The sequence below is a fragment of the Sapajus apella genome, unplaced genomic scaffold (assembly GCF_009761245.1).
Source record: "Sapajus apella isolate SASKATOON/1434 unplaced genomic scaffold, GSC_monkey_1.0 scaffold2, whole genome shotgun sequence".
NCBI lineage: Eukaryota > Metazoa > Chordata > Mammalia > Primates > Cebidae > Sapajus > Sapajus apella.
Genome location: NW_022436942.1, coordinates 8191229 through 8262969, shown reverse-complemented (window position 1 = coordinate 8262969; position 71741 = coordinate 8191229). Strand labels below are relative to the sequence as shown.

Below are 71741 nucleotides of genomic sequence, written 5' to 3'. Positions count from 1 at the left end.
AAACCAGCAATATTTGTTTCCAAAAAATATATACACATATATGCCTGTGAAACTACCAAGACCAGATGCCTTTTTGGGGTTTAACTACTTTATATTTTCTGTTTTCAAAAGTAATACTTTTTTCTTTTTTATCCTTAGACGTAGGTTCTTGCTCTGTTGCCCAGGCTGGAGTATAGTAGCTCATTCTTGGCTCACTGCAACCTCTACCTCCTGGGTTCAAGAGATTCTTGTGCCTTAGCCTCCCTAGTAGCTGTCATTACAGGCTTGCACCACCACACCTGGCTAATTTTTGTACTTTTAGTAGAGACAGGGTTTGACCATGTTGTCCAGCCTGGTCTTGAACTCCTGACGTCAAGCAATCCACCTGCCTTGGCCTCCCAAAGTTTTGGGATTACAGGCGTGAGCCACCACGTCCAGCCTAAAAGTAATTCATATTTGAAGCAAGTATATTATAGTTTAAAAGGGAGATAATATATATTTGTAATAAATAATTGTATGTGTATCTGTTAGACTGCTTTTTTTTCTTTTCTTTCTTTTTCTTTTTCTTTTTCTTTTTGGCCAGGGGGCCAGGGCGGCAGGGACATGGTCTCACTTTGTCTCCCAGGCCGGAGTGCAATGGCATGATCATAGTTCACTGTAGCCTCAAATTCTTGGGCTCAAATGAGCCTCCTGCCTCAGCCTCCCAAGTAGCTGGGACTACAGGTGGGCACCACCATGCCTGACTAATTTCTTTTTAATATTTTATGGCGATGGGGGTCTTACTGTGTTGCCTAGGATGGTCTCAAACTCCAAGGCCCCTTTTTCACTTAAAATATTTTTTAATATCTTTCCAATCTTTTAATTTGTTTATCCTACAAATACTTCATTCTAACAAAGTAACATGAACATTTAGGAAGACTATCATATTTGGCTATTTATCGAGCTCGAATAGTAGTTTTAATGGCTTTCCTTTGCCGGGCGTGGTAGCTCACACTTGTAATCCCTACACTTTGAGAGGCCGAGGCGGGTAAATGACCCGAGGTCTGGAGTTCGAGACCAGCCTGGCCAATATGATGAAGCCCCATCTCTACTAAAAATACAAAAAATTAGCTGGGCATGGTGACGTGTGCCTGTCAACCCAGCTACTCAGGAGGCTGAGGCAGGAGAATCACTTGAACCCGGGAGGTGGAGGTTGCAGAGAGCCAAGATCATGCCAGTGCACTCCAGCCTGGGCAACATGAGTGAAACTTTGTCTCCAAAAAAAAAAAAAAAACAGCGTTTTTCTCTGGTTTTCTGCACAATTCTGTTATCTACAAATAGTGATGACTTTGACTATTTTTCCATACTTATTACTAACTTAATTTTCCTGGTTTTATTATGTTAGCTAGAATTTCCAAAGTAAAGTTGAATAATAATGAACTCTAACTCTTCATATTCTGGATTTTAAAGGGAATATTTCACTTTATAGTTAAGTATAGTCAGCCCTCCTCATATGTGGGTTCCACATCCATGAATTTAACCAACCGCAGATCAAAAATATTCTTTTTAAAAAACAGCCTAGGCACAGTGGCTTATGCCTGCAATTCCAGCACTTTGGGAGGCCAAGGCAGGCGGATCATGAGGTTAGGAGTTTGATACCAGCCTGACCAACATGGTAAAACCCCGTCTCTACTAAAAAAATACAAAAAAAAAATTAGCCAGGCATGGTGGTGCACACCTGTAATCCCAGCTACTTGGGAGGCTGAGGCAGGAGAATCGCTTGAACCTGGGAGGTGGAGGTTGCAGTGAGCCGAGATTGCGCCATTGCACTCCAGCCTGGGCAACAGAGCAACACTCCGTCTCAAAAAAAAAAAAAAAAAAAAGAATCACCGAGAAGCTGCTTCTCTGCTCCTCGAATCTCCATCTGGTTCAGCCCGCCTGCCTTCACCATGTCCATCAGGGTGACCCAGAAGTCATTCAAGCCATCCACTTCTAGCTCCCAGGCTTTCAGTAGCCGCTCCTACACAAGTGGACCTGGTGCCCACATCAGCTTCTCGAGCTTCTCCCGAGTGGACAGCAGCAGCTTCCGGAGTGTCCTGGGCAGAGGCTATGGTGGGGCCAGTGGTATGGGAGGCATCACCACTGTCACAGTCAACCAGAGCCTGCTGAGCCCCTTAACCTGGAGGTGGACCTCAACATCCAGGCTATATGCACCCAGGAGAAGGAGTAGATCAAGACCCTCAGCAAGAAGTTTGCCTCCTTCATCGACAAAGTATAATTCCTGGAGCAGCTGAACAAGATCCTGGAGACCAAGTGGAGCGTCCTGCAGCAGCAGATGGCTCAGAGCAACGTGGACAACATGTTTGAGAGCTACATCACCAACCTTAGGCAGCAACTGGAGACTCTGGGCCAGGAGAAGCTGAAGCTGGAGGCAGAGCATAGTAACATGCGAGGCCTGGAGGAGAACTTCAAGAAAAAGTATGAGGATAAGATCAATAAGCATACAGAAATGGTGAATGTTGGTTGGTCATGGTGACTCACGCCTATAATCCAGCACTTTGGGAGGCCGAGGTGGGCGGATCATGAGGTCAATAGATCGAGACCATCCTGGCCAACATAGTGAAACCCCATCTCTACAAAAAAAAAAAAAAAAAGTCCTCATCGAAGCTTACATGAACAAAGTAGAGCTGGAGTCGCCCCTGGAAGTGCTGACTGACGAGATCAACTTCATCAGGCAGCTGTACGAAGAGGAGATCTCGGAGCTGCAGTCCCAGATCTTGGACACATCTGTGGTGCTGTCCAGGGACAACAGTCACTCCCTAAACATGGACAGCATCATCACTGAGGTCGAGGTGCAGTATGAGATCGCCAACCGCAGCTGGGCTGAGGCTGAGAACATGTACCAGATAAGTATGAGGAGCTACGGGCGCTGGCTCGGAAGCATGGGGATGACCTTCAGCACACAAAGACTGAGATCACTGAGATCTCTGAGATGAACGGGAACATCAGCTGGCTCCAGGCTGAGATTGAAGGCCTCAAAGGCCAGAGGGCTTCCCTGGATGCTGCCATCACAGATGCCGAGCACCATGGGGAACTGGCCGGTAAGGATGCCAACACCAAGCTGTCCAAGCTGGAGGCCTCTGTGCAATAGGCCAAGCAGGACATTGTGCGGCAGCTACATGAGTACCAGGAGCTGATGAATGTCAAGCTCATCCTGGATATCTCGATCACCACTTACAGGAAGCTGCTGGAGTACAAGGAGAGCTGGCTGGAGTCTGGGATGCAGAACATGAGTATCCATACGAAGACCACTAGTGGCTGTGCAGGTGGACTGAGCTTGGCCTATGGGGACCTCACAAGCCCTGGCCTCAGCTATGGCCTGGGCTCCAGTTTTGGCTCTGGCATGGGCTCCAGCTCCTTCAGCCACACCAGCTCCACCAGGGCCGTGGTTGTGAAAATCGAGAACTTTGATGGGAAGCTGGCGTCTGAGTCCTCTGACATCCTGCCTAAGTCAACAGCCATGGCAGTCCCTCCTAGCCTACCTCTTCTGTGGCTGCCCAAGAGAGGCCGCTGTGTAGAGGAGAACAGGGAACAGGAGACCCACCTGAGGCTCAGCCCTAACCCTTGGCCCACCCGTTGGGGCAGTTTACTACTGCCTAGTATATCCCCCTTGGCTGTGCCTCCAGCTATAAAACAATTCAATTGTTTTGTTGCTGTTGTTTTCAAAATAAAACCTCAGTTAGCTCTGCCAACTGTCCAAAAATAAAAAAAGAAAAAAAAAAAGAATGGTCCAGGTGTGAGGCTCATGCTTGTAATCCCAACAGTTTGGGAGGCCAAGGCAGAAGCCTCAGTTTAGCCCAGAGTTCAAGACCAGCCTGGGCAAGATAGCAAGACCCTGTCTCTGCACAAAGTGACAAACTTAGCCAGGTATGGTGGCGCAGGCCTATAGTCCCAGCTACATGGAAGGCTGAGGTGGGAGGATCTCTTGTGCCCAGGAGGTCAAGAATGCAGTAAGCTGTAATTGTGCCACTGTACTCCAGCCTAGGTGACAGAGTGAGATCCTGTCTCAAAAAAAGGATCATTGGGTTTATACTGAACATGTACAGACGTTTTTAAATCTTTATTCCCTAAGTGATACAATATAAAAACTATTTACATATGTAGCATTTACATTGCATTAGATATTATGCATAATCTAGAGATGATTTTGTTGTTCATTATATATCACAGTCAGGTCCAATAGAGATGATTTAAAATATACTACAGAATTTTGGCTGGATGAGGTGGCTCATGCCTGCAATCCCACCACTTTGAGAGGCTAAGGCGAGTGGATTGCTTGATGCCAGAGTTTGAGATCAGCCTGGCCAACATGGTGAAACCTCATCTCTACTAAAAATACAAAAATTACCCAGGTGTGGTGGCAGGCACCTGTAATCTCAGCTTCTTGGGAGGCTAGGCTGAGGCATGAGAGTCACTTGAGCCCAGGAGGAAGAGGTTGCAATGAACCGAGATCAGAGTAAGACTCTATCTCAAAAAATAAATGAATTTAATAAAATATACCACAACATTTTATGTAAGGGAATTGAACATCCACAGATTTGGTATCCATGAGAGGTCCTGGAACAAATCCCCCATGAATACCTAGGGAAGACTACATGTTTGCTAGAGGTTTCAGTTAGTCTACTTCTAATTTATGAAGATTATACTTTTTTCTACATCAAAATTACAAAGTAAAATTTATGAAGATATTTTTATGAAATATTTTGGCACCTGTCAAGAAGTCCATGTAGCTTTTCTCCTTTTACCCATGGATAAAATGGATTAATTAATTCATTTGACCAGTTCTTGAACTGGTCACAATATATTATTATTTTAATATACTGCTTAGTGTTAGTTGCTAATATTTATGTTAAACTGTCTTTAAAAGTCAGCCTTAAAAGCTTTGGATTGCTATTAGCTTGTATTACTTATCAACTTCTGCTATGTAGAATATAAAGGATTTTAAAGTTTTTAAATGTTTAGTTTCTAACGTAACATAGCTGCATTCAGCTTTTTTTTTTTTTCTTTTTTTTTTTTGAGATGGAGTCTTGCTGTGTCACTCAGGCTGGAGTGCAGTGGTGTGATCTCAGCTCACTGCAACCTCTGCCTCCTGGGTTCAAGTGATTCTCGAACCTCAGCCTCCCGAGTGCCTGGGATTACAAGCACACACCACCCAACTAATTTTAATATTTTTAGTAGAGATAGGGATTCACCACTTTGGCCAGGCTGGTCTCGGACTCCTGACCTCAAGTGATCTGCCTGCCTCGGCCTCCCAAATTGCTGGGATTACAGGCATGAGCGACCACGCCCAGCCTATTAAAGTTTTTTGTTTGTTTTGTTTTGTGTTTATTTTTCTCTAAAACATCATCTCTGGGAAAATGGAATTTTAAAATTCCAAGTGTAAAGAATCAAAATATTAGGTAAGGGCCGGGCACAGTGGCTCACACCTGTAATCCCAGCGCTTTGGGAGGCAGAGGTGGGTGGATCATGAGGTCAGGAATTCAAGACCAGACTGGCCAACATGGTGAAACCCCATCTCTACTAAAAAATACAAAAATTAAGGCCGGGCGCGGTGGCTCAAGCCTGTAATCCCAGCACTTTGGGAGGCCGAGGCGGGTGGATCACGAGGTCAAGAGATCGAGACCATCCTGGTCAACATGGTGAAACCCCGTCTCTACTAAAAATACAAAAAATTAGCTGGGCATGGTGGCACGTGCCTGTAGTCCCAGCTGCTTGGGAGGCTGAGGCAGGAGAATTGCCTGAACCCGGGAGGCGGAGGTTGTGGTGAGCCGAGATCGCGCCATTGCACTCCAGCCTGGGTAACAAGAGTGAAACTTTTTCTCAAAAAAAAAAAAAAAAAAAAAAATACAAAAATTAGCTGGTCATGGTGGCTCGTGCCTGTAATCCCAGCTACTTGGGAGGCTGAGGCAGAAGAATTGCTTGAACCAGGACCTGGGAGGCGGAGGTTGCAGTAAGCTAAGATCGCACCACTGTACTCCAGCCTGGGCTACAGAGGCTCCATCTCCAAAAAAAAGAAAAAAAATAGGTAAGAGCAGCTGCAAATTGATGTAGCCGTTTGGAATTTATACAATGTATACTTTTCAATGATGAATACACAGATTTATTATGTGGTAAAATGTTTATAGGTGATTAACTGTACTTGTTTCTTACTGGTTTTTATCTTTCTGTTGAAATAATATTTCTTACAACATCTTATTTCTTTTTATTCTTTCAATATTTGTTGTAATAGACTCTTAATGCCAGTGAAAAAACAGTTGTGGAAGCATTATTTCAGAGAGATTCACTTGTTCGACAAAGTCAGGTATGACTAAAATTTTAAAATATTTTTTATGAAATATGGAGAAAAAGTTAATGACATCCAAAGTACTGAAGTTTTTTTTAACTTAAAACTTTTTTCTGAATTTTTTTGTACTTGATCTTTTTATTTGTAATTAAAAGGAATTAGAAACCTTCTTCTTATTCTTTGATTTTTAAGTAATAGCCCTAGTATTTTCAGGAATAGCTTGTTAAAAACTATTATTTCTATAGAAAATTTTATTCTTTTGCTATAATATTTATTTATCTTAAAAAAGTAAAAATAATGTTTGGAAAAATTGTTACTTGATATTTTTGAAATCAGAAACTATTTGAATTAAGGGTAGTAGTGCCATTACAAATAAAACACAGATTTTGTAGTTAACACTAATCTGTTTCTCCCTTTCTTTCTTAGCTGGTGGTAGATTGGTTAGAGAGTATTGCCAAAGATGAAATTGGAGAATTTTCTGATAATATTGAGTTTTATGCAAAATCAGTATATTGGTAAGATACCGAGCTTTTATTCTTGAAGTCACTTAATGTTGATATTGTTCATTCATCTTTCGTTATTCAGTTTTTACTTTGTTCAGTGTGTGAGCAAAACAAATACCTCTCCTTTATGGAATTTGTCATTGTTTAAAAGAGTTAGATAGCTAATTTGCAAATATACAGTTGGCCCTCTGTATTTGTTGGTTTCGCATCCATGAATTAAAATCAGAAAGCTCTCCTAAGTTAAAGGGACATTTTATTTCAAGACTTGCAAAAGATTTTTTTTTTTTTTTTTTTTGAGACGGAGTTTTGCTCTTGTTACCCAGGCTGGAGTGCAATGGCGCAATCTCGGCTCACCGCAACCTCCGTCTCCTGGGTTCAGGCAATTCTCCTGCCTCAGCCTCCTGAGTAGCTGGGATTACAGGCACGCGCCACCATGCCCAGCTAATTTCTTTTTGTAGTTTTAGTAGAGACGGGGTTTCACCGTGTTGACCAGGATTTTAAAAGGTCAGATTGCGGCCGGGTGCAGTGGCTCACACATGTAATCCCAGCACTTTGGGAAGCGGAGATGGGTGGATCACCTGAGGTCAGGAGTTCAAGACCAGTCTGGCCAACCTGGTGAAACCCTGTCTCTACTAAAAATACAAAAATTAGCCAGGTGTGGTGGCACGCGCCTATAATCCCAGCTATTTGGGAGGCTGAGCCAGGAGAATCACTTGAACCCAGTGGGTGGAGGTTGCAGTGAGCCGAGATAATGCCATTGCACTCCAGCCCGGGCAAAAAGAGCAAAACTTCTCACTCACAAAAAAAAGAAAAAAAAAGGTCTGATTGTCTTTGAATTCAGTAACGTGTTAAAAAATTTATAAGTTAATTATATATTTTCTCTGCTTAGCTAGGAAATTACTGTTATTCAGCATTTGTTAAAAATTAAATCTTAACTTTTAAGATTGTGATTTTTTTTTCTGAAAGGACGTTTTCATTTTCAGGAAATATGTTTTTTTTGTTTTGTTTTGTTCTTAGTTAAAATGCCCAGTTAGGTTTTTACAGTTTTTAATACAGCTAGTGCTCGACTTACGACCACGATTTGGTTCCGACAGACCGGTCGTAACACGATTTGGTTGTAAGTTGAGTAGGCTATATGCACTCGGAGATGGTAGTGCAGTGCTGCCAGAAGCTGGTCCGCACTGTCGTATGCCCAGCTGGGCAACGTTTGCGCTGCCAGACGCGAAGCAGTCATGGCTAGCGATTATGGTCGTAAAGTCGAATGATCGTAAGTTGCGTAGGTCGTAAGTCGATCAATACCTGTAAGTTAATCTTTTTTTGCTGATTAGTAGAACAGAACAGAGAACCCCAAAACAGATTCACACTGATACGGTCATCTGGTTTTCAACAAAGACATCAAAGCAATCCCGCAGGGAATGGAATGCCTTTTTTACAAACTGCAGAAAAATGATATCTGTGAGAAAAAAGATTAACCTTTACAGCTCCCTCGCTCCACACTCAACAATTTATTCAACCTGTGTCATAGTCCTAAATGTAGTAGCTAAAAAACATAAAGCTTTTCAAGGAAAACATAGGAAGATATCCTAGTAACGTGAGAATAGATAGATGTTTCTTAGCTCATAGAAAGCAACAGTAGAAAAAATTGTTTTGACTTTATCAAAATTAAAGATGTATCATTAAAAAAAAATACCATTGGCCAGGTGTGGTGGCTCACACCCCCGTAATCCCAGCACTTTAGGAAGCTGAGGCTGGAGGGTTGCTTGAGACCACGAGTTTGAGACCATCCAGGGAAATATAGTGGGAACCCATCTCTACAAAAAATTTAAATGTTAGCTGGGCATAGTGGTGTGTGTCTGTAGTCCCAGCTACTCAGGGGACTGAAGTGAGAGGATCGCTTGAGCCCAGGAGATCGAGGCTGCAGTGAACCGTGATTGTACCACTGCACTCCCGCCTTGGGCAACAGAGCAAGACCCTGTCTCTGAAAATGAATGAGGGCAACCCACAGACTGGGATGTGTAGTTCATAAAGAATTATAATTCAATAGTTAAAAAGATAATCCTAGTAAAAAAAGCAAAAATTTGAACTGATACCTTACAAAAGCAGATAGATAAATGGTCAATAAGGACATGAAAAAGCCCTCAACATCATTAGTCATCTGAGCTAAGATGAACTTCTGTATTAAGAATTTTTGCATGTTCTCTCTGGGTTTGTAGTCTTTCTTCCTTTAACTTGATTTTGTTTTTAAAAAATAGACCTATTACCCCTTTTAAAAAAGTAGGTACTTTTTTTTTTCAGGGAAAATACTCTGCATACCTTAAAACAACGGCAGCTGGCTTCTTACGTTGGAAGTGTTCGTCCGCTTGTCACTGAATTGGTAAATATTCTTTGAAATGAAAGTTGCCTTCAAAATTAACTGACTTTTTCTTTCAGACTGAGAATTTTTTCTCTTGGATCTTTGTTTTACTCTCCTGAAGGTTTGCACACACTAACATTGTACTCTAAAACAACTAAGTTGCATTGCAATCTGATGGAATATGTTGAAACATATCCATGTCCTTTGAATTGTAAATACTAAGGTGTGCAAAGTGTACCTAACTTGCCAGCATTAAAAACAAATTAATTGCCGGGCGCGGTGGCTCAAGCCTGTAATCCCAGCACTTTGGGAGGCCGAGGCGGGTGGATCACGAGGTCAAGAGATCGAGACCATCCTGGTCAACACGGTGAAACCCCGTCTCTACTAAAACTACAAAAAATTAGCTGGGCATGGTGGCGCGTGCCTGTAATCCCAGCTACTTGGGAGGCTGAGGCAGGAGAATTGCCTGAACCCAGGAGGCGGAGGTTGCGGTGAGCCGAGATCGCGCCATTGCACTCCAGCCTGGTTAACAAGCGCGAAACTCCGTCTCAAAAAAAAAAAAAAAAACCACAAATTAATTTTGGTCTTATTGTAAGATTTGACTCTGCCTATATAAGACAGTGACCTATGAAAGCTCTTTTATGTTGAAAGCAAGTGAAAGAAAACTAAAGCCTTGTGAATTAGTTTGAGGTTAGAATGGTTATTCTAGGATATGAGTAGTAGGAATAATAGTGGATTTGAAAAGAACTGAAGCTGAATTATTCTAGAAACAAAGGAATGAAGCTTTATGACAGGTAGGGCATATGAAAGGTTTATAGTGAAAAATGAGAGAAATAAGTAACAATTGAAAAAAATTCTAGAAGTACGTTTGGAAACAAAGTGTTTCTGGTGAAAATTGAGATAAAGAAAATTGATTGTTTGGAAACTACTCTAACAGCTTAAAACTGATTGTAGCCAAATTACATTTTAGCAGACAACAGCTGAAAATCATTTACTCTTACCAGCTGGAAAGTGGTGATTTCCTTTTGCTAGAAAGAGACCATGTTCCAAAAATTGAATGACATGTCTGCAAAATATTTATCAAAATAGCCAATTGATCTGTTATATATTCCATTTTCTGAATTGATATTCATATTACCACACACTAAGTAACATGTAGAGTAAGAATTACTTCCTTTCTGAGTCATATTAAAATTGTTTACCGTTTGAAATCCATAATGTAGATCATGTGTGCTATTTGCTGGTAAAGTGAAAACAATATATTACCCTAAATGCTTAGAAGCACATGAAAAGGTAGGTAGAAATAACTGTTTTGGGGGATTTGTACTTATTTATTAGAACTCTGTTTATAATGTTTTTATTAGGCATTGGTGTGTTTTATATGGTATTAATCCCAAAAGAGGTCTTAATAGGCTCTCTTCCCATATGTTTTCAAAAAGTACCAGCTAAGCACTTTGTAGCCACAGAGCAGCTTTCTTGGGTTTTTGCTTTGTGTTTATCTTCCATCTGGGTCTAATTCTGTTTAGACTTGACCATGTAGCTATGACAGAGTGAAACTCAAGTCATCTTCTAGTGTTACCTGGGCTGGGGTAGGCTAGTAGTATTTCTGCCTTACCTGACCAAGGCATGCTCAGGGCCAGGTATGTTTTAAGTGGGGAAGCAGACAACTGTGTGGCTATTTGTAACACTTGTAATCTTCTGACAATTTTATTCCCTTTGTTACTTAACTAAATTGAAACTGAATTTATTTCAGCCAGGCACAGTGGCTCATGCCTGTAATCTCAGCACTTTGGGTGGCTGAGGCAGGTGGATCATGAGGCCAGGAGTTTGAGACCAACCTGGCCAATATGATGAAACCCTGTCTCTACTAAAAATACAAAAATTAGCCGGGTGTGGTGGCATGTGCCTGTAATCCCAGCTACTAGGGAGGCTGAGGCAGGACAATTGCTTGAATCCAGGAGGTGAAGGTTGCAGTGTGTTGAGAGGGCGCCACTGCACTCCAGCCTGGGCAACAGAGCAAGACTCCATCTTGAAAAAAAAAAGAAAAAAGAAAATTAATTGATTTGTATATAAACTCAGGATAGGTTTATCATTTCTTGATGATGTGTGAGAAGTATGTAAGTAGAAAGGATTTATGCTTGATGATAACTTTTTTTTTTTTCTTCTTACAGGACCCTGATGCTCCCATAAGACAGAAAATGCCTCTTGATGATCTGGATAGAGAAGATGAAGTCAGATTACTCAAATATCTCTTCACTCTAATCCGTGCTGGAATGACAGAAGAGGTTAGTCATGTATACCCTTCTTGTCTAATTTCAAAAAGTCATAGACTCTGAGCTGGAAGAGATTTTTGTGGCTGCCTAGTGTGCTTTCTTAATGCAGTAATTCCATTCATGGTATTTCTAGATCTAACTTCCTGTTTGAACATTTCCAGTGATAAGGCACATGTAACTTGAGAAAACAATGTAATCTTGTTTGTACAACTCTAATTAATACAAAATTATTTATAATAAGTCACACTTTTCTCCCCCATATTGCACTGCATATTCTAGGTATATCACCATTATTTTTTGTTGTTGTTCCGTTTGGGTTTTTGTTTTTGTTTTTGAGACAGGGTCTTGCCATGTTGCCCAGCCTCATCTCTAATTTCTGGCCTTAAGTGATCCTCCCGCCTCACCATCATAAAGTGCTGGGATTACAGGCGTGAGACACTGCGCCTGGCCCAATCCCCGTTAATTTTTTTTTTTTCTTTTTTTTTGAGATGGAATCTCACTGTTGCCAGTGTTCTCATTATGAACACCTGGGCTCAAGTGATCCTCCTATGTTGGCCTCCCAAAGTGCTGGGACTGCAGGCATGAGCCACTGTACCTGACCCAATCTTTATTATTTCTAATTCTGATTTTTTCAGAGTTTAGAATAAACCTAACCCTAATTCTAGGTGATACTATTTAGGCACTTGAAGGCTACAGTGGCACTCTAACTTCTTCCTTTTAACCTTACCTTTTAAATATGTGTGTGATAGTTAAGATCTTATATGTAGAATGATAAGCGTCTAATTGGACAGTTTACCAGATGGCTTTTTAGATGAGATAATGTGAGGTGTAGGAGTTTCGGGCTTCAGTATTATATTGTATCTGGTTTACAGTACTTTTTGCAATTGTCTTTAAATAGATTCTATGTTAGTTCAAAGTGTCGTTTGTTCTCTCCTATGTTATCAACCATCAGCATATATTAAGTAATTGCTTACAGTAATAAGTCTTGGTTTATTAAGCATCATTCTTATTTTTTTATTAAGAAAAGAAGTTGGCCAGGCGCAGTGACTCAGGCCTGTAATCTCAGTATTTTGGGAGGCCAAGGCAGGAGGATCACTTGATGCCAGGAGTTTGAGACCAGCCTGGGCATCATAGTAAGACTCTGTCTCTATTATTAAAAAAAAAATTTTTTTAAGTAGTTGATACTATTTATTTGTTTATTCAGAAAATATTTAAGTCCCAGCCACTCTGCCAGATAATATGCAAGATACTAGAAATTATTATGGTAATGAAGGATTTATTTACTTATTTAATTTTTTGTTGTAGAGACGGAGTCTTGCTTTGTTGCCCAGGCTGGAGTACAGTGGTGTGATCTCGGCTCACTGCAACCCCCACTTCCTGGGCTCAAGCAATTCTCCTGCCTCGGCCTCCCAAGTAGCTTAGAGTACAGGCACATACCACTGTGCCTGGCCAATTTTTTGTATTTTAGTAAAGATGGGGTTTCACCATGTTGTCCAGGCTGGTTCTTGAGCTCGGGCAATCTGCCTGCCTCAGCCTCCCAAAGTGCTGGGATTACAGGCATGAGCCACTGTGCCTGGCTGTGGGATTTATTTTAAAAATCAAAAATACAATCATACTGTTGAAGGCTCAAAAAATAGAAATTTTCAAGGTCTCTCTAGCTTTATATAACCACAGATAGTGAGCTTTTTGTATTTACTTACAGCCCTTTTTCTTTTGTTTTCCTTTTTAAGATAGTTGCAGTCATAGTGTACATTCAAGCTTTTTCCCTCTTTAATAGTAATTTGAGATAAAATTTACATACCATATAATTCACCCATTTCAAGTGACACCATTCAGTCGTTTTGGCGTATTACATTATTCATTTTGTGAATTGTGTAATACATTTTGAATCAAATAACAAAATTTGCCATTTTAATAATTTAAGTGTATAATTATATAATGAATTTGTATAACAAAATTTGCTATTGTAATCATTTAAGTGTACAGTTCAGTGGCATTAATTACATTAACAGTATTGGGAAACCATCACCACTGTTTCTAAAACTTTTTCATCAACCCAAATATAAACTGTAACCATTAGATGCATAGGTGGAATCATACAATGTGCTTTTGTGTCTATCTTATTTCACTTAGCATAATATTTTCAAGATTCTATATTGAGTTTTTATCCTGCCTTTTTAAGATACCATATCAAAACATTTTTCCATGTTAATTCTTACATAGCACTCATAGTTTTTAAAGATTGTAAGTTTAGAACAATGTTAGGGATATGATATTCTTTAACTAGTTGTATTAATCAGGATTTCTCCATTCAAGTGACAGAAACCCAATCTGTTACTTTATGCTTTCAAGAGAATTGTTTGGCTCATGGAAGTGGGAAGTATAGAAGGTATATCTGGCTTTCAGCAGGATCCAGGGACTCCAGAGATGCCCCAGGATGCTGTCTGTTTCCAAGACCCATAGCTCTACCTGCCTCTCTGTGTCTTCATTCCCAGAAAGCTACTCCCTACATTGTTTCAGAGATGAGTACGAGAAGGTCCAAGCTTACATCCTCCTGCCAACTAGCAATCTCAGCAAAAGGAGTATATTTTCTTCACCAGTTTCTACAGCAAGAGTCCTGTAGTGAATCTTGTTAACTCACATGCCTAACCTTAGAATTCTGGAATGGGATCAGGCCTATCCAAAACACAGGAGCTAAGAATGGGGAAATGGTGATTCCCTAAAGGGATGATGGAACAATAAGCATGTATTTACCTTACTGGTATTTAAGCACATTGACTTACTGACTTACTGGTCAAGTTGAATATGCAATATCATCAGTGGACCAAATGAGCAGTAACAGCCTGGTCGTCACAGAGACTGTTTTTGTAATAGTTTTTCATAAATCAGGGGTCATCAACCTTTTTAACCCCATTTGTTTCTAGCAGGATTAAATGCCAGTTGGTGCTGTGAAACCTACTGTTAAGCCTAAAGTCAAACAGATAAGGGATTTTTTAGAAAGAAAAACAGGGCCAGGTATGGTTGCTAACACCTGTAATCCCAACGCTTTGGGAGGCTGAGGCAGGAGGATCCCTTCAGTCCAGAAGTTCAAGACTGGCTAACATGATGAGACTCTGTATCTACAAAATATTTTTAAAATTTTTAAAAAGAAAGAAAAATAAAGGTAGAGGCCACAGAGAGACATGCATATGTTTAAAAATAGAATGCTATTATTATTATTTGAAGCAGGGTTTCACTCTGTCACCCAGGCTGGAATGCAGTGGCCTGATCTCCGCTTACTGCAACCTCCACCTCCAGGGTTCAAGCAGTGCTCCTGCCTCAGCCTCCCAGTAGCTGGGATTATAGGTGTCTGCCACTGCACCCGGCTAATTTTTGTATTTTTAATAGAGACAGGGTTTCACCATGTTGGCCAAGCTGGTCTTGAACTCCTGACCTCAGGTGATATGCCCACCTTGGCCTCCCAAAGTACTGGGATTACAGGCATGAGCCACCACACCCGGTCAGAATGCCATTATTAACTGCCTACATCCATCTCTTGTAACATTTGTTCTGTAAGTTATCTAAGCTTGTGATATATTGGTTATACTTTACTATAAAGCACAAGTACATTTTCACTGGCACCCTGGTTATTGGACTGACTGCTCTTTCTTGTTTCCTAAGGCACAACGACTCTGTAAACGCTGTGGTCAAGCATGGAGAGCTGCAACACTTGAAGGCTGGAAACTGTATCATGACCCTAATGTTAATGGAGGTATTTTAGTAGATTTTATTCTGACAGTTGGGGACAAAGGCATTTTGCTCTAAATGCCAATCTTTGTGAACTATAGCTTCTCTTTTTAGAGATGATTGTAATGAGGTCTCATTTTAAATTATATTTTTTTTCTTTTACTGTTTTATAGGAGCAGAATTAGAACCTGTTGAAGGGAATCCATATAGACGCATTTGGAAAATAAGTTGTTGGAGAATGGCAGAAGATGTAAGATAAATAAAATATTCAGTGATACTGCTTTCAACTCCAGGTTAATTAATTGAAAGCCTATTCAGGAGCTGCAAAACATTGAAAGTAGTGTAAAACTGGTTTTCAAAAACTTCCAGTGAAATTGAGGAATAGGCTTAACACTTAATTTTTAGTACTTAGGGTTTTATCAGAATTATTAAAACACTAAGTACTAAAAATTAAACACTGTTATAAGGCAGAAATGTAAAGGAGGTACCAAATGAGTTTAGAGAAAAAGTACTGGGGTAAAGCTTAAAGCTGGCTTCTCTGTGGCAATAATTGAATTGAACTTTTAAAACTTACTAGGATTTGGGTTGTTGGGAATGAAAACAAGAGGAAGGAATTCTAGGTAGGATATATAGATTGGGAAATTCAAAGTGAGGTAGATCTGCCAACTTGGAGTACAACGCTCATAAAGGAAATACAGTCAGTTCTGATGTAACATGACATAGGTATTCCTAAAAGTTGCTACAATGTGCAACATTGTGCAGAAACCCTACAGGGCTTATAGGAAAATGGAGTTAAGAGAAAAATACTCAAAAACTTCATTAGGGTTACATAAAACAATAAAAAGTTAATAAAAATGGTAGCACGGTTTTATATCTGTCAGTTTAAAAAATACATATACTGACAAACAGTTTAAAAAATACATAAATATGCCGGGCACAGTGGCTTATGCCTGTAATCCCAGCACTTTGGGAGGCTGAAGCAGGCGGATCACAAGGTCAAGAAATCGAAACCATCCTGGCCAACGTGGTGAAACCCCATCTCTACTAAAAAACACAAAAAATTAGCTGGACGTGGTGGCACATGCCTGTAGTCCCAGCTACTCGGGAGGCTGAGGCAGGAGAATTGCTTGAACCGGGAGGGGGAGGTTGCAGTGAACCAAGATCACGCCACTGCACTCCAGCCCAGTGCCTGGTGACAGAGCAAGACTCTGTCTAAAAAAAAAAAAAAAAAAAACCATAAGTACTACAATAAACATAATACTTTACTATTGGGAAACACTGCAAAGGAGAAAGGACTTACAGAGTGCCTACATAAATTGGTTATGAGTAACATATAAACAAGGAACAACAAACTGCGGAAGGCTGCAGGAGGCCTCTGAGGAGGAAGGCCTCTTCATGCCTCATGTTCTGGTGCAGGGTGACCTGGGCTCTGCTACCATAATCATTGTGCTCAAGGATGTAAAACCCCTTCGTAGCACTATGACTCCTTGTAAGGAGTTCTCTTAGCTGTGCATTGATAATCAGCTAAAGATAACCACATGTTCTTGTTTTGTGAAACTCCCAAACCGACACTGTTTTCATTCCTTAGGATGATACACCAGTTCTGGCTCACTGATTCACTTCCAGCTCACTGATTCATCCCACCATCACTCTACCCCTACTCTACAGATCAAAGTTATTGTAATCAATAAATAGTGTGGATGATTAGAGCTCGGGAACCTCACTGTCACCTCCAGAGTAATGAAGTGATGGCCCCCTGGTCCCACTTTTTCTCTTAATCTGTCTTTTTCTCATTTTTTGTCGCTACCGAACTCGGGGTACCCACAAGTGATGTAGGGCTGGCTCCCTACATTCTGGTGCCCAATGGATCCCTACATTCTGGCACCAAAGTGTGGGGCTCGTGGATCCCTAAATTCTGGCACCAAAGTGTGTGGCTCATGGATTTCCTACACTTTACCTTGAAAAAGACCTAAAGCATCTTGTAGAATTGGATGTTAAAGTGGCAGAAGCTTTAGGGCACATAACAGAAGTGCTTTAAGAAGATCAGCATGGCAGTGGAAAAAGAGACTTAAAATTAGATAGACAAAAGGCTAAGAAAGTAATTAGGAGCCTGTCAGAGTTATTTGGACACTAAGTCATAAGGGTCTGTCATAGGATAGTATTGTTGGGAATGGAGAGACATTGGTCGGGACCAGTGATTAGAAACAGAAGGCAGAGGTGGGCTCAGTTATGAAGTAAGAGTCTCTGAAGTTTCTTGTTTGGATTGCAAGAAAACTGGAAATACCATTATTAGGATCCCAAAAGTAAAATGGGGGGAATTCGTTAGTTCTACATAGGAATTAGATGCAAACGGATGCGTGCCTTGTTTTGATGTTGTACATAGGTCAGTATCGGAGAGTATCAGGTATTTAAAAACATTCTAGGAGAAAATACCTATATAGGTTCTATATGGAATAAAATTCGATTAAAATATTCAAAGCATCCATTAGAGTTGGATCTGCTTTCACCCAATATTTGACATTTAAGTGTTTTACTTTTTTCTCTAGATGTCAGCATTATTTCATCAAACTGAAGTTCTTCTTTCTTATTATCCCACTAGATCTTTCACTAAAGCTTAAAAACAACCAAGTAAATAGGTTCAGTCTAGAAGAGATTGCATAACTCCAGATTATGAGGAAAATTGACATACTAAGAAAAACAGTATTTCAATTGTTTATATTCATTGTGTTTTAGGAGCTTTTTAATAGATACGAGAGAGCAATTTATGCAGCCTTAAGTGGGAATCTTAAGCAGGTATGCAATCTGTTTTAATGTTTAAATTTTTTTGTGGAGTAAAATTAAATACATAAAATACTCTAACACTTGTATATAACAAATATAAACTTGTGTATATACTTAAGTATGTACATACATACATGTAACAATGATAGATAATCATGAATCAGATAGTGACGTGTTCTGCTTAATTTGATGTATTTCTCAACGTGCATGGCGTTTTAATGAATGAAATCAGATTTCAGTTTTTAACTAAGAATTGTAAATTTAACTGCAACACACATTTATTTGATGACTTAAAATACTCATAGCTATTTGCAGACATATGCCACAAAGGCACGGTGAGTCCTTGGGTTGTCTTACATATCCGTTTTTTTCTCACAACCCACTACTCTCTACATATTATAAGCTATCTTGAGGGATACTATAATAATCAGTTGAAATGTCATATCAGCATGGAAAACTGATGTTCTAAACTCAGTATGAAAAAATATTAACAGTTCAAACATCTTAGAAGATGTAGTTGGTGAGGGAAAGGTTATTTGGCACAATTTTTTTTTTAATACACCATGTTTTATATCATTATAAAGTGATGTTATAGTCTGTGTCATTGGATGGATGCTTTTCCTTTCTTTTCTGTTGAATATGTCTATTATATATTTCTGTTTTGTAATGGGGAAAAAGCTGCTTCCTGTTTGTGACACCTGGGAAGACACAGTGTGGGCCTACTTCCGGGTGATGGTGGACAGTCTGGTAGAACAGGAAATCCAGACATCAGTAGCAACTCTGGATGAAACTGAAGAACTCCCTAGAGAATATCTGGAAGTAAAGTGAGTTTGTTGGATTGTTTTGAGTCATGGTGATTTGTAGCATGCTCTTTAATGTTTCATTTTACAGCCCTTTTTCATATTATTAATGTTATTCTGTTCTTTTCTCGTTTCTTTTGAAGTTGGACCTTAGAAAAGGTTTTTGAGGAACTTCAAGCTACTGATAAAAAGGTAAATGTTAATAGGAACATGTTACATATCTGGATTAGGAAACAATGTCATCCTATTGTGCACTGTAGCTGAAAGGAAAAAAATAGGTGGAACTTTCTCCTTTCTTTTTCTCACTTACTAAAGATAAACATTCTTTGAAAGGAAGAAAATTACATAACTGATATATCATTTTTAGCTTTTTGTTTAGGATTACTTTCATCTAAGTATATGCACGTAAGCTATATTTATTCCTTTCTTTTTGAAAATTTAAAATACATTATAGAAAATTAATAAGATTTTATTTTCCTGAATCTTAAAATCTAATATTTTCTAAAAATTATATTCCTTTAAAAATGCCTAAACAACCTTCGTAATATTGTATGTACTTGTACAGCAAAATAATTTAAGGATGTTTACAATAAAATAAGGATGTATAAATAAAACCTTTATAGTAATTTTCTACCTTTTTATGGTTATTCCCTTGAGATGATAAAATATACTGATATGTATTCTTCTGTATTTCTTTTCATGATCTTACGAATATGTGTAAATAATGTAGCTATTCCAAGAATTTTGATTTTGTGTTTTTCACATTGTACTACATGTTACTCTACAGCTTGATTTTTTTTTTCATTTAATGATAATCTCCAATGTAGTTGATTCATTTTCACTTAACCTTAGTCCTTTTAATAAATACATAATTTGTTGTTGTTGTTGTTGTTGCTTTTTTTTTTTGAGACGGAGTTTCACTCTTGTGGCCCAGGCTGGAGTGCAGTAGTGCGATCTTGGCTCACCTCAACCTCCGCCTCCTGGGTTAAAGCAGTTCTCCTGCCTCAGCTTCCCGAGTAGCTGGGATTACAGGCATGCACTACCATTCCCGGCTAATTTTTTGAATTTTTAGTAGAGATGGGGTTTTTCCATGTTGGTCAGACTGGTCTCGAACTCCTGACCTCAGGTGATCTGCCCACCTCGGCCTCCCAAAGTCCTGGGATTACAGGCATGAACCACCACATCCAGCCCAAAAACATAATGTTCTATAGAATAATGTATGATTTATTTTAATCATTCCCCTTTGGGTAATATTTAGGTTATTTCTAGTGCTATAATGAACTTATATATTTGTGTGTACTTAGCTACTAGTCCTTCTGTTTCTTCAGGCTAAGTTTCCTGAAAGCAGGGTTACTGGGTTAAGAAGTATAAGTATATACTTTATACATTGTATATACATATATACAATGTTTCTGAATGAATTCTCTGAAGACATCATGTTGTATACATTAAAAATATATACAACAAAAATAAATGAAAAGGCCAGGCATGGTGGCTCATGCCTGTAATCCCAGCACTTGGGAGGCAAAGGTGGGAGGATCACTTGAGGCCAGGAGTTTGAGACCAGCCTGTGCATCATAACAAAACCTCATCCCTAAAAAAAAGTTAGCTGGGTGTGGTGGTGTACCCACTTGCAGTCCCAGCTACTCCAGAGGCTCAAGTGGGAGGATCACTTGAGCCCAGGAGGTTATGGCTTCAGCGAGCTGTGATTGCACTACTGCACTCCAGCCTGGGCAACAGAGCAAGGCCCTGTCTCAAAGAAACGAGAAAAATTTAATAGGTAGGTAGGTAAAGAAACATTTTGAAATGGATGGCTCATCCCTGTAATCCCGACTACTTTGGAGGCTGAGGCAGGAGAATTTCTTGAACACAGGAGACAGAGGTTGCAGTTGGGCCACGATCATGACATTGCACTCTAGGCTGGGCAGCAAGAGCAAAACTCTGTCTCAAAAAAAAAATTTTTTTTTGAAATGGAAAAATAGTTAATTTATTACCTGGTTGTGGCAGTTAAATTCGTACTTCTACAAGTAATTTATTGAATTATACATTCTCGCCAGTCTCAAATGTCACACTTTTTATGTTTTGCCAATGTATCAGAGTAGGTAGGAAATAAGAACTTGCTCTTCTACTCACATTTTCTTGTCTGTTCATCAGGCTGAGCATTTCCTTATGTTTATTGACCATTTGTGAATTTTTTGTTCATATCTTTTAGCTATTTTTCTGTAGGATTTGATATTTTTCTCATATAGGAGCACTTGGTTTAGCAAGGAAATTAATGCTTTTTCTGTCAAGTGTTTATTACCAGTCTGTTATTTTGGAGATTCTAGCTAATGAAATAAAACAAGAAAATTAAGGAACAGATAGAAATACTGGAAAGGGAAGAACATTTACATATGACAAAAATATTAGTCTAGAAACTTAAAGCTCAGTAAGTTACTAGAATTAACAAGAGAATTTGTTAAAGTAGCTAGATACAAAAGTTTTTTTTAAGTCAGCCTTTTGTACTTGTTACAACTATTTAGAAAAGGATTTAGCACTCCCTCCCCAAAAGTTCCATTTAAATGAGTGATCAAAACTAAAGAGATCTAGAAATAAAAAATTAATCAAGGGTTACAGGTCCTTCATTTAAAAACTATAGACTCTTACCGAAGGCATAAAATAAGAAATAAATAGATATATCATGTTCCTGGATGAGGGCATTTAATATAAATATCACTCATTCCAAAATTAGCATAGAAACCTAATGCTTTGAGATATTACTTCTGGGCAGAAAGTTGTCAAGTAAAAGAATAATCGAGAATGGCAAGGACATTTTGAAAAGGAACAATAGGCTGGACTTGGTGGCTCATACCCCTAATCCCAGCACTTTTGGAGGCTAAGTCAGGAGGATCACTTGAGCTCAGGAGTTTGAGAGCATCCTGGACAACATGGCAAAACCCCATCTCTACAAAAAATTTTTTAAATTAGCCAGGTGTGGTGGCATGCACCTGTAGTTCCAGCTTCTCAGGAGCCTGAGGTGGGAGGATCACCTGAGCCTGGTGAGGTAGAGGCTGTAGTGAACCGTGATTGTATCACTGCACTCCAGCTTGGGCAACAGAATGAGACTCTGTCTCAAAAACAAACAAAAAAACACACTCAAAAAAAAGGGGGAAAAAATAGTTATGGGGGTACTTGCCTTAATAATAAAACTTAATATGAAGATACAACAAAACAGTATAGAACTGACATGAAAATAAACAGATGAGTGGAACACAAAGTCCAAACTAGATCCAAGTATATACGAGAATTTAACAGTCCAAACTAGAACCAAGTGTATATGAGAACTTAACAGATGTCAGAGGTGACCTTTCACTTCAGAGGGAAAGGGATGGTTTATTTAAATGGTGCTGGCATAATTGGCTTTCCATCTGGAAGAAAACAAAGTTAGACCCTACCTCATGCCATGTAATTAAAATAAATTCCAGATAGAGCAAAGGTTTGAATGTAAAAATGAACAAATGCTGAAAGAAAATTTAGACAGCTAACTAAATAAAAATTAAAAGTTTGACAACAAAAAATGAACTATTTTCTTCAAAAAAATCAAGCTGCAAATAACTTACAAAAGGTTTTCTCTATTCTGTATGTGATCACCATTTTGTTTTTTTCACCCTTGGTGCCATGTACAGAAGAGAATGCTCAAAGAATGCTTTCAAGTACTGCTGCTTATGTTGAAAGAAATCTTAATTATTTTGCTTAGGTCACATGAGTTCTTCCTTTCTGATACACCATGTGTAGTGCCAAGATAAATAGGAATAAAATATAAGAATAAAAGTTTAATACCATTGTGAGATTAAATTGTTATAACATAGTCTCTACTTTCAAAGATGCTTTTCAGTTCTGGATTTGTAAGCTGTGAGTATATTCCAAAGGCAGTAGGCAGTATCCTTTCCATGTTTTATTATGTTTTGATACTCCTAAGGTCCTTCATTTCCAACTTTTTCTTCCTATATGTTCCTTCAAAAGTTTAACATTTTTAGTTTAACAATGAACTAAATATATACTACAGAATGACCACTAGAAGATTTATGGAAAATTAAAAAAATTTTTTTCAGAGAGTTCTGGAAGAGAATCAAGAACATTATCATATAGTTCAAAAGTTTCTTATCCTGGGAGACATTGATGGTAAGATATAGTTTTATTTTACTTTGTTGTGTTGTGTTTTGTTTTGTTTTATTTTTTTCAGGGACAAAGTCTCACCCTGTCACCCAGACTGGAGTGCATTGGCACAACCTCAGCTCACTGCAACCTCCATCTCCTGGGTTGATGCTATTCTCCAGTCTTAGCCTCCCGAATAGCTGGGATTACAGGTGCACACTGCCACGCCTGGCTAATTTTTCTATTTTTAGTAGAGATGGGGTTTCATTATGTTGGCCAGGCTGGTCTGCAACTCCTGACCTCAGATGATCCACCTGCCTCAGCCTCCCAAAGTGCTATGTATTATAGGCATGGGATTACAGACGTGAGTGACCACGCCCAGCCAGTTTTATTTTACTTTGTATGAGTTCTTCATTGTCTTACAATAATTTTTTTAAGTTATCCAAACAATGCATATAACTTACCAGGTCTTGATAAATACTAACCTGTTTGAATGCAACTCTTTATGTCAGAGGTGACCTTTCATGTCATTTGGTTTTTATAAAACAAAGTTTGGATTTTACCCAGACTCTGTTTAAGAGGGTGTAGAGTTATATCATGGCTATTAATAATGAGACAGTGACTTTATTTATTTGAGATGGAGTTTTGCTCTTGTTGTCCAGGCTGGAGTGCAATGTCATGATCTCAGCTCACCACAACCTCAGCCTCCCAGGTTCAAGCGATTCTCCTGCTTCAGCCTCCTGAGTAGCTAGGATTACAGTCATGCGCCACCATGCCTGGCCAATTTTTGTATTTTTAGTGGAGACAGGGTTTCTCCATGTTGGTCAGGTTGGTCTCGAACTGTTGACCTCAGGTGATCCGCCCTCCTCGGCCTCCCAAAGTGCTGGGATTACAGGCGTGAGCCACCAGGCCTGGCCAATACAGTGACTTTAAAGCACTGTAGGAGTGAAGTAAATGTTCCTGGTAATGTTTATTTTTTTCTTTTGATTTTATTCCTATTGTTGAATCTTTGCTTTGATGACTTGTAGGTTTGATGGATGAGTTTAGCAGATGGCTTTCCAAAAGCAGAAACAATCTACCTGGACACCTTCTTCGCTTTATGACTCACCTCATTTTGTTTTTCCGTACACTGGGACTACAGACCAAGGTATATAAAAAGGAACTATTTCTTCTCTATAATATTGATGCTGTGTACCTAGTGTCAAGAAAACACTACTTTTGTTGTTGTTGTTTTCTAGAAATGGTGATAAGAAATCAAATGTCTTCCATATAGCCTTGTATAGTCACTCAACAGTAACTCACTCTCAGTGAGTGACCCTTTAGAGTTCTAGTGTGTGGCCACAGAATGCTGTTGGTTACCTGGTTTTTAATAAACTCATAACTTTATCCTTGTCTCTACCCACCTTTAAATCAACCAGCTAAGCTAACTAAACAAAGTGCTATGTGATTTTAAAACTTTGTTGGTTGTTTTGTTGCTTTTTTTCTAAAAAAAAAAATAGTAATAACATTTTGGTCAGAGCACATGTACAAAGTGAATGATAAAGTAATTGAAAGCTTGGGCTTTGGAGTAAGAGTCCTGAGTTTATACCCTTAGTCAGCAGCTTCTATCTGTGTAATTATGGGTAAATAAAACTTCCCTGGGTATTAATTTCTTCCTCTGTAAAATATGAATAATAGTAACTAGCCAAAAAGAGTTATGGTAAGGTTAAATCATGCGGTAGATGAACTGTGGTAAGCACTTAGCTTGGTGTATAGTTACTGCTCAATGGTAAACATTACGATTATTATTTAATAGCGGAATTTGTATTACAAATTTTATTACTCTTTCATATAAGCAGTTGTATTTATAATTATTATGTCTTTTTCCTATGAAGGAAGAAGTTTCTATTGAAGTTTTAAAGACATACATACAGGTAAACTTTGAGAACCTACAACCTGATTCTTTTTTACTATTTTAATGAAAACAAAAATCAGAATACTATTTTAATTCTCAATTATAAAAAAGCATCAGAATCCATAACAGATCTTTTAATTATCAGCACAGTTGACCCTTGAACAACGCCTGGATTAGGAAAACACCCCTCCCCCCTGCACAATCAAAAATTCACTCTAACTTTTAACTCCCCAAAAACTTAACTACTGATACCCTATTGCTGACCAGAAACCATACCAATAACATAAACACCCAATTAACACATTTTGTATGTTACACGTATTATATACAGTCATCCCTCAGTATACTTGGGGGATTGGTTCCAGGACCCCCACATATAATAAAATCTGTGTATACTCATGTCCACAGTTGGCTCTGCACAACTTGCATGTGCAGAAAGTTGGCCTTCCATATTTGCAGATTTCACATCCAGATAATACTATATTTTCTATGTAAGTCGAGTTGAAAAATATTTGTGCATAAGTGGACCTGCACAGTTCAAACCCATGTTGTTCAAAGCTCAACTGTACTGTATTCTTATGATAATGTAAGCTAAAGAAAACATTACTAAGGAAATCATAAGGGCTAGGTGTGGTGGCTCATATCTGTAATCCCAACACTTTGGGAGGCAGAGGCTGGAGGATTGCTTGAGTCCAGAAGTTTGTGATCAGCTGGGCAACACAGGGAGATCCCTCTCTCTACTACAGAAAAATTATTTAAAATTAGCCAGGCATAGTGATTCATATCTGTAAACCCAGCTACTTGGGAGGCTGAGGGAGGAAGATTGAGTGAACCCATAAGATGGAGGTTGCAGTGAACTATGATCTCACCACACTGCCCTCCAGCTGGGTGAGAGTGAGATCATCTCAAAAAAAAAAAAAAAAGGAACAATCAGGCTGGGCATGGTGGCTTGCACCTGTAATCCCAGCACTTTGGGAAGCCAAGGTGGGTGGATCACTTGAGTCCAGGAGTTCAAGACTAGCCTGGGCAACAGCGAGAACCTGTCTTTTTTTAAAAAAAAGGTTAAAAAATTAATAAATAACTTTTAAAAATTAAAAAATTAATAAATAATAAAAATCGTAAGGAAGAGAAACTACATTTTTAGTACTATACTATATCTGTTAATACTGTAAGTTTATGCTTTCTGTTTACAGGATGAATTGTCTGTCTGAAATGGACAAGTGATTCTCCTGCCTCAGCCTCTCGAGCAGCTGGGATTACAGGCATGTGCCACCATGCCTGGATAAATTTTGTATTTTTAGTAGAGATGGGGTTTTTGTCTTGTTCTCCAGGCTGGTCTCAAACTCTGGTCTCATGTGATCCACCTGCCTCAGCCTCCCAAAGTGCTGGGATTCCAGGTGTGAGCTACCAGGCCTGGCCTCAAGTAATACTTCTGCCTCAGCCTCCCAAAGTGCTGGAATTACAGGCACAAGCCACCATACCCAGCCAATTTTTCAATATATTTATTTTAAAAAATCCACATATGAGTGAACCCACACAGTTCAAACCTATGCTGTTTAAGAGCCAACTGCACTCACTTTTTAGAATTTAAAATTATTCTGAGCTGGACACAGGGGCCCATGCCAGTAATCCCAGCACTTCAGGAGGCCAAGGTGGGCAGATCACTTGAGCCCAGGAATTTGAGACCAGCCTGGGCAGCATAGTGAAAAGCCATCTCTACTAAAAAAATACAAAAAATCAGCAGGGCATGGTGGCATGTGCCTGTAGTCCCACCTATTCAGGAGGCTAAGGTGGGAGGATCACCTGAACCTAGGACACAGAGGTTTCAGTGAACCATGATCGTGCCACTACACCCCAGCCTGGGTGACAAGAGTGAGACCCTGTCTCAAATAAATAAATATAAAATGAAATTATGTTTAGCAACACAATCCATATGTGTATGAACCTCTCCTGAATATATTTGAGATTTTGAAGTAAACTTTTTTATTACTGACATACTTTGATCTTTTTCTGTTTTTTAGCTTTTAATAAGTGAGAAACATACAAATCTCATAGCATTTTATACCTGTCATTTGCCTCAAGACCTAGCTGTTGCCCAATATGCTTTATTTTTGGAAAGTGTTACAGAATTTGAGCAGCGCCACCATTGCTTGGAGTTGGCTAAAGAAGCAGGTAAAAATGGTTGAAAACTTTGTCTATTGACATTTGTAGGCAAATACTTATTTTGGCTGTAGTAATATTTGTCCTAGTTTTAAATCTTATTTCTCTTTAGGGGAAAACAGTAATAAAATTTTCAGGGAATTTCTGTTTTAGGACTAATGTTACTTACGTGGTAACTCATGTAAAATATCTTTTAATTTTGGCATTTTCTTTTATATAAATATCTTTCATATTTTACGTATTTCATTTTTAAGGAATTGTTCCAAATTTACCAAATCATTGTGACTGTTTAGAGAATATTAATATCAATGATTAATCTTTGTTTTTTGTCTCTTCAAAAAATAATTTAGATTTGGATGTTGCAACAATAACAAAAACTGTAGTTGAGAATATTCGAAAGAAAGATAATGGTGAATTTAGTCATCATGACCTGGCCCCAGCCCTAGATACTGGCACTACTGAGGTAATTTAGGATGGGGGGAAAAGGTGTTGTATAACTTCTAATAATCTTTTATGTTATTCCTTGGTGAATTTCTCCCTTTGTAACAGAAATTCTGTTAGTTTTTCTTTTTTAAGAATGTTTCTTTGATAGTTCAGACATGTTAAATTATAAAAATTGGCAGCAAATTTTAAGTCTTATGTAAAGGATTACTTATAGTATGTTAAAGGAAGCTTCTTTAATAGAAAAAAAATCTCAGCTTTGGTTTGTTGCTCATCAGGTTATTTTAAATACTTGTTAATCACTAACTTATGTAGCGTGCTTACTCATATTTTCAGAAAGAAATAGAAAGTTATATCTAAGAAAACTATATTTTAGAGTAACATTTAAAGGAATCACACGGTTAAGTTGGTGAGACATACAATATATAATTTCAAATTAATAATCCAGTAAATTTTTTCTATAACTTATTTTTATTTATTTATTTATTTTGAGGCAAGGTCTGGCTCTGTTACCAAGGCTGGAGTGCAGTGCTGCTATCTCGGCTCACTACAACCTTTGCCTTCCAGACTCAAGCCATCTTTCCACAGTCTCCCGAGTAACTGGGACTACAGGCATGTGCCACCATGCCCAGCTAATTTTTTATGTTTTTTGTAGAGACAGGGTTTTGCTATGTTGCCCAGGCTGGTCTTGAACTCATGAGCTCAAGGGATCTGCTTGCCTCGGCCTCCCAAAATGCTAGGATTACAGGTGTGAGCCACCGTATGTGGCAGTATTTTCTATAATTTAATAGAGAGCTGCTAAATATGAAAATACACTAAGAAAAGTTAGATGTTATCATTTCATATAACTTGAGGGAAAATGATGTTTACTGCAAGTACAGGTGCAAGTTAATTCTACTAATTTGTAGAATATCTTTTTTAAAAAACCTGATGTTCCTTTTTTTTTTTTTTTTCCCCTTTAATCAATAGGAGGATCGTTTAAAAATTGATGTAATTGACTGGTTGGTATTTGACCCAGCACAGAGAGCAGAAGCACTGAAACAAGGCAATGCAATTATGAGAAAATTCTTGGGTATGCTATATTTTTATGCAGCTTCAAACTCCTGGGCTCCATTCATTTTCCTACCTCAGCCTCCCAAGTAGCTGGGACTATAGGCGCCTACCACCACACCCACCTACTTTTTAAAAAAAAGTTTGTAGAGATGGTGTCTCACTATATTGCCTAGGCAGGTCTCAAACTCCTGGTCTCAAGCAATCCTCCCACCTCAGCCTCCTTAAGTGCTGGAATTATACAAATGAGCCACCATACCTAGCCTTTTATTCTTTTTTAAAAAAAGTTTTTGTTCAAATTTACAAGAAAAAAAACAACCCCACCAAAAAGTGGGCAAAGGATATGAACAGACACTTTTCAACAGAAGACATTTATGCAGCCAACAAACATATGAAAAAAAGCTTATCATCACTGGTCACTACAGAAATGCAAATCAAAACCACATTGAGATACCATCTCATGTGAATTAGAATGGCAATCATTAAAAAATCAGGAGACAACAGATGCTGGAGAGGATGTGGAAAAATAGGAATACTTTTGCACTGTTGGTGGGAATGTAAATTAGCTCAACCATTGTGGAAGCCAGTGTGGCAATTCCTCAAGGATCTGGGAATAGAAATATCATTTGACCCAGCAATCCCATTACTGGGTATATACCCAAAGGATTATAAATCATTCTATTATAAAGACACATGCACACATATGTTTTTTGCAGCACTGTTTACTGTGGCAAAGACTTGGAACCAACCCAAATACCCATCAGCGATAGACTGGATAAAGAAAATGTGGCACATATACACCAGGGAATATTATGCAGCCACAAAAAAGGATGAGTCATGTTCTTTGCAGGAACACGGATAAAGCTAGAAACTATCATTCTCAGCAAACTGACACAAGAACAGGAAACCAAACACTGCATGTTCTCACTCATAAGTGGGTGTTGAAAAGTGAGGACAAATGGACACAGGGAGGGGAACATCACACACTGGGGCCTGTTGGTGAGTTGGGGGCTAAGGGAGGGATAGCAGGGGGTAAGAGGATGAAAAGAAAACCAAAAAAAAAGAAAGAAAGAAAGAAAAAAATAGTATTATTTGAAAGTATTTAGAATATTTGTTGAAGTACTTAAAATTTAGATTACTGGTACTACATGATACTAGTCTTATGCAATTTGCTTTTTTAATTTGACAAGTTTTTAAAGATTTATTCATATTTATATATAGGTGATAGATCTACTTTATTCAGTGTTACTTTCTGCTGCTGCATAAAGTTTTGTTATAGAAATAAGCCAAGGTTTATTGATTCATGCTCGTAGTAGTGAATGATTAAGTTGTTTCTAATATCTTACATTACAAACAATGCTACAATAAATAATTTTGTTCATGTCTCCTTGAAAAAAAAAAACTTTTTGTTCAAATTCATGTATTTTTAAATTTTGGGGGGGGGGGGGTTTGTTTTGGTCCTTCTGCTAGGAAGGAGAAAACCAGCTACTCTTTATCAAACCTGGTATTATGAAACAAAACGTATTTTAATGGTGAATTTTCATTGTCCTAATCAATTTTGCAAATAATAATAATCAGACTTTGAAAAATGTAATTGCTTTCTTTAAGACATAGAAGTATGTAAGAGTAACTGTATTTGATGTATCCTTTTGTGTTGGTATCACATTGAGATAGGAAAAAGCCAGTCTGTTAGGTAGAAAGATCACCAAGACCTTTAACAGAGTGCCTTAGGCCCTGAAATAGTTACAGGTCACTGTAAAAGTTGTAAACCAGTGATTTGACTCTTTTAGAAACCATTACACAGAAGCCCATAGGTCTTCAAAATTGTGTATCTTTTTTTCACAGCATCAAAAAAGCACGAAGCTGCAAAAGAAGTATTTGTGAAAATTCCTCAGGATTCTATAGCAGAAATCTATAATCAGTGGGAGGAACAAGGAATGGAAAGTCCACTTCCTGCTGAAGATGATAATGCTATCAGAGAACATTTGTGCATCAGAGCTTATTTGGTGAGACTGTAAAGAAAGCCACAGATGTGCTTCGTGATGATTTTTCTGATTCATTCTCAGAGTTTGAACTTTTTTCTAGAAGTAGTGTTGATGCATCTTACCTCTCTTGTGACTATAGTGCTGACTCATCCACAGGGGGTCTGACATCGTGACCTTGTCTTCATTAGCATGATTTTCTAATCAATGTTAACCAACCAGGATCATCTCACATGGTAGATAGTGTCTATGATGTCCAGAAGTTATGTTTTCTTAAGATTTTATAAAAGCTTGTCTCAGCTTAAAATTTCTGCTTTTATCAATAACTGAGAAAAAGCAAGATGCTGTAGGTTTGTTATGACTAAAATAACAGCATACTCATTCAAAATTCATTCAAGGCCAGGTATGGTGACTCAGGCCTATAATCCCAACACTTTGGGATGCCAAGGCAGAATATTTGAGCCTAGGAGTTCAAGACTGGCCTGAGCAACATAGTGAGACACCCCTCCACACACATCTCTACAAAAAAATAAAAACAGAATTAGCCAGGTATGGTAGCATGTACTTGTAGTCCCAGCAACTTGAGAGGCTGAGGTGGGAGGTTCGCTTGAGCCCAGGAAGTTGAGGCTTTAGTGAGCGGAGATCATGCCTTGTCTTCATCAGATCATGCACTCCAGCCTGGATGACAGAGCAAGGCCCTGTCTCAGAAACAAACAAAAAAAAATTTTTTATTCAATAAATAATTACGTAATTATAGTGGGTTAGGTAGTAGGGCCAAATCTGTGGATAACACCCTATCCTTGCCTTCTAAAAGCTAATAGGCTAGTTAAGAAGACAAGTACACATGCATATGTTATGGGGTGATAAATGTAAAGATAATATGTGATCAGGGTGCTGAGATTGGAGAATATGCCAGAAAACACAATATATATACCTTGCTGTTGTTTGTCATTTGACAAAATATTTATTCATGGTATGACCTTTTTGTATGCAAAAAATAAATATTAAACAGTTTTATTTCTTGATGCTGCAAAATTATTTCTAAGAATCAAATGTTAAAAATTTTGATGAAACAAAAGTGAAACCTTTGGTTATTTTATGTTTTGGGTTTTTTTATTTTACATTTTAGGAAGCCCATGAAACCTTTAATGAGTGGTTTAAGCACATGAGTTCAGTTCCACAAAAACCTACTTTGATACCTCAACCAACTTTTACTGAGAAAGTGGCTCATGAACACAAAGAAAAGAAATATGAAGTAAGTTAAATATGGATCTGGGATGTACCTACTGCATCTTATAACTGTTATATATTTAAAGAGATCATTTCTTTAGCAACTATCTTTCTATCATAATAATCTTCTTGTTAATGTCCTGCTTTGGAAGAAGCAATCTGTTTAGTTACTTTTCTGTAGGTAATTAACCAAACATGAAAAATGCCTTCAGGTGACATAAATATTTATTTACAAAGTTAACCTTATTCAGCATTTTATTTAATTGCAGTCTGTTGATACTTATTTTTATATTTGGCAGACTTAAATGTCAACTCTTGAGAATGATATTTTATATGTATATTCCTGTCTGTACTTTACAAATACATTATTTATTGGGTTTTATCCATTATATGCCTGCCTTATGTTTGTTTTGCAGATGGATTTTGGTATTTGGAAAGGGCATTTAGAAGCCCTAACTGCTGATGTGAAGGAGAAAATGTATAACGTCTTGTTGTTTGTTGATGGAGGGTGGCTGGTGGATGTTAGAGAGGTAAGCTGTGTGCGTTGTTTATAGCCAGAAACCAAAACACTCACCATGTCTTTCTCTTTTTTAAATGCTCTGTCTCTAAATAGGAGCATCTACAGATTTTATATAATTGTAGATATAGCTAAATCCCATATTTTAAGCTAAGCCGAAAATACTAGCTAGGGAATGGGAATATTTGATTCTTGGATAAACTATTAGTTCACATTTACTATGTTTACACAGGATACAAAAATCTAATTTAAAAAAATCCGGACCTAAATATTTAGTATACATGTATGTGACTCAATTGACAGATATGAAGATAACTTGAGTAGTATCAGTAAGGGATAGCTAAGGCAGGGGCTCTCACCTCTGGGCTGTCCATTTTAATGACCTGGCAAACTTTTTAAAAACACTGCTGGGTTCCACTCCCAGAGATTCTGGTATAATTGGTCTGAGGTAGGGCTGGGTTGGTTTTTTTTTTTTTTTTTTTTTTTAATCACCTGGAGTTCTTTAATATAATATACAGCCTGTGTCAAGAACCAGTTACGGAAGTATTAAGTGCCATAAGAAAAGCACAGGTTTTTATGCTGATTCTCTTGAAGATAAAATTTTAATGTTGCAAAATGCTAATTAAGTGATACTTAAACTTTGAAAAGACTTCAGTGCTTTATTTGTACAGAAATCTTTGCTATTCTAATTATTATTTAATCTAAGTAGATTAGGTAGTGAAAGCCACAAAATAGTCTGGGGTCTCATAAAAATGGAGCCAACTGTGGTGGCTCATGCCTATACTCCTAGCACTTTGGGAGGCTGAGGCAGGTGGATCGCCTGAGGTCAGAAGCTTGAGACCAGCCTGGACAACAGGGCAAAACTCCGTTTCTACTAAAAATACAGGAAAATTAGCCAGGTGTGGTGGTGCATGCCTGTAGTCCCAGCTATTAGGGAGGCTGAGGCAGGAGAATGGCTTGAACCCCCCAGGAGGCAGAGGTTGCAGTGAGCTGAGATTGTGCCACTGCACTTCAGCCAAGGTGACAGGGCAAAACCTTGTCTCAAAAAAAAAAAATAAAGTTTAGATGGAAGGCAATGAATGATACCATTTTATTTAATCAAGGGTTTTTAAATCAATATTTGATCTTAATTATTTCTTTAAAACTAATCCAGAAAAGAGATTTTTTGAACAATTAAATAATTAATAATGATATTTTAATCACCTTTGTTGAGTCAAGCCCCATACTCTCATATATTCGATGACGCAGGGCACTATTCAATGCTCCTGCTAACACATGTCACTTGTATGTGAATTAGAAAATTGTAATTTTGTCTGGCTGCAGTGGCTCACCCCTGTAATCCCAGCAGTTTGGGAGGCCAAGGCAGGTGGATCATATGAGGCCAGGAATTAGAGACCAGCCTGGCCAATATGGTGAAACCCCATCACTACTAAAAATGTTAAAAACTAGCCAGGTGTGGTGGCTCGTGCCTGTAATCCCAGCTAATAGGGAGGCTGAGGGGGGAGAATCCACTGAACCTGGAGGCAGAGGTTTCATTGAGCTGAGATTGTGCCACTGCACTCCAGCCTGGGTGACAGATGGAGACTCTGTCTCAAAAAAAAAAAAAAAATCGTAATTCCCTTCCCTCACACAGATAGGTTCCATGGCCAGTCCACACAACATGTAGAACAGAGCACAGGCTAGATTTCAGCCCCACTAACTTGCTTAGCCAGCCACCCTTGTGCAAGGCACCGCTGTATGCAATAGCCCTAGCATTATGCAGTGTTTTTATATAGCTACGCCTCAAGTTTTTAAATAACTGTAGAATAGTCCCCTTAGTGTTAGGGCTGATTGCACAGAGGAATGTCAGGGAGAATAGAGCAGGCAGTTCATCTTTACCTACCTTTCACCACTTCCATTACCTCTGCCTCTAGCATAAGTCTCCACTGTCTTCCCTGGCTTCTCATTGTTCTTTATACAGTCTGTTCCTTATACAGATGTACTAGTGAACCTTTTAGAATGAAATATATGCAACCGTCCTACCCAGAACTTTCTGATGCCTTCTTATTACACTTGGAATAAAATCCATCTTTCTTTTCCTAATGTGCAAAGAGTATACATACTTTTTTAAAAAAAAAAAAACTAACCCCCTAATCTTGTGTCCTGTTCTCTCCTCACTATATTCTAGCCTTCTGGGCCTCTTCACTGGTTCCCCTCTGCCTAGAATGCTCCTTCACCAAGATATCTGCATGGAGACTTTGTACGTCTTTTAGCAGTCTGCTCAAATGCCATCTCCCTCAAGAACCTCTCCCCAACCCAGCCACCCTATTTAAAATAGCATGTGTACATGTATACATATACACACACTCCTGTCCCTTTTAATCTCCATAGCCTACATTAGTTCTTTTCATAGCACTTAGCACAATCTTATATAATACATATTAGTTTATTTGGTTTTTGTATGTCTACCATCATTAGAATATAACCGTAATGAAGGGAGTAACCTTGTTTTCTTTATTTCTTTGACTCTGGCACTTAAAGTAATGCTGAGCAAATGGGAGGCTTTCAATGATATTTGGTAAATGAACGATATTGCATTACTGAGGTGAATGTACTGTCTTCATATTAGGAATAGCTATAATATTGGCCGGGCACATTGGCTCTCGCCTGTAATCCTAGCACTTTGGGAGGCCCAGGTGGGTGGATCACCTGAAGTCAGGAGTTCAAGACCAGCCTGGCCATCATGGTGAAACCTCATCTTAAAAAAATAAAAATAAAAATAGTAAAATAAGGAATAGCAATAATATCAGTACCAATCAACTCTTGCTATCAACACATATTAGGTAATGAGTTTTGCTCACACATAAGGCACTATATATTCCTAGTGGAAATAATCTTTCTGTTTTACATATTTATGGGATATTTCAAAGCTTTTTTTCATTCAGATGAGAAAAATGTCTTTGGTTGTAGCAGAGCTATTTATTTGCTTTTCCTTGTGGCAAATTGCTGGGTATGTCAGCCATTACCCTGAATGGTTGCTGGCAGCCCACCTGCTAGTACAGGAATTCATTATAATTAGCAGAAGAGATCAACTGCAGCACACTCTGATACTGTGGCAGCAACAGGATTTAGGAAAAGCAAGTCAGGATCCATCGTATAAGATGAGAAAGTAACCCGCTGCTACTTTCAAGCAACAAGGAGTCAGGAGCCAGGGGCACCTAGCCTCTTTAACATAGAAAGATTACATTGAAGCACAAATGAAAGGTCCAGAAAGAAGCAGTTCTTATTCTTACTGGGTTCTAGGTTGGGATCACTAATACAAATTTACGTAAAACCTTGAGGTATTTTAAATCCACCTCTGGGCCGGGCGTGGTGGCTCACGCCTGTAATCCAAGCACTTTGGAGGCCAAGGTGGGAGGATCACCTAAGATCAGGAGTTTAAGACCAGCCTGACCAACATGGTGAAACCCCGTTAAAAAAAAAAAAAGAAAGAAATCCACCTCTGAAGGTAGCCAGTATCTATTTGAGAACAGAAATAAAGGTGTTTTCCCATATAAAGAAGCACTTTAATACTTGCTCGTATGTATTTATGCTTCAAACAGGACCAAAATATTGATAGTAATTTTTCCTATGTGTGGAAAACTGACCTAAATTAGGCCAAATTAGTATAATTACTCCTTGGTATAATTACCATATTTTCTTATTGATTAACCCCTCCACTTATATCTCCATTTGAAAAATGCTTTCGCATTTTAATATAGCCTCTCACCTGAAGATATTTTTAGATATTTTATTAGGCTTTTCAAGGAAGCAATTATTATTTTAGCTCGTCCTTTCTTTTTTTTTTTCCTGCATTAGTGCTATTGATTTCCTTTCTACTTTTAAGATTATTTCAGAAGTTGTATGTGTCATTCCTGTACTGTCAGCACTTTGGGAGGCTGAGCCAGGAGGATCACTCGAGCCCAAGAATTTGATTACAGCTTGGGCAACATAGGGAGACCCCAACTCTACAAATAATAAAAAAAGAATTAGCCGGGCATGGTGGCACATGCCCGTGGTTCTTAGCTACTTGGTAGGCTGAGGTAGGAGGATTGCTTGAGCCCAGAGGTCAAGGCTTCAGGGAGCCATGATTGCACCACTGCATTTCAGACTGGGTGACAGAGCGAGACTGTCTCAAAAAAGAAGAAAAACGAAATAAAAGAAAAGAAAAAAATTATGTGGTTGGGTACTTTTTAATTATTTTAATTTTCAAATTTGTTGTAAGTAAATGTAGTGGGCATAAGAAATTTACCCTTTTTTCTGTACTTTTACTCTTCACATAGATTTGAAGAAAGATCCATGTATGTATAAAGGAATCCCAACTGTTTTTCCTACATTTTTCCTCATATATATGTTCTGACTCATTAATTGTATTATTCAAATCTATAGGTTCTGTTTTTGTTTTTAAAAATTAAAAAAGGAAATCATAAATTCCATTTTCCTTGTTTATAAACAAAGTAGTCTGCAATGAAGTTGACCCTTCCTGTGTGCCCCTCCCCACATCCTCTTTTTCCCAGCAGCAGTGATTGCTGTCAGTTTGGTGTGTCCTCTCAGACCTCCTTAGAGCTGTCTTTATGTGTCTGTGTAAACATCCAAGGGAGTGGTGATTGTTTTCTGTTCTGATTTTTGCTCTAATGGTATTCAGTTTCTAACTCATTCTTTTTATGCATGTTTTTATTCAGGATGTAGTAAGTTTATTGGAAATACAAATTCAGAAGCATTTTATTTTCACTCATACCTCTGACCTCACTGTAGTCTACTTTGTTCATCTTCATACTTTTTTGCTGTTAAATCTTGTCTACCAATTACATTTTGGGTTTGATTCAGCACTTGGCTTTTCTATTTATAAGGATCTTTAGCTTAAATTGTTAAAAGGATTTATCGATGTCTGTTTGTAGGATGCTGAAGAAGACCATGAAAGAACACATCAAATGGTTTTACTGAGAAAGCTTTGTCTGCCAATGTTGTGTTTTCTGCTTCATACAATATTGCATAGTACTGGTCAGTATCAGGAATGTCTACAGTTAGCAGATATGGTATCCTCTGAGCGCCACAAACTGTATCTGGTAAGTTCCAGAGCATTGTAGTTTTAAATTTTAATGATTTTATATACTCTGTAGTAATATTTAATTTGGTGAAGATGTGTGTACATTTGTAGTTGTTCTTGAATTTTCTTAAAGTAATAGTCCAGTTTTAATGTTTGTGCTTTTTTCCCAAAATGTGTATATATTTGTAAGCAGTTAGAAATATATAGACTGACTCTGAGAAATAGCCTTGAAATTCCAGAACCACTCTAATTTGCTAGCCTCTGGCTACATAAATCTTAAAGAGGAATTTCTTCTTATATGAAGCTAATCAGATTGATTAGGTAATTATGATCATACGTGTCGTTGTTCTCATTCTTATTTCTCTTTTTAAAAATCAGGTGTTTTCTAAGGAAGAGCTAAGGAAGTTGCTGCAGAAGCTAAGAGAGTCCTCTCTAATGCTCCTAGACCAGGGACTTGACCCATTAGGTTATGAAATTCAGTTATAGTTGATCTACTCTTTGTAATCTCACTGATTTTCGTGATAAATGACGTTTTTAATAAAATATACCTGTTATTAGTAATTTTTTCTTTTGCACCATGTAAAATTTAGACATTTGAATTTTGTACTTTTCGGAATATTATGGTGACACTTTGAAAATGTAATGTATGTATATCAGTGTTTGTGCTTATTAATAAAACTATATAAAAATTAAAATTTTCTGTTTTTACAAATTCCAGGATTGTCTCTGTATCATGTAATAAGAAAATTAAATTTCCTATTCTTTTTTCTGTAAGTATTCTGATATTTTAAAATCATAAAGATTATGGAAATATTTATTTTTAAGCCACGTACATGATTTTTTATTTATCATAAAATTTAGTATTTTTTGAATATTAGAATTAAGAAGATGACTATAACAAGAATGTTTTATAATATAACATGCTATTATTATTTTAGTTATTTTGAAGACATTTCTAGTTTAGCTTTCATTTAGCAAACTTCCTATCAAAATAAGAGCATATAAAGACTTAGTATAGTACCTGGCACACAAGTAAGCCTGGAATACATTGGGGATTACAAATCCAGCTCTTCTAGTAGAGGAAATACCGTAAGTACATTTAAAAGGTGTCATTAAGAAATGAGAGTAGTGGCCGGGCAAGGTGGCTCACTTCTGTAATCCCAGCACTTTGAGAGGCCGAGGTGGGCAGATCACCTGTTGTCAGGAGTTTGAGACTAGCCTGGCCAACGTGGCAAAACCCCATTTCTACTGAAAAAAAAAATAATTAGCCAGGCATGGTGGCAGGCACCTGTAATCCCAGCTACCCAGGGGAGGCTGAGGCATGAGAATCACTTGAACCTGGGAGGCAGAGGATGCAGTGAGCCGAAATCACGCCACTGCACTCCAGCGTTGGGGATAGAGTGAGACACCGTCTACAACAAAAAAAGTACAAGTAGTCTGAGCAGGAAGACACTTATCTCCAGCTGAAAGGACTCTCAGGAAGTAGTAGTGGGTTGGGGTTTGAGCAGTGCACTGAATTTGCAAAGCAAAGAGAGGCATAAGAAGGATGAGGCTCTATAGATTAAGAAATCAGTATGAGCAAGACCTAGAAATGATAAGTGCTGGGCATTTTTATGAACCAACAAATATACCAAATAGGCTAGAGTGTAGGGCTTATAAACAGGAGACAAAAGAATGTGACTCTAATAGAAAACACCAATTCCCCAAACTGGCTAATCATCTAAGGAATTTATTGAATATGTATTTATAGATGCCACCCCTAGAGACAGCTGGCTTGGGAAGCCTGAGATGGGATCATAGAATTTGTTCAACTCTACATGATGTGCTTTTGGTGTTTTTCTTTTCTTTTCTTTTCTTTTTTTTTTTTTTTTTGAGATGGAGTTTTACTCCTGTTGCACAGGCTGGAGTGCAATGGCACAATCTCGGCTCACTGCAACCTCTGCCTCCTGAGTTCAAGCAATTCTCCTGTCTCTGCCTCGTGAGTAGCTGGGATTACAGGCATGTACTACCACTATGCCTGGCTAATTTTGTATTTTTAGTAGAGATGGGGTTTTTCCATGTTGGTCAGGCTGGTCTAAAACTCCTGACCTCAGGTGATCTGCCCGCCTCAGCCTCCCCAAGTGCTGAGATTACAGGTGTGAGCTACCAAGCCCAGCCTGTTGTTGTTTCTTTAAAGAATCCGTCTTGTCTTCCTGTTTCCTTTATTCTTACTGACATGCAAATGATCTTTATAGCTCATGCAGTCCTAGAATCATGATTGTTGCTATGCTGCTTTGCAAAAAATAATAACAAACAAAATCATACCAGAACAAATACAGACTAGATTTTGGGGGAAGGAAGAGGAAATAAGTGAGTCTTAAAAGTAATTTTGTTACTTGCAACAAACTATATATAGAGAAACTTTGTACAGCCTAGCGTGACTATTTCCAAAGACTATCACCTATTTGTTGAACCACAGTGGAAAACTACGTAGCTTAAATGAGAAGGAATATTGTATGCTTCTATGTAAATGGACAAGGTCTGTCATCTATTTAGGAACTTGTTTTGCAAGCCCCCCACTCTATCCATCTTTTGCCTTGCTTTGTTTTTTGAATGTACTTTAAAAAACAACCAAGGTTGTGGAATTCTACAACTAAGGTTGTAGAATTACAAAATTATTTCAATTTTAGACTCTTAATTAGGATGCCCTCAAATGGACTTTATTATTTACTTATTTATTTATTTATTTATTTATTTTTGAGACAGGCTCTTGCTCATCTCCCAAGCTGGAGTGCAGTGGCATGATCTTATCTCACTGCAACCTCTGCCTCCTGGGTTCAAGCAATTTTCCTGCCTCAGCCTCCCTAGTAGCTGGGATTACAGGCGCTTGCCACCATGCCTGGCTAATTTTTGTATTTTTACTAGAGAAGGGGTTTCACCATGTTGGCCAGGCTGGTCTCAAACTCCTCACCTCAAGTGATCCACCTGCCTTGATCTCCTAAAGTGCTGGGCGCATTCGGCCAAATGGAGTTATTTGAGTCCTTAGGGAGTTAGTGTATGTGTTGTTGTTTATGTAAATACAGTTCAGCTGGGGCCCCAAGAGTGCCAATGTACTCCTCACAATTCCCAGATGCCTCTGTCTTCCTGAATACCAGAAGTGGTGGGCACCTGAGTGGGAAATTTCAGGCAACTTAATTTAGTTCATCAGTGCCTACTCTATTGAAGAACTGGGTTTTCATTCTAGAGAAGAAACTCAGGGAAGGGCCTGTTTCCCATCACAGGTTCACGTAATGATTTTTTTATTTTTATTTTTATTTTTTTTTTTTTGAGACAGAGCCTTGCTCTGTCCCTAGGCTGCAGTGCAGTGGCGCAATCTTGGCTCACTGCAACCTCTGCCTCCCGGGTTCAAGCAATTCCCCTGCCTCAGCCTCCCGACATACTGATTTTTGAAAACTTTTCTTGGCGTGACTTATGCCGAGGAATTATGAGGACTTTTCCCCGAGTACTGCATGAAGGCTTTGAAGTTGGAACAGGCATGAACGTTTTAATTTCCCTGCCTCATTTATTTAATTTAGAAATGGGGGTCTCACTATGTTCCCCAGCTTCGCTTCCAGCTCCTGGGCTCAAGCAATCCTCCCACGTCAGTCTCAAATAGCTGGCACTAAAGGCCCATGCCACCATGCCCTGCTTCCTCAATTATTTTAAATTTTTGTATCATGGTCTTTCTTTTTATGACTGCTGAATTAATCCTAGAGTCTGTCTTAAAACTAAGAATTGACATATTGATAGGAAGAACTGGACATTCAAGATGTTTTAGTGATTCCTTTTTCCTCACTACTCTTGTTGCCTAGGCTGGAGTGCAATGGTGTGATCTCGGCTCACTGCAACCTCCGCTTCTTGGGATCAAGCAATTCTGCCTCAGCCTCCCGAGTAGCTGGGATTACAGGCATGTGCCACCACACCCAGCTAATTTTTGGTATTTTTAATAGAGATGGGGTTTCTCCATGTTGGTCAGGCTGGTCTCAAACTCCCAACCTCAGGTGATCTCCCTGCCTCGGCTTCCCAAAATGTTGGGATTACAGGCGTGAGCCATCGCCCCCGGCCTTTGTGATTCCTTTTTAAAAATCCCCTTTTGTACCTGTAGTATCTACAATATATAATCTTGCTCTATTCGACTTAAGGAGAAAGGAGAAAGGAAGAACCTGACTTCTGTCTGAAAGGACCTTATTGCAATGTCGATCAAGACTGTTACTTAAAGTTTTATCTCTTAGTCATTGCGCCTGACTTTACGATCCAAAACATCTATGTATGCACCCCTAGAGACAGCTGTATATATATATACAGTTATGCCAAGTTGTGCATTTCTTTCTGGAATTGTAAGTGAACACAATAGTTGCACGTTTATAATGTCAAGGGGACATCTTTACAGAGAACACATTTTCTCACTGTTGAGCTAATGCTTTGTGAATGTATGATCTAAGGAGAAACCCTTGCAGTTGTACCCGATGATGCTGTCTGTTGGAAAGTGAATTTTTAATCTTTTTACAACAATAAAAAATAAAATAAAAATATGCTTTCAGTAAATTCTTTTCCCTCTCTGGCGAGGACTAAATTTGCTTAGCATTCAACAAGGAAAATTGGCCAAAGTGTCTGCACAGCCAGAGAGAAGTCGTCTAGCAAATCGAGTCAATGACACACAGGAAACAAACGTCAAGAAAGGGGCCCTAGATTGGCCAAGTCAGGTAGGCATTAGGTGACCAGGAGGGTCGGGGACACAAAGGATGGGACACAAAGACGCAGCGTCGCGCGCCCAGGGCCCAGCGCGCCTGCGCAAGGTAACAGTCGTTCAGCCCACGGCTCGAGGGCGGAAGCGCTGGAGCTCGAGTCACGTGGTCGCGGGAGGAGATGGGCGGGGCGGGGGACGTGCCGCCGAGTCCTCGCGGGCTTAAGGGGCGGCGGCAGGGCGTGTGTCCTACCTTAAGAGTGCTACTCGCCCGAGGTCTGATCTGTGCATGCCTTTCCCGGGTCAGGCGGTGAGGTCGGCGCCTGCGAGTACGCGGCGGTGGAGAAGGGCAGCCAGCGACAGGCCAGGAGGCCCTTCGGAGGCTGGACGGCCCCAGCTTCACTGAGATCATGGCATCGCTAGTGGACCGACTGCGCGGCCACGGTCGAATCGCGGTCGGGCTCCTGTTCAACCTGCTGGTGTCCATCTGCATCGTGTTCCTCAACAAATGGATTTATGTGCACCACGGCTTCCCCAACATGAGCCTGACCCTGGTGCACTTCGTGGTCACCTGGCTGGGCTTGTACATCTGCCAGAAGCTGGACATCTTTGCCCCCAAAAGTCTGCCGCCCTCCAGGGTCTTCCTCCTGGCCCTCAGCTTTTGTGGCTTTGTGGTTTTCACTAACCTTTCTCTGCAGAACAACACCATAGGCACCTATCAGCTGGCCAAGGCCATGACCACACCGGTGATCATAGCCATCCAGACCTTCTGCTACCAGAAAACCTTCTCCACCAGAATCCAGCTCACGCTGGTAAGTAGCTTCAGCTTCTCCAGGCGCCGCCGTTCCGACCCACCTCCTGCACTGGCCCCGGGAAATTCGAACGCACACTGGTTAACCCTTCGCCACGCTCTTTCCCTTTATCTTGAAATCCACAAATGAGTCATCTGTGAGCGTGTGAACTTCAGGCCTATTTTGGGAAGGAGGAAAAGTCCATCTTGTCACTCTGTTGGGCTCTTAACCCAGAAGAGTGGGCTTATGTGAGTTTTAGTAGCTGCCATTTGATGGAAATCGTTAAATGCTGTGATCCGTAAGAAAAAAAGCTGTATTGGGTGGTACAGTCCAGTGTTATCAAAATATCTGCAAAATCTCAAACTACAAAACAGCCTTTCTCCCACAGGGGAATCAAATTGTGTATGATAAACATGAAAAGATTTAGCATAAAGTAGGTCTCAAAATGTCTGCAGCACCATTCTGCAGAGCTGTCTGCATCTTTAAATAAAAGGAGGTGGTCTCAATTTTAGAACTTAATAACTTATTATATTTAAGGTCTTTATGCTTTTATTGTTTTATATTTATGCTTATGCTGTTTAGACACTAGTTTGGGGATCCATTTACCCACCTTCATATTCTTGTGGTATTTTCTTGCACAGTGCAATGTATTTACCACAAATTTAAAATGGAATTAAATGTGAACATCAATATAGATTTATCATATTTCACGTTTAGGAAATAGGATTAACAACCAGTTTTCCCAAGTGAAAAAAGAAAACATTTATACAGGTTCATTATTTCCCAGTCATGTGTTTATGATTAGCCTTGTAAGACACTGTGAAAGGAATACTAACTTTTTGTTTCTTGAATTTAATCTGAACAACATTTACCTCTTTTTCGTTACAGATTCCTATAACTTTAGGTGTAATCCTAAATTCTTATTACGATGTGAAGTTTAATTTCCTTGGAATGGTGTTTGCTGCTCTTGGTGTTTTAGTTACGTCTCTTTATCAAGTGGTTGGTAATTTTTTTTCTTTATGTGCCTTTTTAGCAGATTTCATAAATTTTGAAGCTGTATTCCAAGGTTTAGAAAATACAGTATAGAGACAATAGACTGTTGGGAAGAAAGCATAATTGCATAAATTGTCTGACTCAAGGTGAAGAGAAGAAAGGAGACAGAGAAACTTGGGTGTGTGATGCTCACCAAATACCTACCTGTTTGTAAGTGTATAATATCCATGCTTAACAATCTCAGTTTGGGGTGAAGTTATTTTCTGGGAAATCTTTACAAAATATGTAGTAAGACTTTTTACTTCCTAAGCTTATGCTTTTTGTTTACTCTTTACTTTTGACATTGTTGTGAAGGAGTGAGTACACTTCCAGAAATCTGAGGAGGAATGAAAAATTTAGATTTTTTTGCCCCCAAAATTATACTGCTGTTGCAACATGTTTATTGGCTTTTAATAATTTACCTACTATAGATTATTTTAATATTAATATAATAATTTATTTCAATGAATATTTTACCGTTTGTGCAAGCACAGTGCCTTGCCTGTAGCAGACATTCATTAAAAATTTGTTTACAGATTCACCTACCTCGTTACCGTAAAATCCTAACAAGTAGGGTTTTTGTTTCTTATATAGTGGGGAAAAAATAACTTGCTGTAGGGGACAGTGAAGCGGTATTCTCTCTATACTGAAAACCTTGGTCTGGGAATTCTGGGTGTGCCTGCATGGGAAATCAAAGCCAAAATGTGTAACTAATTTTACTTTTTTCACAAACATTCACTGCTTATTAAACTAAGGCATTCATCTTAGTGATATTAGGAGTTCAGTAATAGAGCCCTAGCATCTTAACCATTCTAGTAGTGATAATGTCAGAGACATTGTTATGAAAATATTCTGCAATGAAATACATTTTCCAGTGACAGAAAAACAGTTTAAATAAGAGGGTTGAGCACGGTGGCTCACACCTGTAATCCCAGCACTTTGGGAAGCCAAGGCAGGCGGATCATCTGAGGTCAGGAGTTCGAGACCAGCCTGGCCAACATGGTGAAACCCCATCTCTACTAAAAATACAATGATTAGCCAGGAGTGGTGGCAGACACCTATAATCCCAACTCCTCGGGAGGCTGAGGCAGGAGAATCACTTGAACCCAGGAGGCAGAGGTTGCAGTGCGCCAAAATCATGCCATTGCAGTCCAGCCTGGGGGACAAGAGCGAGACTTCATCTCCAAAAAATAAGAAAGAAAGAAAGAGAGAAAGAGAGAGAGAGAGAAAAGAAAGGAAAGAAAGAGGCTAGTGGACATACCTATTCATCTTTCTTGTTTGTTTGAGAGGCTAGTGAACATTTCTAATCATCTTTTTTTTTTTTTTTTTTGAGACAGAGTTTTGCTGTTATTGCCCAGGCTGGAGTGCAATGGCACAGTCTCAGCTCACTGCAACCTCTGCCTCTTGGGTTCAAGTGATTCTCCTGCCTCAGCCTCCTGAGTAGCTGGGATTACAGGCATGCACCACCAAGCCCAGTTAATGTTTTTGTATTTTTAGTAGAGACAGGGTTTCTCCATGTTGGTCAGGCTAGTTTCAAACTTCCAACCTCAGGTGATCCACCCGCCTCGGCCTCCCAAAGTGCTGGGATTACGGGCATGAGCCACCACTCCTGGCCTCATCTTTCTTGTTAAGTGCACTTGTTTTTGCCTAGTATAGGCTAAATAAACAGAGCAAGAAATTGTACTCCTTATACGTAATGGATTCAGAGTACTCACCATTTATGTCACTATGACCATTTTTGTTCACACAAGTCTCAAAATTGCTATAGATTAAAATCAAAAGATTCAGTATCCCTAAGGTAGATATTTGAAATGAGATTGACCAAGGAATGGCTGTAGACTAATGGACAATTTCTTATCAGTAAATGGTAAAGGTATTACTACAAAATACGTATATTCCCGAAACATTCCTCTCAAAGTTGTATCTGCCCACTATATCTTGGCATAATTTCTGTGTTGCTTCTCTTACACCACTGGAGACATTAAAAGGAGTTAAAAGACGAGTGATAGTTATTAGCTTGAGTTGTAGAAGATGGTTGACTCATTCATTCATTCAGCAGACATCTTTTCTGTGTTATGTTCACCCTTGAGGATACAAAGATGAAAAGCAGCTACAGTCCAGCAGTGTAGAAACACATGGTGGCAGCTGGTAGCGTATGTACCCCAAGGTAGGAGGAAAGTTCTGAGGAACACCAAGGAGGAAGTGGCAAGAGGGGCGGTGAGGTAACACTTTAGGGGAAAGTGCACAATTTAAATTGAAGGACGCACAGAAATTAGCTCAGCAGTGAAGGACAGCTGATCTTTTCCTTGCAGTGTGTGTGAAAGTCTGGAGCATTTCTGGAGAACTTGATTTGTTTGGTGAGGCTAGGCAGTAGGTGCATTGTGGGAAGACAAGGCTGAGAAGTGGGTGAGACCAGATGTCAGGATTATGAAGCCATGCTAAGGAAGTGTATCTTTTTTTTTTTTTTTTTTTTTTTTGAGACAGTCTGCTCTGTCGCCCAGGCTGAAGTGCAGTGGCACAATCTCAGCTCCCTGCAACCTCCGCCTCCCAGGTTCCAGTAATTCCCCTGCCTCAGCCTCCCGAGTAGTGGGATTATAGGCATGGACCAGCATGCCCAACTAATTTTTGCATTTTTAGTAGAGACAGGGTTTCACCGTGTTGGTCAGGCTGGTCTCAAACTCCTGGCCTCATGATCCGCCTGCCTCAGCCTCCCAAAGTGCTGGGATTACAGGCGTGAGCCACTGCACCCGGCCGGAAGTGTGTCTTTATTGAGCACGAACCAAGAGAGCAGTTCAGACAGGGACTGACTTGATCATTCCCGTTTTTTGTTTTCTTTTTTTGAGATGGAGTTTTGCTCTTGTTGTCCAGGATAGAGTGCAATGGCGCAATCTCAGCTCACCGCATCCTCCACCTTCCAGGTTCAAGTGATTCTCCTGCCTTAACCTCCCGATAACTGGGATTACAGGCATGCACCACCAGGCCCAGCTAATTTTGTATTTTTAGTAGAGACAGGGTTTTTCCATGTTGGTCAGGCTGGTCTTGAACTCCCAACCTCAGGTGATCCGCCCACCTGAGCCTCCCAAAGTGCTGGGATTACAGGTGTGAGCCACCACGCCTGACCGGTCATTCTCCTGGTTTAAGAAGAATAACTAGTAGCAATGAAGGGTGGGTAAGAGGGAAGGATGAAAGGCAGAGCAGTCAGGAACCTGTGCTTCAAGGGGCAGTCAGGAAGGGCCTGGGCCAGGGCAGTGAGAATGGCTAGGGAAAGGTTAAAAGGTACTCCAGGGGCATTTTGGAGAACACGTGGCAGGACCTGACTGAATGTGAGAGTGGGGAAAGGAAGGCTTTTATCCCTGATGGAGATTGTATCATCAATTATTGCAACCATACAAGAGGAGCCATTTGTGGAAGGAAGGCACCAGTTGATTTTAAACAAATTCCTGCAGATTATGTAAGTAGAGATGGCCAGGAGACTGTGGCCGATATAAGGTTAAGGATGCTCAAGTGATGAGGGAAGAGCAGTAGATCTCAGCAAATAGTAAAAGACATCAGTCAGGGCAGTGAAAGAGGAAGGCAGACGTCTGCCTTAAAAACTGTAAGTGCAGGAGGTGGTGAGGGAGGAATGCAAACCAGAGAGTAGTTCTTCCACAGGAAACTTGCAGGTTTTGCAAGGAGGTCCCACAGGAAGAGCCACAGGGAGTCTGGACATGGCCATGGAGGTCATGGTGCCCTTAAAAGAGCATTAGAGGGGTGGCAGCAGGAGCCAGGCTGTGCAGCATTGAGGTACAGTGGAGGCCTGAGAGCCCCTGCTGTTCCAGGCAGTCCCTTGGCTGAGACACACAGCTGCCTAGAGAGGTTGCGAAAGAAAAGGGGGGTGAGCACCCACCCTCTGTATCCGTTTTTGCTCACTGCTGTGCCCGGAGAAGCAGGCAGCAGAAGAATCAGTTCTTTGTGCTTCATATTCACAGAGGACTCTTAGTTAAAGCTGGCAGGAGTATGGTTCAAATTCCCTGCCCTTCTATTTTTGTCTTGATGAATTTCTATAGACTTAGAGTTTATGTAACAAGATACCCAAACCTACAGGAAAAAGAGATATGTAGAAGTCATTCAAAAGCCTGGCTGTTCTTGCCAGATCTGATCCAAACAGTCCTGTTAAAGCTTCTTCAAAGCCCCTTTTTCAGTTATATTTGTGAAGCATTTTCTGGACAGATGGGATTTGAGGTCTTGAGATGTTGTTTCTACTGAATGGCAGGGTATTTTAGGGTTAGTGATTATCTAATGTATCTAGGTGTATTGGTGGGGGATGAGGAATAGGATCCACAGAAAAGTCATCCAGAGAGAGGAAAATTTCTTCTACCATTGATTGGGTTTTCCAAAGCAACTGACAAGACCACATACCTTTCAAGCCACATGCATTTGCAGCCACCTCTAACCTGCCCCATGCCCCATTGTCATCCTGTCACCCTAACCTCTGTCTTCCATTGTTTTTTTTTTTTTTTTTTTTTAGATAAAGTCTTGCTCGGTCGCCCAGGCTGGAGTGCAGTGGCACGATCTCGGCTCACTGCAACCTCCGCCTCCTGGGTTCAAGTGATTCTCTTACCTTAGGCTCCCAAGTAGCTAGGACCACAGGCGCACACCACCACGCAGGGCTAATTTTTGTATTTTTAGTATTTTGTATTTTTAGAGATGGGGTTTCACAATGTTGGCCAGGCTGGTCTCAAACTCCTGGCCTCATGTGATCCACCCACCTCAGCCTCTCAAAGTGGTAGAATTACAGGCATGAGCCATTGCTCCTGGCTCCTGTCTTCCATTTTAAAATTTTTGCAATTTTTAGAAAGAAACAAAGTCTGACACTGCATCTGTATTCCTAATCACCTAAATTTCCATTTTTCCCTTATTTTCCTAAGATCTTTTATCCTTATAGGCCCTTATATGCATTTACTTTTCCCCATTTACTAAGATCAGGTAGAAGGAAATAGAGAACTTTTCTCCCCCTTCTAAGAATTGGGAAGAAACTAGATTATCAGAAATTAAATTTATAGAGCTCTTTTTATCCAAGGCGCTTAGAGGGCATTCATATGGCTTGCTGGTCTTTGAAATCCTGTAGAATAATTAGGCATTTTTTCTTCCTCTAGTCTGTTACCCCACATTCCCATCTTTGTGATTCTAGTTGTCACATCTTTGATTAAGTGATGCTATTTTTTTTGTACCTGACATGTTTTATCTCCCAATTTTCAGTGGGTAGGAGCCAAACAGCATGAATTACAAGTGAACTCAATGCAGCTGCTGTACTACCAGGCTCCGATGTCATCTGCCATGTTGCTGGTCGCCGTGCCCTTCTTTGAGCCTGTATTTGGAGAAGGAGGAATATTTGGTCCCTGGTCAGTTTCGGCTTTGGTAAGTTCTAATTGTTTTGATGTCTAAACAAAGTATAATAATAATCCCTCCATTATTAATGTCATTTTTAGTTTTCAGAGCACTATCTCAAATCCATTCTCACATTTACTCTTTATAATTACCATGTAAGGAGGTAAGGTAAGGATTATTTTTCAGATGAAGAAACTGACGCACACAAAGATGAAGGGACTTGCCTAGAGTGAGCAGCTACTCAGTGGTAAAAGCAAAACTATAGTTCATGTCTTCTGATGTCTGGTTACTGTTCTGACCGTGTCAAGCTAGAGCCCACAAATAATTTGGAAATGTAAATTAGAATTTTTTATAATGAAAATATAGCTTTATAATCATTATATCGATTTTGAACATACATACAAATATAAAGAAAGTAAAGGACAGCCATGGTGGCTCACTCCTGTAATCCTGGCCTTTGAGAGGATGAGGTGGGCAGATCGTTTGAACCTAGGAGTCTTAGACCAGCCTGGGCAACATAGGAAGACCTCATCTCTATAAAAAAATTTTAAAAGTGGCTGGGTGTGCTCGCTCATGCCTATAATCCCGGGACTTTGGGAGGCTAAGGCAGGTGGATCACAGGAGCTCAAGGGTTCAAGACCAGCCTGGCCAACATGGCGAAACCCAGTCTCTACTAAAAATACAAAAAAGTTAGCTGAGTCCAGGCGTGGTGGCTCCTGTAATCCTAGCACTTTGGGAGGCCAAGGCAGGCAGATCACATGAGGTCAGGAGTTCTAGACCAGCCTGGCCAACATGGTGAAACCCTTCTTTACTAAAAATACAAAAATTAGCCAGTTGTGGTGGCACGCACCTGTAGTCCCAGCTACTCAGGAGGCTGAGGCACAAAAATCGCTTGAACCCATGAGACAGAGGTTGTAGTGAGCTGAAATTGCGCCATTGCACTCCAGCCTGGGTGACAAAGTGAAGCTCTGTGTCAAAAAAAAAAAAGAAAGAAAATTATCTGGGCTTGACGGCATGTGCCTGTAATCTCAGCTACTTGAGAGGCTGAGGCACAAGAATTGCCTGAACCTGGGAGGTGAAGGTTGCAGTGAGCCATGATTGTGCCACTGTACTCCAACCTGGCTGACAGAGCAAGACTTTGTCTCAAAAAAAAAAACAAACGATCAAAACATTAGCCAGGTATGGTGGCATGCACCTGTCGTCCCAGCTACTTGGGAGGCTGGGGTAGGAGAATCACTTGAGCCTAGGAGGTCAAAGCTATAGTGAGCTAAGATAGTACCACTGCATTTCAGCCTGGGCAACAGAGGGAGACCCTGTCTCAAAAAAAGCCAAACTAAAACAACAAAAGTAGCAACAACAAAAGAAAGTGAAGGGCCCCTGGAATCCTGTCACACTAAGGCAATCACCTTTACCATTTCAGTGAGGATTATTTCATGGATCTCTTTTGTATATACATTTAGGTACACATGCACATGTGCGTATAACTTTAGATACTGGAATTATATCATAGATGCTGTTTTTATTGTGGATTCCTCTTCCCCAGCCTTTCTACCCACACACTTTTCCACATTCCATTACCCCCCATCCATGCCCCTTGAAACCATGTTAACATTCTAGTGCTTGTTCTTCCATATTTTTCTCCATGCCGTATATATCCATATAAACACACACACACACACACACACACACACACACACACACACACACACAATCTCAATTACATATCTGTTTCTTTGACAAAAGTGGAATTCTATTACATATGCATTTCTGTATCTTGCTTTTCTGACTTAATAATATCTCCTAAAAATCTCTCCAAAGCATTCTTTTCAGCGTCTGTATGTTTTGTTGTTGTTGTTTTGTTTTGTTTTGAGACAGAATCTCACTCTGTCACCCACATTATGGTGCAGTGGTGTGATCTCTATTCACTGCAACCTCCACCTCCTGAGTTCAAGTGATTCTTGTGCCTCAGCTACCCGAGTAGCTGGAATTACAGGCGTGCACCACCATGCCTGGCTAATTTTTTTGTATTTTTGGTAGAGATGGGGTTTCACTATGTTGGCCAGGCTGGTCTTGGCCTTCTGATCTCAATCGGTCTGCCCGCCTCGGCCTCCGAAAAGTGCTGGGATTACAGGCATGAGCCACCGTGCCCGGCCAGTGTCTGTATAATAGTCCCTTTGCATATTCACTTTTTTTTTTCAGTTCTTGACCACTATGAACAATATTGTGATAAACATCATTTTATATCATGTGTCCTCATGTACTGATACCTTTTTTCTTATGGAAATGAGTCCCAGGAGTGGAATTGGCAAATCAAGGGCTTATGTATTTTGGGGACTTTTAGTTTTCAGAGACAGGTTCTGGCTATGTTACCCAGGCTGGCCTCAAGCTCCTCAGCTCAAGTAATTCTCCCACCTCAGCCTCCCCAGCAGCTGGAACTAATGCTTTGGGGACATTTTAAGTTAGAATGTATAATCCTTCTATATCTTAATCAGTTGAGGCTGCTATAACAAACCTACAGTGGGCTGGGTGGCTTTACAAATACTAATTTCTCACAGTTCTGAGTCTGGAAGTCTGAGATCAGGCTGCCAGCATGGTTTGGTTCTTGGTGAAGACCCTTTTCTCACTTTATAGATGGCAGTCTTCTTGCCGTATCCTCATCTGACAGAAAGGAAGAGGAGAAAAAGCTCTCTTTTATCTCTTCTTATCTTAGGGACTAATCCCATTCATGAAGGCTCTACCCTTATGACATAGTCACCTCCTGAAGGCCCCACCTCCCAATACTATTACATTGGAGGTAAGGATTTCAACATGTGAATTTTAGGGGGACACAAACATTCAGTCCATAACACCTTACTTATCAGGAATTCCTGCTTCCCACAAGAGTTCCCACAACTTTTGAAACACAGTCAATGGGAATGTCTTTTTTGTTGGTATATCAATTTATCAAGCACTTATATAGCCCTTAGTCTCTTGCTTGCACTATTCAAAGCTCTATGTAAATATTAACTTATTTAATCTTTATAATTTTATTAGGTTGATACTATACTAATACTATTTGTATTGGTCCATTTTGTGATGCTATAAAAGAATACCTGAGACTGAGTAATTTATAAGGGAAAGGGGTTTATTTTGGCTTATGGTTCTGCACAAGAAGCATCAGTGCTGGCATCTATTTCTAGTGAGGGCCTCAGGAAGCTTACAATCATAGTGGAAGGCAAAAAAATGGGGAGCAGGCACGTCAGTCACATGGCGAGAAAGGGAGCAAGAAAGAGAGGGGAGGAGATGCCGGTCTCTTTTAAACAACTAGCTCTCATGAGAACTAATGGAGCAAGAACTCACTCATTACCCTGGGGAAGGCACTAGGCCAGTCATGAGGGATCCACCCCCATAACCCAAACACCTTCTGCTTGGCCTCACCTCCAACATTGGTGATCAAATTTCAACATGAGATTTGGAGGGAACAGACATCCAAACTATATCACTATTATTATTTTTTTTATTGATAAGGAAACCAAGAGATAGAGAGTTAGTAACTGACTCGTGATCCCACAGCTAATAAGCAGAGCCACAATTTGGATCCATGCATTCTGGCTCCAAAGTCTGTATTCTCCAGTGCTCCACTCTGCTTCCTGTAAGTAGACCAGTAGTTGTTTCAAATTCATATATTTTACCATGTATACTTTTTTCTAAAGTAGAGGTCATTGGACCATCTCTCAGATAATATTTCCACTTACTTTACAAAAGTCCTAACCATCCTGGTTATCTTGTTTCAAACCATTACAGCCTAGACACCTTATGCTACAAAGAGAGAGGATTTTTTTGGTAGCTTTCTGACAGGTTTTAAAAAGACGACAGCAGCAGAAAAGCCATTTTAAAAAATGCCAGTACAGTGGCTCACACCTGTAATCCCAGCACTTTGGGAGGCTGAGGCGGGCGGATCACGAGGTCAGGAGATTGAGACCATCCTGACTAACATAGCGAAACCCCATCTCTACTAAAAATACAAAAAATTAGCCAGGCATGGTGGCAGGTGCCTGTAGTCCCAGCTACTCAGGAGGCTAAGGCAGGAGAATCGCTTGAACCCAGGAGGCAGAAGTTGCAGTGAGCTGAGATCATGCCACTGCACTCCAGCCTGGGCAACACAGCAAGGCTCTGTCTCAAAAAAACAAAAAAGTCAAAGAAACCAAGACCACAGCAGGCTGAGTCCATTTAGTGTGAGGGAAAGTTACCTTCATTCCTTAATGTCCCTAGAAGGCATCCTTGACTCAAAGTAGAGCATTATGTCAACCAACTTCTTTTTTTTTTCCATATAAAGCCAGCATTATACTAATACCAAACCAGAAAAGGACACAACCAAAAAATAAAACTACGGACTGATCGTTAGATAGCTTTGATGGATATAGATACTAAAATCTTAAACAAAATACTAGCTAACTGAATCCAATGACATATCAAAAGAAAATCCACAATGATCAAGTAGATTTCAAACCAGGGATGCAGGGATGGTTTAACATAAACAAGTCAATAAAAGTGATACACCACGTACACAGAATTAAAAACAAAAATCACATGAGCATCTCAATAGATGCAGAAAAAGCATTTGACAAAATCTAGCATCTCTCTATGATTAAAACCCTCAGCAAAATCGACATACAAGGGACATACCTTAATATAATAAGAGCCAGCTGCGACAGACCCACAGCCAACATAATATTGAATGGGGAAGGGTTGAAAGCATTCCCTGTGAGAACGGGAACAAGACAAGGATGCCTACTCTCACCACTCCTCTTCAAAGTTAGGGACTTTGAAGAATATAAGGAATATAAAGTTTTTCATAAAACCAACTTCTTTATATTCCTCAGAGTCCCTAAAAAAGTAGAGTAATTTTGTTTTTAATGATGTACCAAGTATCAAGAAATAGGTATGTAGCGTTCTGTGAACTCAATAAAATTAGCAATGATATATTTTAGATATATTTCTAGAAACTTTTTAAAATCTCTAAGAAAATTTCTCTATGTTGACTATTCAACAGACCTTCTGTTGTAAATTACATGAGGTATTACTATATTTACCTAAGTAAGACACAAATCCAATTCCTCTGGCCTTCTTAAGACTGCACTGATGTTAAAACTGACAAAACCTACAGGGGGCTGGGCACAGTGGCTCATGCCTATAATCCCAATGCTTTGGGAGGCCAAGGTGGGAGGATCACTTGAGCCCAGGAGTTTGAGACCAGCCTGGGCAACATGGTGAAAACCTGTCTTTACAAAAACAAAACAACAAAACCCTGCTTGGGACAACAAGCATCTTCAAATATGACATGTTTTCTTTGGAACTTTAATTTATTAATAGTTTAGATCATGAATATTATTTTATCTAAATTCTATAACTTTTTGGATAAAATCATGGGATAGATTTGAACTGAATATTCTATGTGTAGATAGTGGTACAACCCATTTGTCCCCCTGTGCTCAGCCAAGCTGGTTTATTTTCTATCCCTTCTGGGATATTGTACTTTCATACCCCTACACTTTGACCTCTGCTGTTCCCTCTACTCGGAACCCTACCCCCTCTTCTTTTATTTTATTTTATTTTTTAATTTTTTAATATTGAGACAGGGTCTTGTTATATGTTACCCGTGCTGGTCTCGAACTCTTAAGCTCAAGTGATCTGCCTCCCTTGGCCTCCCAAAGTGCTGGGCCTACAGGCGTGAGCCACCATGCCCAGCCCACCCCATCTTCTTTAATCTGCACATACTTTTGAGATTTAAAAGCTTTTCCCTCTCTCCATTTCAGCCCACATGATCTCTTCTGCTTTGAGATTCATATCTATTGTCTATTTGCCTATGAATGACATAGAACCCAGGACTCATTTTCTTTTACTGTCTGAGCTGTAATTCTGATGTTGCACTGTCTTTCTTGTGATTGAGAGGTAGTATGGAGTAGGTTAAGAGGAAGGAGTCCAGAACCAGACTACTTGGGCTTAAATCTCAGCACTGTCATTTACTAGCTGTGTGATCTTAGGCAAATTACTTTACCTCTCTTTTTTAATCTATAAAAAGGAATAATATTTTTTCAACTACTTCGTGGATGTATGTGAAAATTAAATGAGTGACTATATGTAAAACAGAACAATTATTGGTGCATAAAAAGTGTTCTGTAAGTGTAAGCTGTGATCACGATTATGTCCTCAAGTGATTTCTAAGCTCTTTGAGGGCAGGAACTTTGTACATATTGTGTTCCTCACAAGGCCTGCCCTAACTTTGTAGATATCTAATGAAAGTTTACTGAGCTAAATAAGACTGAAAAATGAGGTCAGATGCAGTGGCTCACCCCTGTAATCCCAGCACTTTGGGAGGCCAAGATGCGCAGATCACCTGAGGTCAGGAGTTCAAGACCAGCTGGGCCAACATGATAAAACCCCATCTCTACTAAAAAATACAAAAAAAATCAGCTGGGCATGGTGTCACTGGCTTGTAATCCCAGCTACCTAGGAGGCTGTGGCAGGAGAATCGCTTGAACCTGGGAGGCGGAGGTTGCGTGAGTTAAGATCGCACCACTGCACTCTAGACTGGGTGACAGAGTGAGACTCCATCTCAAAAAAAAAAAAAAAGAATAAAAATGAGTAATTCAATGGAAAAAGACCTGGAAGGATATATGCCAAGATGTTAATGTGTGGGTGGTTGGAATTATAAGAATTCCTTATATTATTTTCGCTTGTCTTTATTTTCTGATTCATAATAGTGCGTATGTATACTTTTTCTTTAGATTAATGAGAAAAATGAGCCTGGAAATTGACAGTCACAGAAAGGATGTTATGCAGTATTTTTCATTTTTTCTTGTGTAAAAATTGTATTTTTTCTAAACACTGTTCATTCTGCTCCTTTACTTGCAATTCTACTGTCTCCCAAACTCTCTTTTTAATCTTATTTATTAATGGTTGATATTTGAATGTTTTTTAAGATGCCTAATGAAATGTATCTTTGCTTGTTAATTATAATGATTAATTATAATTAATCATTATAATGATTATAATGCATTATAATGCAGTGCTTTGCATTAATGGTTCTTTTGGTTTATTTTAGCTTATGGTGCTGCTATCTGGAGTAATAGCTTTCATGGTGAACTTATCAATTTATTGGATTATTGGGAATACTTCACCTGTCACGTATCCTTTTTATACAACTTTCAAATGCATCATCTTTTGTATCTTCCAAAACTTTCACATTTATTACCTTATTTGAATCTCACACTATTGCATGGTCTAAATTGAGTAGAGAGAGTTATGTTTAGCCTTTTACTGTATCTTTACACACTAAAGGATTTTAAAGAAATATGAACTGAAAGGGCGAGTGTGGTGGCTCACACCTGTAATCCCAACACTTTGGGAGGCTGAGGTGGGTGGATTGCTTAAGGCCAGGAGTTCAAAATCAGCCTGAATAACATGGTGAAACCCCATCTCTACAAAAAATACATAAATTAGCTGGGTAAGGTTGTGCACACCTGTAATCCCAGCTACTCTTGAGGCTGAGGCACAAGAGATGCTGGAACCAAGGAGTTGGAGGTTACAGTGAGCCAAGATTGTGCTACCACACTCCAGCCTGGGCAACAAAGTGAGAAGACTCTGTCTCAAAAAAAAAAAAAAAAAAGGGTTAGCTTCTTGTGTCATGAATGTTTTTGAATTTTCTTATGTAATAGGTGACCTTTTCCCTTGCAAAAATTAACTAAGAATACCGTTTCTTACAGACAGGGCAATTAAATAAATATTTTTTGAATGAGTAGTGAGGTAGAGGTCTGGATTTTCAAACAATTTTCAAGTATTTATATTAACAAAGTAGAGGAATCGTTAACAAATAACAAAAGATAATTTTAGGCCACTGGCATCTGGCTATGGAGTATGTATTTGTACTTACTTGGATATGGGTGTACCTGTTTTTCTCAATATTATTTCAAGTCAAGAAATGAAGTCATTGGCTGGGTGCCATGACTCACGCCTATAATTCCTACACTGTGAGAGGCCAAGGCAGGAGGATCACTTTGGCCCAGGAGTTTGAGACCAGACTGGGCAACGTAGGGAGACTCTATCTCTACCAAAAACAAAAAAGAAAAAGAAGGAAGTCACAAGTTAAAGGTCAAATTCAACTGTCCATTTACACCATTCTGCCTGTCATTCTGTTTCTCTTCACATTTCACTTTGCCCCCACCCTTAGGCAAATGCAAAGAATGAATTTCTCCAGGAAGTAAATAAGTAGGATATTAGCCAGCTATCAATGAAAAACAACGATAAGTTTTTTGGAAAACCAATACTTAACAACTCTTTATTTTGCGTCAGATACTGCTAGAAACATTTTGTGTATCTTAGTCCATTTAACTCTCACAGCAGCTCTGTGAGGTAAAGTCCGTCATTTTAGTTTCTAGAAGAAATAGAGGCACAGAGAGGTTAACTCATTTAAGTCCACACAGATGACAAATGGGATGTCCAGATTTGAACCCATGCAGTCTAGTCCCAAAATTTGTACATCATGCTACCCAAACAAGGCATCCAAATATGTGCTCTGATTAAAAACATTCATTTATTCAATAAATATTTATTGAATACCCACTAAACCATTCATTGATTTTAAAATATTTATGTACTGAACATTCTACTCTATGCCAGGCACCAGTGATGCAGTAATGAACCGCACAGACAAAAGTCTTTACTCTCACAGCCTTAAATTCTGGTGAGGAAGTCTAGAAATAGAAAACAATTAAATATTTATCTGCAGTATAGGATGGTGTTAACTGCCAAGGAGTAGAAGTAAAGGAGGGAAGAGAATGTGAAATGTTGTAGACAGTGTTGAAGTCCTAGGCAGGGCTAGTCAGGAAGGCCTCAGTGGGAAGGTGACATTTGAGTAAAGACCTGAAGGAAATGTGGTTGCTCCGTGCAGATCAGGAGGGAAGAACATTCCAGGCAGAGGCAACAGCAGGTGCAAGGCCCTAAAAGAAAAACAAGGAAGCCTGTGAGGTTGGAGCAGGTTGAGCAAAGGAGAGAATGTGGTAGGCTGAGAAGTAACACGGAACTGAATCTAGTAGGGCCTTTATGTAAAGACTGTTACACTGAGTAAGATGGGAAGCCATTAGCATTTTGAGCAGAGAAATGACATGATTTTACTTACGTTCTAATACACTCACCCAGTGGGCCAGGTGCGGTGGCTCATGCCTGTCATTCCAACACTTTAAGAGGCCAAGGCAGAAGGATCACTTGAGCCCAGGAGTTCAAGACCAGTCTGGGCAACATAGCAACACCCTGTCTCTACAAAAAGTTTTTTAAAACAAAATAAATAATAGAGTCACTCAGGGCTCCTGTGTTGAGAATAGACTAAAGAAGGATTTCTCAACCTCTTGGCTGTTGACTTTTTGGGCTAGATGGTTCTTACTGCAGGCCTGTTTAATACACTGTAGGATGTTTTCAGCATGCCTGGGCTTTACCACTAGATGCCAGCAGCATACATACCCTTTGCCCAATTGTGACAACCAAAAATGCCTCCAAATACTGCTCACAAAGCAGAATCACTCATGGTTGGGAACTAGTAGACTGAAAGAGGCACAGGAAACTGTCAGAAGACTGCTGCAGTATTCTAATTTAGAAGTAACAGTGGTTACCAGGATGGTAGCAGTGGACACAGTGAGAAGTTATTGGATTCTGGATATATTTCTAAGAAGAGCCAACAGGTTTTGCTGCCTCGTTGGATGTGGAGAAAGAAAACAAGGCTGATTCACATGATTTTTGGCCTGAGCGTCTGGTACAATGGAGTTGCCATCAACTAAGATAGGATAGCCAGAAGGAGGTTTGGGGCTGGGGAGGAAGATCAGGTGCTCAGTTTGGGGAGTATTTTTTTGTTGTTGTTTTTGAGACAGAGTCTTGCTCTGTCACCCAGGCTGGAGTGAAGTGGCATGATTATGGCTCCCTGCAGCCGTGAACTGTTGGGCTTGAGCAGTATTCCCACTTCAGCCTTCTAAAATGCTGGGATTACACATGTGAGCCACCACGCCCGGCCAGGTGCTCAGTTTTGGATAAACAAGTCTGAGGGTTCAAAGGCAATGTCTCGGCAGGAGGCGTCACAGGGAGTCAGCAGTGAGAAGCTGTGATTTAAAGTGGCGAGACTGGTTGAGGTTACCAAGCACACAAGTAGAAGAAAAGGAGTCCAAAGATTGAGAGTTGGGTTTGAGTCCAGTGTTTGGAATTCAGAGAGATGAGAGGAACTAGGTAAAGGATGAGAAGGAACAGTCAGAGGTAGGAAGGAGGAGAGTGGCACAGAACCCCAGTGAGGAGGAGGAGGGGTTGGGATCTGTGTCCGATGCCACTGGCAGGCCAAGTTCAGGGAGACTGGTCACTGATGAAGGGCTGAGTGAGGTGGAGGGCACTGGGTTTGGCCAGAACATTCTGAGGGTTGGGGTGACAGCTTTCCTGGAGTAAAGTGCAGAACTGGAAATACTACATGTAGACTGCTCTTTTTTTGTCATTTTTACAGAAGGATTCATGAATAGTTTCTTTAAATTTGCCTTCCTTCTAGTATAAATACACTTAAAAGAGAAGCCGAGGAGTAAAGAAATTTAAAGTGCACATGAAGAAAGCTCATAATTGAAAATAAAACATATTTTATTTTGATTATTGCCAGTAACCTTGGGAAGATCTTCTGTGGCTCAGGAAGTCACCTCCATGGGATCAAGCTAGCACACGCACCTGGTGACATAGCCCGTGCTCTCCTGAGACACTGCCTCTGCTCAGCGGGGACCTCCAGGCTGCTTGGAAGGGCTTGGAGGTCAGACAGGTCCAGGTGTGAGCACTGAGCTCTGCCACTACCTGTGGGCCTGACCTAGTGTGGGAACTCTCAGGGTCTCACTTTGATTACTTAGGAAATGTATGAAGTGGAGGAAGTAGGATCTATGATGTTGGGTGGTTCTATTTGAGAGAATGTGTCAGGCGCCTGGCAGGTGTTTCTGACACATAAGTACTGCTGTTGGTAACTGTTATTGTAGCTAGCACATACGGTGCTTACTATATGCTAGAAGCTTTGTGTATATTATTTAGTCCTTACAATAACCGTGGGAAGTATTATTTTGCCCCTCTTTTATAGTGAGGAAACAGACACAGAGTGGTAGCTGTTTCTAGTGTTGTAATTAGGAAAAGCACATAGGCACACATCATACATCTGAAGAACAAGAGAGCACTCATTTATATAGAAAAAATAATTATATTTAAATATAAGTAATTTTAAAAGGTGTACATGTATTTAGTTTGCTTTTTAAATGAATGATGATTTGGAAAAACGTTAATGCAGTGGCATGTTACTGGAGGTATATTGGATTAGAACATGGACTTTGGAGTTAAATAGGCCCATTTATGTTTGGACTCCAACTCTGCTACTTAATAGCTCTAATCTGGGGCATGCTACTTAAAATCTCTGAGCCTCTACAACTGTAAATAGGAAGAGTGAGCTTGCAGTGAAGGTAAACGTGATGCCTAACTCAAGATGATTTCACGTAAATCACCCAGCATGGGGTTTGGCGTGTAGTTGGTGATCAGTGTGACCCCTTTTCCCTCCTGAACTCAAGTGAGCTCTCTGGTACCTTATATATGTCACCTTATTTGCCAAGGAAACGCCACTACAAAACATAAATTGCTGTACAAAATATCTTCCCTGGACCTTGTTCTGATTGTCTTTCCTTTTATATTGTATCCTTTTCTCTTCTTTGGAGGTCAGTAGGAATGGCTGAGGCAGTGTTGTGTCTCTAATTGCTAAAACCTACCTGAAGAAACTAAGAAGTTCCCATTATTCCTTGTTTTTGAGATAGTCTTGCTCTGTCGCCCGGACTACAGTGCAGTGGTGTAATCTTGGCTCACTGCAACCTCCACTTCCTGGGTTTAAGCGATTCTCGTGCCTCAGGCTCCCAAGTAGCTGGGATTATAGGCGTGTGCTACCACGTCCAGCTAATTTTTGCATTTTTTGTAGAAACAGGGTTTCACCATGATGGCCAGGCTGATCTCAAATTCCCAGCCTCAAGTGATCCACCCACCTCAGCTTCCCAAAGTGCTGGGATTGCAGGCGTGATCCACCATGCCTGGTCCCATTGTTCTTTATGTGGGGTGGGTTGCTGTTGGCTGTTGAGTTGTTTTATGCATTATGTGTGTGTGTGTGTGTGTGTAAATATAACATCTATCTTGTTATTCCTTTTTATCCTTATCCAAAAACCTCAGCTATAACATGTTTGGACACTTCAAGTTCTGCATTACTTTATTTGGAGGATATGTTTTATTTAAGGATCCACTGTCCATTAATCAGGCCCTTGGCATTTTATGTACATTATTTGGCATTCTCGCCTATACTCACTTTAAGCTCAGTGAACAGGAAGGAAGTAAGAGTAAACTGGCACAACGTCCTTAATTTGTTTTTTGCGAAGAAAAGAATGTTGTCCCAAGAAGATAAAAAAATATTAAGTGTGCAAGTTACTAAAAAAAAAAAAATGGTGACCGATTCAATGATTGAATGATTTGTAAGGATTAACACAAAGGAAATTTTATTCATAAAATGACTTTTTTTGGTCTCTTTTTAAAAAAAACCTTACTTTTCTAAAACCAAAATGGTTCATCCTTCTTTTCAAAGATGATTATATGAAATGTATGGGATGGTTAGCTGGGTGTGGTGGTGCACGCCTGTAATCCCAGTGACTTGGGAGGCTGAGACAAGAGAATCGCTTGAACCTGGGAGGCGGAGATTGCAATGGGCCGAGATCGCACCACGGCACTCCAGCCTGGGTGACAGAGCAACTCTGTCTCTCTAACTCTCTCTCTCTCTCTCTCTCTCTCTATATATATATATATATATATATGTGTGTGTGTGTGTGTGTGTGTGTGTGTGTGTGTGTGTGTGTGTATATGTGTATGTATATATGTGTATGTGTAAATATACATATATATACACACATTTATATATACACACACATACATATATTTGTATATAAACCATCCCATATAGATATATGTGGGAGATATATATATATGGATATTATAGAGAGGATGGTTTGGTTATTCCAAGCAAAGCACATGAAAATTAAAGTTCTATGATAATGACAAAGGAATTGCTGTTGCTGTACTGGAAATGTGCTGTGGGTTCTCAGTGTTCATACTCTTCTAAGGAAGGACACACAGTAGCTCTCTGCTTGCTGATAGATGGTTTCCCAGTGTGAGATTTGTTATTTGGATCAGAGTATTCAAATCAGAATTTAAATCTAGCGTTTCTATTTTAGTTTAGCTTCCTGATGATTTATAGAAATGAAATCTCATTTATAAAGTATAATAAAGATGACTGTAAGACAAAATCCAATTCTAAAAGTATCATCTTTTTTCTAGTAGAAAATTGATGTAGGAAATCATACATTATTCATACATTTATAGGTCATCTTTTAGAGTTTTCATTGAACTATAGAAACTATATATGGAGTTAAAAAACAAAATAGTGGCCAAGCACAATGGCTCATGTCTGTAATCCTAGCATTTTGGGAGGCTGAGTCGGGCAGATAATCTGAGGTCAGGAGTTGAAGACCAGCCTGTCCAACATGGAGAAACCCTGTGTCTACTAAAAATACTAAATTAGCCGGGCGTAGTGGCACATGCCAGTGATCCCAGCTACTCAGGAGGCTGAGGCAGGAGAATCGCTTGAAGCCAGGAGGTGGAGGTTGCGGTGAGCCAAGATTGTGCCATTGCACTCCAGCCTGGGAAACAAGTCAAAAACTCCATCTCAAAAAAAAAAAAAAAAAAAAAAAAAAAAAACGCCCTATGTTTAAATGGCTCAAAGAAAAGACTATAAATGGAACTGAACATGTTTCTTAGCCTGGTAATTTTTCCCAGCTGTTTGAGCATTTTATATTGGTAATTTTATTTTATTTTATCTCACTGTCACCCAGGCTGGAATGCAGTAGCACAGTCATGGTTCACTGCAGCCTCAACCTCCTGAACTCAAGCAATCCTCCTGCCTCAGTGTCCCCAGTAGGTGGGACTACAGGTACACACCACCACACCTGGCTGATTTTTATATTTTTTGTAGAGGCAGGGTTTTTGCCATGTTGCCCAGGCTGGTCTCAAACTCTTAAGCGCCAGCCATCTATCTGCCTTGGCCTCTCAAAGTGCTGGTATTACAAGGATGAGACACCACACTTGACCAATAATTTCTTTCTTTCTTTCTTTCTTTTTTTTTTTTTTTGAGACAGAGTCTTGCTTTGTTGGCCAGGTTGGAGTGCGGTGGTGCAATCTCAGCTCACTGCAACCTCCGCCTCCCGGGTTCAAGCCATTCTTCTGCCTCAGCCTCCTGAGTAGCTGAGATTGTTACACTGGCACCCACCACCATGCCCAGCTAATTTTTGTATTTTTAGTACAGACAGGGTTTCACCATGTTGGTCAGGCTGGTCTTGAACTCCTGACCCCGTGATCCGCCCACCTTGGCCTCCCAAGTCCTAGGATTACAGGCGTTAGCCACTGCGCCCAGCCTGCCAGTAATTTCTTAATCCTACCTCCCTGCTTCTATTGCCTAGCGCATACATTTGAGGCTTCCATGGAGCTTTCTATGGTACTGAGGGATTTGGAGTGAACTGTGGATTTGGAGTGAACTATATCCAACTTTTCTAAGGTGGCTGGGGAAAATTCTTGTACAGCAAGTCAGGACAAAAGCCATATAGACATTAGGTAGAAAAACTGGGATATTAGAGGAAATACATGATTTCCATTTAAGGAAATGGAATGCCACATGTTTGCAAAATGTATTTCTCCTTATCACCTTCTTGACATCTGAATATTAAAAGCAGTTGTTAATTTCATATAATAAATTGAGATAGATCATTACTCTTGTAATAAATAATTCCTTTGCTAAATGTTATTTGTAAACTTTGATGGAGAAAGCGACTCTTAAGAGAACAAAGATCAGCCTGAGCAACATGGCAAAACCCTGTCTGCAAAAAATACAAAAATTAGCCAGGCCTAGTGGCACGTGTCTGTAGTCCCACCTATTCAGGAGGCTGAGATGGGAGGATTGCTTGAGCCCAGAAGGTAGAGGTTGCAGTGAGCTGAGATCATGCCACTGCACTTCAGCCTAGACGACAGACTGGACTCTGTCTCAAAAAAAAAAAAAAAAAAGAGCCACAAAATATACCTTTTGGTAAGACAGTAAATGTTATATGTTTTTTAACACAATAAAACCTGTATACACACATATAATATACCTTTGGGATTTTTAGGATTTTTTTTCCTGGACTCTGAAATGAGAATCCTCACTGAAAATCTGTTTTGGAGAATTCCAATTTGTCAGTCAGTCTCTTGTATAATTAGTACATGTGGCTTCCTGTTTTGTTTTAAATATTCTTCAGTTCTTCTCACTTTACAAAGATATATATTTTTTGTCCTAAGAAGGACAGAGCAATTAGTTTTTACCAGATAAGCCTTGAGTATTATGTCTAAGAAACATTCCGTGTATGTTTAAATTGTAATTATTTCCCAAAAGCTGAGAAAAGTGTTGCAATACAGTGAGCATTTGACGTCTGCACTGAGAACAGCTGAGTTATTTGTGCCATGCAGAAATTCTTAACTGTGGGCTGGGTGCAGTGGCTCATGCCTGTAATACCAGCACTTTGGGAGGCTGAGGCAGGCTGATCACATCACCTGAGGTCAGGAGTTTGAGACCAGCCTGGCCAACATGGCAAAACTCTGTCTCTACTAAATATACAAAAATTAGCTGGGCGTGGTGGCGGACGCCTGTAATTCTAGCTACTCGGGAGGCTGTGACAGGAGAATCACTTGAACCTGGGCAGTGGAGGTTGCAGTAAGCCGAGACCGTGCCATTGTACTCCAGCCTGGGCAACAAGAGTGAAACTCTGTCTCAAAGCAAAGAAGAAAAAAAAAAAAATTCTTAACTGTAAATAGAATGTGGGGAAAGTGTTATGTGTGTCAGTAGGAATGCAGTAAGAAGACTGGCCAACATGGTGAAACCCCGTCTCTACTAAAAATACAAAAAATTAGCTGGGCATGGTGGCGCATGCCTGTAATCCCAGCGACTCAGGAGGCTGAGGCAGGAGAATTGCCTGGACCCAGGAGGCGGAGGTTGTGGTGAGCCGAGATCGTGCCATTGCACTCCAGCCTGGTTAACAAGAGCGAAACTCCGTCTCAAAAAAAAAAAAGAAGATTGGAGTAAGACAGGATGGGGTTACATGTATATAAATGAATTAAATAAGTACTGCTAGAACTTGAGTCTGACAAACTTTTTGCCCTGAAGATAATCATCCCACTGAAAAGAAGACGCCCGGGGAAAATGTGCCAGATACTATGACCAAGCGCGGAGACAAACCAAATACAGTGCTTTCAAAGAAAACATACTGTTCGTTGTTACCAGTATAACTGTAATTATTGTTCATTCTGTGTTAAATGACTGAACTTCAATTTTTACCTGTTAAAAATAAAGAGAACCTCTTTTTACTTTTGTATTTCATATTAGAGCCAATGGAAGAAGGATAGCATCTATGTAACATGTGCATGATAACACTGGCCTGCTCAGCTGTTCACATTTGGCCTGTCCAAATAAGCAGAATTGAACGAAACAAAATTCCATCTCCTTTTAAAAATAACATAAAGGAGAAATCTGTCTCTGTGAAATGAGGCAAGCATTCTTCTGTTTCACCTTTTCAAATACTTTTAAAATCTTGCTATTTTCAACCGATTAATGACTTTTTAAAATTTTATTTCAAAGCAGGAACGTTAGGTCGGGCACGATGGATCACCTGAGGTCAGGAGTTTGAGACCAGTCTGGCCAACATGGTAAAACCCCATCTCTGCTAAAAACACAAAAATTAGCCAGGTGTGGTGGTGCATGCCTGTAGTCCCAGCTACTTGGGAGGTCGAGGCAGGGAAATGGCTTGAACCCAGGAGGTGGAAGTTGTCGTGAGCCGAGATCACGACACTGCACTCCAACCGGGGCAACAGAGCGAGACTCTGTCTCCAAAAAAATAAAAAAATAAAGCAGCAACATTAATCAAGCACTCTATATGCGCTCCATCAGTAAATAACTGTTGGGTGAGTTCAAGATCAGCCTGGCCAACATAGTGAAACCCCATCTCTACCAAAAGAAAGACCTTGGCTGGGTGCAGTAGCTCACACCTGTAATCCCAGCACTTTGGGATACCGAGGCGGGCGGATCACTTGAGGTTGGGAGTTCGAGACCAGCCTGGCCAACATGGTGAAACCCCATCTCTACTAAAAATACAAAAAAAATTAGCTGGGCATGGTGGCAGGTGCCTGTAATGCTAGCTAATTGGGAGGCTGAGGCAGGAGAATCGCTTGAACTCAGGAGGCGGAGGTTTCAGTAAGCCAAGATCATGCCATTACACTTCAGCCTGGGCAACAACAGCACAACTCCATCTCTAAAAATAAATAAATAAAAGAAAGGAGAACAGATTTATTAGATGTAGTCGTTCAGTATTTCTGTTCCAAAACTTTAACTGGATTATACCTACTAACATCAGAAATATAATGATAATTTTTTCATTCATTCAACAAAGATTTATTGAGCATATACTGTGAGCCAGGTACTATGCTAGGCACTACGGACATAAAACACTTTTTATGCAGAGACAGTCCTATGTTTCCTATGATCTTAAGGAGCATTTGTTTAGCATAAGAGATAGGACTACTTAAACAAAAACAAATAGGAATAATTAAACAGCAAACTCAGTGAAAGCTAAAGGGAACATGGTTCTGTGAGCATATAACAAAGGAGTCTTGGCTGGTCGTGGTGGCTCACGCCTGTAATCTCAGCACTTTGAGAGGCCGAGGCGGGCAGATTACGAGGTCAGGAGTTCAAGATCAGCCTGGCCAACATAGTGAAACCCCATCTCTACTAAAAATACAAAAAATTAGCTGGGCATAGTGGCAGACACCTGGAATCCGAGCTACTGGGGAGGCAGGAGAATTGCTTGAACCTGGGAGGTGGAGGCTGCAGTGAGCAGAGATGATTACACGACTGCACTGCAGCCTGGGTGACAGTGTGAGACTCCATCTCAAAAACAAAAAGAATCTGGCCCAGGCTTCACAGTGGAGAGGGAGTCCTTGAAGAAAGTTTGAGCTGCAATCATAGATATATGGAAGTTAGCTAGGCAGAGGGTGGATATTGCATGCTGGAAAGAGGGAATAGCACATACAAATGTCCATTGGTTGGAAGAATCGTGATGATTTTGAAGAATTGTAAAAAAGGATGGAGTCTGGAGACTAAATCTGGGAGTGGGGAGATACAGTGTGCCATGCGCCTGGAAAGGTAGATAGGCCTCAGACCATATAACACCTGGAGGCTCTGGTAAGCATCTTTAGTAAGAGCAAGGTGGAGTGTTGTGAGCACTATCACAGTAAATTTCTTTGCTTTGAAATTAGTGGAGAACCAGAGAGATGCCAGGAGACCAGTTAGTTGGGAGATGACTGCAGTGAGAGATGGCAGTAGCTCGAAAGGTGGTGGACTGAAATAAGTAGAAATATTCCAGACAATTGAGTAGCTGGAATCAACTGGACTGGAGATGGATTGGAAATGGAGGGCATGGGAAGGAATGACGTTAAGTATCACACTTCAGCTGGTCACAGTGGCTCACGCCTATAATCCCAGCACTTTGGGAAGCCAAGGTGGGTGGAGCACTTGAATCCAGGAGTTCGAGACCAGCCTGGGCAACATGATGAAACCCCATCTCTACAAAAAATACAGAAATTAACTGGGCGTGGTGGTGCATGCCTGTGGTCTTAGCTACTCGGGAGACTGAGGTGAGAGGATCTCCTGAGCCCAGGAAGTCGAGTCTTCAGTAAGCCATGATCACACCACTGCACTATTGCCTGGGTAACAGAGTGAGTCCCTGTCTTAACAACAACAACAAAATCACACATGTGATTTGCACAGCTTGATAAAGAATGGCGCCATTCTCTGAACTGGGAAACAAGAGGACTAGGTTAGGAGAGGGATGAGGCAGAGGAAGATTATGGGCCTTCTTGATATTGAGATATCCAATTAAAGATGTTAGCCGAGCATGGTGGCTCATGCCTGTAATCCCAGCACTTTGGGAGGCCAACGCAGGCAGATCACTCAAGGTCAGGAGTTCAAGATCAGCCCGGCCAACGTGGTGAAACCCCCCCCATCTCTACTAAAAATACAAAAATTAGCTGTGTGTGGTGGTGCATGCCTATAATCCCAGCTATTCAGGAGGCTGAGGCCGGGGATCGCTTGAGTCCAAGAAGCAGAAGCTGCAGTGAGCTGAGATAGCACCACTGTGCTCCAGCCTGGGCTATAGAGCGAGACTCTCTCTCAGGAAAAAAAAAAAAAAAAAAAGATGCTAATCAAATAATCTGTTTATAGAGCCCCAGAACTCAGGAAATTTTTTGGTCGGAGTGGAGATAAAACTTAGGAGTTACTAGGGTATGCCTGATAAGGAGGAAAACAGACCAAGATGAGCTTGTGAAGAAGATAGCATAAAGCAAGAACAGACTATAACTGAAGCTTGAGGAATTCTGAATAGAACATAACGCTGCAAAAGAAACCGAGAAGGAACAAAAAGGTGGGAGGGAAACAGGAGCCAGACGCTGTGGCTCATGCCTGTAATCCCAGCACTTTGAGAGGTCAAGGCTGGTGGATCGCTTGAGCTCAGGAGTTTGAGCTCATTTAACTGCTGAGTTAATTTGTGCCATGTAGAAATTCTTAACTGTGGGCCGGGCACAATGGCTCACACCTGTAATCCCAACACTTTGGGAGGCTGAGGTGGGTGGATCACCTGAGGTCAGGAGTTCGAGACCAGCCTGGGCATCATGGTGAAACCCCCGTCTCTACAAAAAATAGAAAAATTAGTTATTTATAAAGAAAGAAACCTGCCAAGAAAAAGGCTGGTCTCAGTCTGGGAGCAAGTAGGGTGCAGTGGAACAGGTCCAGCCTGGACGTCAGCACTGTGACTTCTCATCCAGACTGCCATTCGCTGGTATAGCCTTTGGCAAAGCCTTTGGACAAGTTGCTCTAATCTTACTTCTCAGTTTCTTCACCTACAAAACAAGGGCTTTGATCCAAACGGTTTCCAGGGGACTGTCCAACTCCAAAATCCCCTGATTCTGCTTTTTCAGATTAAAATTGTAATTTCTAATTTGCTTTTATTAAGAGCAGATTTGAATAAATTCCATCAGAAAGGTTTGGTTTGTTTGACCTTTATAAGATCGATTTTCTTGTTCACAAGCATTTCTTTACTTATAGATGACATTTTTATAACATATATGAGACACATTAAATGTAATTTATTTTCATGTTACTTTCTTATATTAGAAGATAGGATTTCTTTTGATGTATCAAAGCTGCTTATACTTTATATGAAGCCATTAGGAGGTGAATTATTGCTAATTCAATGAATTATTTATGAGTATTCGGTGAATGTTTTTGTTATGCTGCTTTTAATTTGGAAAACAGCATATCACCCAAACCATAGTAATTCAGATTTTTCCATTTCACTAAAAATGTCTCATAACTACTATGCGACAAGAACAAGCATGGATATTTATTTAACCAGCCAAGTCTATATATTTCTAAATATTTATTTATTTCAGTTATCCATAGACTTTTCCTTTTAAAATCCAGCGATCTGTATCAACCACGTCTTCATTTTCCTTTTCCTGTTTATCTTACTCTTCCCCCAAAAAAGTCAGTTTCCTGTTTTCTCAATACCCTTTTCTCAGTTTCACATTAGTCAGCGGCCTATGGCAGGTGCCATGTCCAGCTGCAAAGGTGGCAAGAAGAAGCAGGCCAAGGAAGTGGGTGAAGAAGATGGGATGTTCCACCGGAAGCAAAAAGAGGAGCTAAAAGTGAAAGCCTTCCCCAGCCACAGGTGGAATTAAAGAAACCTGGCAAAAAATAAATTTTCTCTATGTAGGGGCGGAGACCTTTGATTACAACATCTTTTGCTACCTATAGCTACAATGTAGTGTTGTCTTGGAGTCTGTTGTACATTGAAGGATAAACTTTTGTAAGAAAAAGAGTCTACGTTCGGTGCAGGAGAAGGATGGGTGGGCCTTAATTCAGGAGGCGGGAGGCTCAAAATCAATTATTCTGTTGAGGAGATGAAATCTCCTGGAATCTCAATGAGGATTTCCTTCAGGAATTATCAAGAAAGACTCACTCTAATAATGTTCCAGGAATTTCACAAGACAGTGGGAGAGAGCTGCATCCGGCCTCCCAGTGCCACAGGACCATAGGACCATGCACATTGGTGAGCAGCTGTGCTGGGAGGAAATGTCTGCTTATTGGCCTGGGGTGACTGAAGGCAGAGCTTTTCAGCCAAACACGGGACTATTCTGAAATCAGAACGTCACAAAGACATCCAGTACTTGTACTCAAACGGCATTCCTCACCAGGATATCAAACCTCTGACTCTCTTGGAACTCCAAAAAGCTCACTGCTGTTCTGAAACTCAGAGATTCTGCCAAGGAAATGCTGACATTCCTTCTGTCCCCTCCTCTCCCACACTGCACTGTGTGGCCTCAGAGAGGAAAAACAAGGGCTATTACCATGGAGCTCTTGAATTTTGTCATTTATCTCCCTTCCAACGCAACTTTGGCCTCACCCTCTTCCCCAGTGGAGATGTACAACCCAAGTGGGACAGTCTGAATTTCCCCACCCTCAGGTGTTGGAGAATCAGACGAAGTCATGCTGCTTATCTGGAATCTGCTAGAAACGGAGTTCACCCAAAGAATGACTATCACAGAATTTATGAACTACTCCTGGATCATGCAATTAATTAAGTCCTCTAGACCAGTACCACTCAAGGTATGGTCTGGGCCCCAGTGCCAGTCCATAAACAGTTTGCTGCAGGCTGGGTGCCGTGGCTCACGCCTGTAATCCCAGCACTTTGAGAGGCCAAGATGGGTAGATGACTTGAGGTCAGGAGTTCGAGACCAGCCTGGCCAACATGGTGAAACCTCATCTCTATAAAAAAATACAGAAATTAGCCAGGCATGGTGGCACATGCCTGTGATCTCAGCTACTCAGGAGGCTGAGGTGGGAGGATCACCCAAGGCCAGGGAGGTTGAGGCTGCAGTGAGCTGCCATGTTGGTGAACTGCACTCCAGCCTGAGTGACAGAGTGAGATCCTGTCTTAAAAAAAAGGGTGGGGAAGGGGACTTAGGGTAGCAATATCAATAGCAGACAAAACAGAATTTGAGGCAAAAAGTATTAATAGGATCAAAGAGAGTTTTTTTTTTTTTTTTTGAGACGGAGTTTCACTCTTGTTACCCAGGCTGGAGTGCAATGGCGCGATCTCGGCTCACCGCAACCTCTGCCTCCTGGGTTCAGGCAATTCTCCTGCCTCAGCCTCCTGAGCAGCTGGGATTACAGGCACACGCCACCATGCCCAGCTAATTTTTAGTAGAGTGGCACATGCCTGTAATCCCAGCATTTGAGAGGCTGAGGTGGGCAGGTCACTTGAGCACAGGATTTTGAGACTGTCCTGACCAACATGGTGAAACCCCATCTCTACTAAAAATACACAAATTAGCTGGGTGTGGTGGTGCACCCCTGTAATTCCAGCTACTTGGGAGGCTGAGGTGGGAAAATCAC

At 40.1% G+C, this 71741-nt stretch overlaps 2 protein-coding genes across 6 annotated transcripts in view; both read left to right on the top strand.

Moving 5' to 3' along the window:
* Nucleotides 1-37925, top strand: part of NUP107 (nucleoporin 107) — a 56197-nt gene extending 18272 nt beyond the window's left edge. For 2 of the 3 annotated variants that reach the window (XM_032287917.1, XM_032287931.1), the window contains 20 exons: nt 6248-6319; nt 6728-6816; nt 9100-9178; nt 11329-11442; nt 15091-15181; nt 15330-15406; nt 17890-17949; nt 18616-18761; nt 18881-18929; nt 22829-22898; nt 23900-24018; nt 24746-24784; nt 26787-26937; nt 27276-27388; nt 28336-28438; nt 30262-30422; nt 31528-31653; nt 32045-32158; nt 37062-37229; nt 37589-37925. In XM_032287917.1, the coding sequence (XP_032143808.1) occupies nt 6248-6319; nt 6728-6816; nt 9100-9178; nt 11329-11442; nt 15091-15181; nt 15330-15406; nt 17890-17949; nt 18616-18761; nt 18881-18929; nt 22829-22898; nt 23900-24018; nt 24746-24784; nt 26787-26937; nt 27276-27388; nt 28336-28438; nt 30262-30422; nt 31528-31653; nt 32045-32158; nt 37062-37229; nt 37589-37696 (2049 nt within the window). In that variant the 3' untranslated portion in view covers nt 37697-37925. The remainder of the gene's footprint in view (nt 1-6247; nt 6320-6727; nt 6817-9099; nt 9179-11328; nt 11443-15090; nt 15182-15329; nt 15407-17889; nt 17950-18615; nt 18762-18880; nt 18930-22828; nt 22899-23899; nt 24019-24745; nt 24785-26786; nt 26938-27275; nt 27389-28335; nt 28439-30261; nt 30423-31527; nt 31654-32044; nt 32159-37061; nt 37230-37588) is intronic. The other variant, XM_032287925.1, reaches the window with a different exon arrangement.
* Nucleotides 37926-42058: 4133 nt separating this feature from the next.
* Nucleotides 42059-70699, top strand: SLC35E3 (solute carrier family 35 member E3). 3 transcript variants are annotated; one of them, XM_032287891.1, is made up of 5 exons: nt 42059-42724; nt 43592-43702; nt 48974-49132; nt 56187-56269; nt 61343-61720. In XM_032287891.1, the coding sequence occupies exons 1-5, from the start codon at nt 42323-42325 to the stop codon at nt 61527-61529; spliced, it is 942 nt and encodes a 313-aa protein (XP_032143782.1). In that variant the 5' UTR covers nt 42059-42322; the 3' UTR covers nt 61530-61720. The 3 variants fall into 3 exon arrangements, with proteins under 3 accessions (XP_032143782.1, XP_032143798.1, XP_032143789.1); XM_032287907.1 differs by lacking the exon at nt 61343-61720 and adding an exon at nt 57061-60368; XM_032287898.1 differs by lacking the exons at nt 56187-56269; nt 61343-61720 and adding an exon at nt 69866-70699.
* The last annotated feature ends 1042 nt before the right edge of the window (nt 70700-71741 follow it).

Coding starts and splice junctions, on each gene's coding strand:
- SLC35E3 (XM_032287891.1), top strand. CDS start 42,323: ATGGCATCGCTAGTGGACCGACTGCGCGGCCACGGTCGAATCGCGGTC. Junction 42,725..43,591: donor CCAGAATCCAGCTCACGCTG/GTAAGTAGCTTC, acceptor TTTTCGTTACAG/ATTCCTATAACTTTAGGTGT. Junction 43,703..48,973: donor TTACGTCTCTTTATCAAGTG/GTTGGTAATTTT, acceptor CCCAATTTTCAG/TGGGTAGGAGCCAAACAGCA.